The sequence below is a fragment of the Lithobates pipiens genome, unplaced genomic scaffold, assembly GCF_037356315.1.
Source record: "Lithobates pipiens isolate NorthernLeopardFrog02 unplaced genomic scaffold, aLitPip1_a1.2 Scaffold_10, whole genome shotgun sequence".
NCBI classification, from domain to species: domain Eukaryota; kingdom Metazoa; phylum Chordata; class Amphibia; order Anura; family Ranidae; genus Lithobates; species Lithobates pipiens.
This window is the reverse complement of record NW_027507686.1, coordinates 85,640,782-85,712,870: the sequence shown is the minus strand read 5'-3', so window position 1 is coordinate 85,712,870 and position 72,089 is coordinate 85,640,782. Positions and strand designations below refer to the sequence as shown.

General features: G+C 46.2%; 1 protein-coding gene across 1 annotated transcript; it reads right to left on the bottom strand.

Moving 5' to 3' along the window:
• Positions 1–28,903: 28,903 nt before the first annotated feature.
• Positions 28,904–65,304, bottom strand: ZDHHC24 (zDHHC palmitoyltransferase 24). Its single transcript, XM_077456592.1, has 5 exons — positions 65,195–65,304; positions 64,877–65,118; positions 49,100–49,377; positions 47,118–47,473; positions 28,904–29,123 (listed from the first exon to the last, which is right to left on the bottom strand). The coding sequence occupies exons 2-4, from the start codon at positions 65,116–65,118 to the stop codon at positions 47,160–47,162; spliced, it is 834 nt and encodes a 277-aa protein (XP_077312718.1). The 5' UTR covers positions 65,195–65,304; the 3' UTR covers positions 28,904–29,123; positions 47,118–47,159.
• Between the last annotated feature and the right edge of the window lie 6,785 nt (positions 65,305–72,089).

Genomic DNA, 72,089 nt, shown 5'->3' with positions numbered 1-72,089 from the left:
AAGGAGACCTGCATGACAAGGCTGTCAACTCAGAAATCCTCCTGGCAGATGTAATAGCCACTAGAAAGACTACTTTCTGAGAGAGTGTCAACAAAGGAACCTCCCCAATAATTTCAATCGGCGGTTTCTGAAGATCCGATCACCATATTCAGATCCCATGGAGGTAGTGGCTACGTGTCGAACCTCTTTGCACAAATGTACTCACCAATGAGTGAGTCTCCAAGGGATGTTGGAAAAAGACAGCCAAGACTGATATCTGTCCCTTGATGGTGCTGAAGGCAAGTTTCTGATCCACTCCTTGCTGTAAAAACAGCAGGATCATGGAAACTGAGTATGTGCGCGGATGCCACCCCATCTCCTCACACATGGAGATGTAAGTCTTCCACGTATGATGATAAATCTTCTGAGAAGATGACTTCTGTGCCCTCAGCATTACCGAGTCTGACAGACATCGGTCCATTAGCACCTGGCTTTCAACAGCCATGCCATTAAAATCAGCGATGGTAAAGCAGGATGTATCGGACCTTGAGATAGAAGGTCCTCTCGCATTGGCAGCCACCAAGGAACATCCACCACCAGTCATACTAGGTCCTTGGTACGTCGAGGCCAATCTGGGGCAATCAGAATTACTAGAATCCCCTTGGCCTCCACTCTGCATAGCAGAGGTGGCAGGAGCTTTAGTGGAGGGAAGGCATAAATCGGCCGATAATGCCCCCATGGAGCCACCAACGCGTCCGCCCAGGGGTCTCTTGTCCTGGACACAAACCTCTGCACCTTCTGATTGAGCCGAGAGGCCAAGAGACCAACATCTGGTGTCCCCCATTTTAGGCAAATGAGCCAGAATACATTCGGATGTACGACCATTCCCCTTGGTCCAGCATCTGACGACTTAGGTAGTCCACCTGACAGTTTTCCACACCCAGAATGTATATGGCCGACAGGGTCGGCACGTGCTGCTCTGCCCACTGTAGGATGTGAGAGACATCTTGTGCTGCAGCCAAGCTCCTTGTTCCTCCTTGATGATTTATGTATGCCACCGCTGTGGTGTTGTCCGACTGGATCCTGACCGGATGCCCCTGCAGCCTCCGTGACCATGTAGAGAGGCACAAACTCGAACACATTGATCGGCAGTTGGGAATCTTCCCGCGTCCAAAGGCCCTGGGCCGACCGTACGCCCAAAACTCCCCCCAACCGGCTGGCATCTGTTGTGATCACTGCCCAATGGAGAGGAAGAAACGATCTCTTGGACCGAAGGGTCGGAGACCTCAGCCACCAGAGAAGGGAATCCCTGACTGGCTGGTTCACCTGAATTTGATAATGCAGGGATAACAGAGATTTGTGCCATTTTGACAAAATCTCCTTTTGCCAGACTCGAGTGTGAAATTGAGCGTACGGTACTGCTACGAAAGTGGCTACCATGAGGCCCAGGACTCGCATGCAGAAGTGCATCGACCATCTGTGGCTGAAGCTGCCCTCAGAAGGAGGTCGTCTAGGTAACCCACGATTGCGATCCCATGTTGCCTTAACAACACCAGAATTGGGTCTAACACCTTGGTGAAGCCTTGGGGTGCTGACGCCAGGCCAAAAGGGAGAGCCACAAATTGGTAGTGCTCTTCCCTGCCTGCAAATCGCAAAAACCTCTGATGCCTGAGGCATATGGGTACATGTATGCATGCGTCCTTGATATCCAAGGATGCCAGGAAGTCCTCCAGTTGGAGTGCAGCGACCACGGAGCAAACTGATTTATATCCTGAACTTTTGCACTTTCACAAAGCTGTTGAGGGCCTTGAGGTCCAGGATTGGATGTACCCCTTCCTTCTTTGGGACTAAAAACAGATTGGAGTAGAATCCCTGAAACCTTTCCAGTGTCGGTACAGGTACTATCACCCCGCACAGCAGCAGGTCCTGTACTGACCCGAAAAGGGCTCCCCGACGAGCCAAAAGCAGATGAAGGTTGGAGGGAAAGAATGTGTTTGGTGGACAAGAAAGAAACTATCTTATATCCCGATGAAACCAGTTTGCAGACCCATTGGTCGGACAGTATGAAGGTCCACCGAGCTGCAAACTCCCAAAGGCGACCGAACCCCCGCCCCCCCCCCCCCCACCGAGAGTCGGGAGGGAGCAAACCTTCATGCGGTAACATTTTTGCTTGCAGACTTGTTTGGCTTGCGAAACCAGGGATGCTTTTGTCCTTTAGCTGGCGCCTTGTCGGACTGGGAACGCTTACCTGCTGATCCGGGTGGACGAAAAAGCCGTTTCTGAGCATAAAAAAAAAAGAGGGTCCTTGCCTATGGCGTGGCTCCTTACCATTCCTGGACTGTGGGAGTAATGTGCTCTTCCCACCGGTAACATTTTTAATAATGTCATCCAGCGAGGCTCTAAATAGCCTCTCACCTTGGGGGGGGGGGGGGGGGGGGCAAATCCGCCAGTGCTTTTTTTTTTTTTTTGATGCCTGGTCTGAAGACCAGCATTTCAGCCAAATCAGGCGCTGTAGTACCACGGCTAATACTGATGCAGGGGGATCGTATCCAGTGCCACATCACAGACATAATTAAAGTGGTTGTAAACCCTTACAACCAACTTTGACCTACAGGTAAGCCTAGATTAAGGCTTGCCTATAGGTGCAAGAAATATCTCCTAAACCTATACGATTTAGGAGTTATTTACCCGAAGGCATGCGCCGTAGACACACAGGCGCACTGGGGCAGGCCGCAGATCGCAGCGATGTGCCGCGAGTGTCGGCTCCCGTGTGCATGCGCAGGAGTGACGTCATCGTGGCTCCAGCGAATCACAGCGCCGGAGCAGCGAGACCCGGAAGTAGCTCCGGGATACATGGCAGCGGCGAAGAGGAAGACGGAAGACCGCATCGGGGGCTTCGTTCTCAGGTAAGTTATTCATAATGAGCTAGTATGCTATGCATACTAGCTCATTATGCCTTTGCCTCAGGCCGCGTACACACGCGGGGACTGTTCGCCCAACTTTGTCCGCTGAACAGTGTTTCGGCAAACAGTCCGCTCGTGTGTGGGCTTTCAGCGGACAGTTTCAGCGAACAGTCCGCTGAACAAGGTATTTTCGGAAATTCCGAAAAACTGTCCGCTGAAACTTTGTTTCAGCGAACAGTCCCCTCGTGTGTAGGCTTGTTCGTCAAACTAAGTTCCGCGCATGCTCAGAAAGGATTTACACGCCGAAAGTTATAATGCAGTGTATAAGACGTCGTATTTTTCGTCCCGTCGTACGTGCCGTTCACGTCATCGCGCACGGTTTTAGCAAACTGTTCGTCCGTCGTGTGTGGCCATGTCCGTCCATGCTAATTTTGAGCGGACTGTTTGCCGAAACTGTTTGACGGACAAAGTTGGGCGAACAGTCCCCGCGTGTGTACGCGGCCTTACAGGGTGTGCTTTTAAAAAAAAATAAAATTGCTTTACTTCCTCTTTAAGGCCATGCACCAACTGATCTGCCAGTTCTATGCAGACCGGGGAAGTCTGTTGCTTCTAAAGTTCACGGTGCAACAACTTTGCCCACCCAGTAAGTGTCTGCGACACCAAGGCCGTGGCCAGCACAGGTTACAGTTACATAGTTAGGTTGAATAAAGACACAAGTCCATCCAGTTCAACCTGAGTGTCTACAATTGTCCCTATCCCTGTACATTGGACGCTCACAACGGCCCCTACCCTCAAAGAGCCCACAATCCAAAGTCCCCATTCAAATACTAGGGCCAGTTTTGGACAGAAGCCAATTAACCTACCTGCATGTCTTTGGAGTGTGGGAGGAAACCGGAGAACCCGGAGGAAACCCACACAGGCACAGGGAGAACATGCAAACTCCAAGCAGGTAGTGTCGTGGTTGGAATTTGAACCAGCGACCCTTTTTACTGCTAGGTGAGAGCGCTAACCACTACACCACTGTGCCGCCTGTTACTGGTTCATAGCGCTGACCCCACCACCGTGAACATGGACTGGGCCACTGCCTCGGCCCTCCTGTTGGCAGGGTCATTGAAGCCAGGAGTCCCTTTTTACTGGAATCGTGGTTACTTTTTTCAACCTGGATACTGGGGGGTCAATGACCGGAGGGGATGCCCATTTTTTCAGGAGGCTCTACTCAAAGGGGTAACGCACCGCCATTCTTCTCGGGACTGAAAAGGCCCGTTGCGGGCTTCCCCATTCCTTGTAGATGAACTTATCAAAAAAAGTCAAATACGGAAACACCTTAGGTGTGCGGGCTGGTTTGCGGGACCCAAAACAGACCGCCACCTCTGCAGCTGTCCCTACTGCAGCCTGTATCTTCAGGGTATCCCGCACCACTGTGATAAGTGCTCCTACTAGTGCTTTTTCCTGTGCAAGCCTGGACACAGAGTCAGAGTCATTCTCACTGTCTGAACGGTCCTGGTCTGCATCAGAACAGGGGCAGCCTGTCACCGCAGGGGCCCAGAGTCTGAATGAGAGCTTTCCCCAGAAGACGGGGGCAGGAAGTGTTTTTTACCCCCCTTGTGCCCACACACTGCTTCCACCCTGGCAACAAAGGTCTCCAGGACTGCCGACAAAGCATCCATAGGCACCACATTTTGTGCAGGTGAGCCGGTTGCAATAGCAGGGATGTCCAGGGAAGAAGCGCCGACTTTTGACGCCAAACTGATGCTCACTCGCCTGCCACAACTCAGGGACTTAAGGCAAGGTACACAAAATTCCAACCTCCTAGCAGACTGAGGGCCCCCCTGCAGGACTCACCACTCTGACCAGGTACTGCACTGTGCTGCCGCCGTCCACTCTGCCCTGTGTCAGTCACGAAATGCCACGTAAAAACCACGCTGTTCTGAAGTATACAGACACCAGCACTAGAGGTAAACCACGCTGAGGCTACAAGAAAATGGCCACCCGCCGTTCTAGCAAAAAAAAAAAACGAACCGAACCTTCTATAAAAAGGCTGACAGCATATACACTGTCTAATAGACATGTGCAGAGTAAAATATTTCGTTTCGGAATTTCATTTTCGTCCTAAAAATTCATTTATTTAGTTACTCCCGAAATTCATTTTTATTTATTTCGTTTTTCGTTCAAAAATTGTATTCGTCCGAAAATCCACATGAATTACGATCGAATCTGTCTTTGAAGGCTTATGGTGTCTGTCGAATGTATAAAGAAGATTCGATGGAGCTAGTATATAGCATACTTCGTGTGAACTTTAGAACCCTATTAAAGTCTATGGGACTCCAACGTTCAAAATCTAAAGTGCTAATTTTAAATGCTAATATGCAAGTTACTGTCCTAAAAAGTGTTTGGGGACCCAGGTCCTGCCCCAGGGGACATGTATCAATGCAAAAAAAAGTTTTAAAACTGATGTTTTTTCAGTAGTTTTTAATGATTCTTAAAGTGAAACAATAAAAGTGTAATTCCTTTAAATTTCGTATGGGGGGGGGGGTGTCTATAGTATGCCTATGAAGGGGCGCATGTTTCCCGTGCTTAGAACTGTCCCTGCACAAAGTGTAATTTCTACAGGAAAAAAAGTCCTTTAAAATTACTCGCAGCTGTTATGAATTTTCGGCTCCGTAATACAGAGAACACTCATTGAAAGTCATTGATGATGAAAAAAAAAAAAAATTTAAATAAAAAAAAAAGCGTGGGGGTCCCCCAAATTCAATTACCAGGCCCTTCAGGTCTGGTATGGATATTAAGGGGAACCCCGCATCAAATTAAAAAAAAAATTGACATGGGGGTCCCCCTAAAAATCCATACCAGACCCTTTATCCGAGCACGCAACCTGGCAGGCCACAGGAAAAGAGGGGGGGACGAGAGAGCGGACCCCCCTCCCTCCTAAACTGTACCAGGCCACATGCCCTCAACATTGGGAGGATGCTTTGGGGGTCTGTGACCCCTCAAAGCACCTTGTCCCCATGTTGATGCGGAGAAGGGCCTCATCCCCACAACCCTGGCCGATGGTTGTGGGGGTCTGCAGGCGGGGGGCTTATCAGAATCTGGAAGCCCCCTTTAACAAGGGGACCCCCAGATCCCAGCCCCCCCTGTTTGAAATGGTAAGGGGGTACAAAAGTACCCCTACCATTTCACAAAGAAAGTGTAAAAAATAGTTAAATAAGACAAACACACTTTTGAAAAATTCATTTTTTTTTTTTTATAGATTCCAGCGGTGGTAATCCACTCCTCTTGCTATCCAGCGACGGACGATCATCTCTCCGGGGTCCAGCGAAGGCTCATCTGAATCAGCGCAGTGAATCCATCCATCTTCTGTCTCCACGGAGGAGACACTGCAGGGAATCCGGCGGCCTGATGTTTGTTATATGTGGAGGGCGGGGCCACCCGTCACCTGACCCTGCCCCCCCCCCCCTGACGCAAGGGGAAACCCGGGCTTCCCCGTGACGTATGGGTGACCCCGCACCCCTCTGATGTAACACAGGCAGGTTTCCGTTACATCAGAGGGAGGCGGGGTCACCCATACGTGAACTGGCAATGGGCGGGGGGGGGGGGGGTTCTCAATGATTTTCATCCATATTGCCAGGACCAGACAGCAGTTTTAAATGACTTTTTTTTTCCTTTAGAAATGTCATTTTGAGCAGGGATTGTTCTAAACACGGGAAACACACGCCACTTTACAGGCATACTATAGACAACCCCCAGGCACAATATTTAAAGGAATATTTCACTTTTATTTTTTCACTTTAAGAATCATTAAAAACTACTGAAAAAACATCAGTTTTAAAACTTTTTTTTGCATTGATACATGTCCCCTGGGGCAGGACCCGGGTCCCCAAACACTTTTTAGGACAGTAACTTGCAGAATCTTTTCTCTCTGTCAAATCTTTTTTCTCTGTCGAATATTTTCTCTATATAATCTTGGACTAATAGAGGTAAGGTTAGGCACATTCGACCACAGGTTCTATAGCCACAGATTGTTATTGTCAGAGTCACGTCGAATCTCCTATTCTATATCGAACTGTTGTAACAACGAAAACGAAAAAAAAGCATTTATTTATGTCGGATCTTTCGTTTTTCGGATTCTGTGCTTTCGTTATCGTTTGTCAAAACGAAAACGAAAATAGCTGAGATTCGGACGCAAACGAATGCACATGTCTACTGTCTAAGGCTACAGGAAAATGGCTGCGGTCTCAACGAAATTGCCACGGCCCACGCGATGGCCTCCCCTCATGGCAAACAGCCTGAATACCACTCTGTGACAGGAAAAAAGCAGGGAAAGAAAGTGCACCCTGACAGCCAGCGCAGCCCCACCCGCCAAGGCCAGGATCCCCCCCCAGCCAGGTACATACGGCTGAAGGAATGACCTCATATCAGAAGTCACCAACACATCTTTAAACCGCCCTCTTCTTGCAGGCGCTGTTGGATTGGTACCCGCAACTCTTTCTCTGGGAGTGGGAATTCCTCCTCTGCCAGCGCACGCAAAAGCAGAATGCAGCATTTCTCGAAGCAAGGCCTGGAAGTGCTCCATTCTGACAGCCCTCTGTGTGGGTGGTAACATTTCCGCAATTTTGTGTTTGTACCGGGGGTCTAAGTACGTTGCCACCCAGTACTGGTCCTTGACCCTTATGCTTTTTATATGGGGGTCCCTGTTAAAACACTGGAGCATGAAGGCCCCCATTTGCACTAAACTGGAAGCGGTGTGGTGGCCAGGCTCCTGCTCATCATCCAGGATAATGTCGTCCTCCTCGTTCTCCTCTCCCCATCCACGCACAACAACAGGGATCCCAGAAAGGTTTAAAGCATGCTCTTCTTGCTCCTCATCCACCCTGGCACCATCCTCTTCTGACTCCTCTTCAGACTTTGTTGACTTGTCTCAGATAGAGTAGCCCCCCCTGGGAATTCATCCAGCATTGCCACTTCCTCATCTTCCCGCTCCTGCTCCTCCACGGCTTGATCAATGACACGACGCAATGCATGCTCCATAAAGAAGGCATAAGGTACCATGTCACTGATGGCGCCATGGCTGCGACTGACCAGTTTGGTGATCTCATCAAATGGCCGCAGAAGTCTGAATGTGTCGCGCATGAGCAGCCACTGGCGCGGTGAAAAAAAACCCAGCTCCCTGTCACGATCGTTCCACCATCCCGATCGTACATAGGAGACTTACCCGCAGGTTTCCTGTACAAGAGGATCGTCGGTGCCCTCGGACGCGGGTTGGCGCAAACGAACGCACGCGAGTGCATGTAGTCCCTAACAGGCGCACGCGGGTGCGCGTTGATACGAGCGAGCGCACGCGGGTGCGCGATAACCGATCGGGCGTACGCGGGTACGCGGGGTCACGAACGGGAGCACGGTCACCCGCGGGGGTACGCAAACGTCCCGTGCGACCGTTCCTGGCGCCCAACAGGCTATTTAAGGGATCAGCTTCTGCTCCACGGTGCTGTCCTGTCTACAGCGTTCCTGTGACTTCTGCTACCAGTTCCTGTGTGTTCCTGATACTGTACCCGGCCTGTTCCTTGACCTTGTCTGTTTGCCGCCTGCCTCCGACCCTTTGCCTGATTGACCACGCTTCTGCCTTCTGCTCTGTACCTCTGCTGTCCGATAGTTGCCGACCCGGCTCGCCTCTGACCACGCCTGCCTGTCCTCCTGAATTCCAGCACCAACTACTCCTGTGGTTCCTGCTTGACTACCTGTGCCAGCTGTTTCTGCAGTTCCTGTCCGGCTTCCAGCGCTAGTTGCACCTACCGTTCCAGTCAGCTACCTGTTCCGGCTGTGCCTGCTATCTGCTATCCGGCCTGGCACTTGTGTCCTCCGGACTCCTGAATCCCTGTCTCCACCTCCAGGGGCTCTCGAGCTGGAGGCTTACGAGGCGCCGCTCCCTGCACGTTTGGGCTCTCCAACCAGGTACGTGACAGTACAGGACAGCCATGACCGAGCCCTCGCAGGGAGCCTCCCCAATGGATGAGCTTTGCCACCACCTAGCCGGCCTCACCCAGGCCGTGAAGAACTTGCAAGAAGGCTACGGCCGTCTGGAAGAACAGGTCCAGGCCCTATCTGCCGCAGCCCCAGCTGTCCCTGGACCTTCAGTTCCGCCTTCAGTGGTAATGATGCCGCCTGAACCAAGGGTCCCTACGCCAGACCGTTTCTCCGGCAACCGAAACATGTTCAGGGCCTTTCGGAACTCCTGTGAGCTCTTTTTCGCTCTTCAACCCCGGACCTTTTCCCTCGAGGCAACAAAAGTGGGGTTCGTCATCTCTCTATTAACCGACGAGCCTCAAGCCTGGGCACACCGTCTCCTAGAACGTAAAGACCCTTCTCTGGACTCTTTAACCAGTTGCCGACCGCCGCACGACGATGTACGTCGACAGCATGGCACGGGCAGGCATATGGGCGTACCTGTACGTCCCTGCCTTCCCGCGGGTCGGGGGCCCGATCGGGCCCCCGCCCGGTGCCTGCGGCGGTCGGTTTTCGTCCGGGAGCGATCCGGGACGAGGGGGCGGCCATTCATTCATGGCCACCCCCTCGCGATCGCTCCCGACGAATAGAAATCCCCCGTGACATCACTTCCTCTCCTGTAATGTAAACACAGGAGAGGAAGTGATGTATTCTCTCCTCCGTGTCGGTATTTTTCGTTCCGACACGGAGGAGAGCGGATCGGTGAGTTGCACCAACACTCTACACACACAGTAGAACATGCCAGGCACACTCACACCCCCCCGATCACCCCCCCAATTACCCCTGCCCCCCAGTCACAGTGACACCAATGTCATTTTTTTTTGCATTGGTGTCATTTGTGACTGTAATAACTGTTAGGGCAGTTAGGGTTAGCCCCCTTTAGTTCTAATGTACCCCCCTAACCCCCCCAATAAAGGTTTAACCCCGTGATCACCCCCCGTCGCCAGTGTCACTAAGGCTGGGTTCACATTGCAGCGGTTTATGAGAACGAATGTGATTCACACCGCACTGCAGTGCAAATCACATCCGATCTCTGTGCGATTCGAGTTCAGCCATTCGCCGCACCCGCCACACCCGCCGCACCCGCCGCAAATTCGCACGGGACCCTTTTTTTGGCCCGCAGCAGAATCGGATCGCATGGGTGTTCACACCATGCGATCCGAGTTTGCAGATCGCACTGCGATATGCGAACTGATCTGGGGGTGTCAGTAACATTTCACTGACAATCCCAGCAGTTCGCATAGGGCAGTGTGAACTGCCGCCGGGAGGCATGCGATGCGGGAACCCGCCGCGGATTCGTGGCGTTTCCGCATCGCTCCAGTGTGAACCCAGCCTAATAAGCGATCATTTTTCTGATCGCCGTATTAGTGTCACAGGTGACGCTAGTTAGGCAGGTAGGTATTTAGGTTCGCCGCAGCTTTTTATAGCGCCAGGGACCCCCATATACTACCGCATAAAGCCCCCTGATTGCCCCCTAGTTAACCCTTTCACCAGTGATCACCATATAACTGTTACAGGTGACGCTGGTTGGTTAGTTATTTTTTTATAGTTTCAGGGCACCCGCCATTTATTACCTAATAAAGGTTTAACCCCCTGATCACCCGGCGGGTGTCATTTGTGACTAATAACTGTTAGGGCAGTTAGGGTTAGCCCCCTTTAGTTCTAAGGTACCCCCTAACCCCCCCAATAAAGGTTTAACCCCGTGATCACCCCCCGTCGCCAGTGTCACTAAGGCTGGGTTCACATTGCAGCGGTTTATGAGAACGGATGTGATTCGCACCGCACTGCAGTGCAAATCACATCCGATCTCTGTGCGATTCGAGTTCAGCTATACAGATAGTATGGCTGAATTCGTGTCGCACCCGCCGCAAACTCGCACGGGACCCTTTTTTTGGTCCGCAGCAGAATTGGATCGCATGGGTGTTCACACCATGCGATCCAAGTTTGCAGATCGCACTGCGATATGCGAACTGATCTGGGGGTGTCATTAACATTTCACTGACACTCCCAGCAGTTCGCATAGGGCAGTGTGAACTGCCGCCGGGAGGCATGCGATGCGGGAACCCGCCGCGCATTCGTGGCGTTCCCGCATCGCTCCAGTGTGAACCCAGCCTAATAAGCGATCGTTTTTCTGATCGCTGTATTAGTGTCACAGGTAAAACTAGTTAGGCAGGTAGGTATTTAGGTTCGCCGCAGCTTTTTATAGCGCCAGGGACCCCCATATACTACCGCATAAAGCCCCCTGATTGCCCCCTAGTTAACCCTTTCACCAGTGATCACCATATAACTGTTACAGGTGACGCTGGCTGGTTAGTTATTTTTTTTATAGTTTCAGGGCACCCGCCATTTATTACCTAGTCTCACTAGTGTACCCCTAAATTTAGGGGTGTCTACTTTCCAAAATGGGGTCATTTGGGGGGGGTTTGTGCCATCTTGGCATTTTATGGCCTTCAAAACTGTAACGCCCTTAGAAAGCCTGAAGGCGGTGCTTGGTTTTCGGGGCCCCGTACGCGGCTAGGCTCCCAAAAAGTCCCACATATGTGGTATCCCCGTACTCAGGAGAAGCAGCAGAATTTATTTTGGGGTGTTATTTCACATATGCCCATGGCATGCGTGAGCAATATATCATTTAGTGACAACTTTGTGAAAAAAAAAAAAAAGTTTGTAATTTTCCCGCAACTTGTGGCAAAATATAAAATATTCCATGGACTCAACATGCCTCTCAGCAAATAGCTTGGGGTGTCTACTTTCTAAAATGGGGTCATTTGTGGGGGTTTTGTGCCATCTTGGCATTTTATGGCCTTCAAAACTGTAATAGGTAGTGAGAAGTGAACTCAAAAATTTACGCCCTTAGAAAGCCTGAAGGCGGTGCTTGGTTTTCGGGGCCCCGTACGCGGCTAGGCTCCCAAAAAGTCCCACATATGTGGTATCCCCGTACTCAGGAGAAGCAGCAGAATTTATTTTGGGGTGTCATTTCACATATGCCCATGGCATGCATGAGCAATATATCATTTAGTGACAACTTTGTGAAAAAAAAAAAGTTTGTAATTTTCCCGCAACTTGTGGCAAAATATAAAATATTCCATGAACTCAACATGCCTCTCAGCAAATAGCTTGGGGTGTCTACTTTCTAAAATGGGGTCATTTGTGGGGGTTTTGTGCCATCTTGGCATTTTATGGCCTTCAAAACTGTAATAGGTAGTGAGAAGTGAACTCAAAAATTTACGCCCTTAGAAAGCCTGAAGGCGGTGCTTGGTTTTCGGGACCCCGTACGCGGCTAGGCTCCCAAAAAGTCCCACATATGTGGTATCCCCGTACTCAGGAGAAGCAGCAGAATTTATTTTGGGGTGTCATTTCACATATGCCCATAGCATGTGTGAGCAATATATCATTTAGTGACAACTTTGTGTAAAAAAAAAAAAATTTTTTTTTTTTGTCATTATTCAATCGCTTGAGGCAAAAAAATAAAATATTCAATGGGCTCAACATGCCTCTTATCAATTTCCTTAGGGGGTCTACTTTCCAAAATGGGGTCATTTGGGGGGGGTTTGTACTGCCCTGCCAATTTAGCACCTCAAGAAATGAGATAGGCAGTCGTAAACTAAAAGCTGCGTAAATTCCAGAAAACGTACCTTAGTTTGTAGATGTGACAACTTTTGCGCAAACCAATAAATATACAATTGACTTTTTTTTTACCAAAGACATGTGGCTGAATACATTTTGGCCTAAATGTATGACTAAAATTGAGTTTATTGGATTTTTCTAATAACAAAAAGTAGAAAATATCATTTTTTTTCAAAATTTGCGGTCTTTTTACGTTTATATCGCAAAAAATAAAAATCGCAGAGGCAATCAAATACCATCAAAAGAAAGCTCTATTTGTGGGAAGAAAAGGACGCAAATTTTGTTTGGGTACAACATTGCATGACCGCGCAATTACCAGTTAAAGCAGCGCAGTGCCAAAGTGTAAAAAGACCTCTGGTCATTTACCAGCAAAATGGTCCGGTCTGAAGGTGGTTAAACGCCTTCTTCCAAGCAATGTCTCGGCTGTATGAGGACCCCCAGCTTTCCGCTACCGCAGAAGCAGCCCTGCACGTGCTCCAACAAGGTCACAGGCCAGTGGAGGATTATGTGTCTGAGTTTAGACGCTGGAGTGCCGACACGGAGTGGAATAACTCAGCCCTCCGCTACCAGTTCCGCATGGGACTTTCAGAATCATTAAAAGATGAACTGGCTCGCGAGGGAATCCCTGAAACCCTTGAAGCGCTCATCGATCTCTCAGTCCAGATCGATAGGCGCCTAAGAGAACGTCGTCTAGAGCGTTCCTCTTCTACTTCTCGCCCAGTCTGGATGTTGCCACGGGTTCCTAGTCCTAACCCCCCGGTCCCTTCTGTTCCTGCCCCGTCTTCTCCGGATTCGTCAGAACCTATGCAATTGGGTCTACTTCGCCCATCTCTGACGCCTGAAGAGCCGGTAACCTTTGCCTCTACTGCGGAGAATCGGGACATTATGTTCGCACTTGCCCTGCCAAGTCGCGTAAGTGCCTTCTTATACCCCCTGCCTCTCCTTCTACCCTGCCAAGTACCAGTACCATCTCTCATCTGGCTGTGCCTCTTCTTTTACAGTTCTCAGGAAAGACTATCAGCGTCAACGCAATTATTGATTCTGGGGCCTGCAGCGGCTTTATGGACTTGTCCTTTGCCTTAAAGAACAACGTTCCCCTTCGGCCTAGGGTAAAGGGACTTTCAATCTACTTGGCCGATGGTTCCACTCTAAAGTCCGGACCTGTGACCCAGGAGACATCCCCTCTTCATGCCATCATCGCCGGAGCCCACCAGGAGCTCCTGTGTCTGGACATTATCAAGTCTCCACTTTTTCCCGTTATCCTTGGCATGCCCTGGTTGAAGGCTCACAACCCTCTGATAAATTGGTTCACTGGAGGAGTAGAGTTTCCGTCTGCCTATTGCCGTCAGCACTGCCTCCCAGTCGTCAATACGGACCCTTCTTCACTGCTCTGCTTGGAAACAGACACCGAAATCCGACAGGCTGTGCCCGAGGCTTATCACCAATTTGTGGATGTGTTTAGTAAAAAGGGCGCTGAGACTTTACCTCCCCACAGACCTTATGATTGCCCTATCGAATTGCTCCCGGGGGCAGAGATTCCCTTCGGAAGGATCTTCCCCTTATCCGAGACCGAGCTGGGAACCCTGAAAACCTACCTGGACGATAACTTAAAGAAGGGTTTTATCCGGCCATCCACTTCTCCGGCAGGTGCGGGGATTTTCTTCGTCCAGAAGAAGGACCACTCCTTGCGGCCATGTGTGGACTACCGAGCACTCAACAAAGTCACAATTAAAAACCGATACCCTCTACCGTTAGTGCCCGAACTATTTCAGAGACTGGGGTCGGCCGAGGTATTCTCCAAACTAGACCTACGGGGTGCTTACAACCTCGTACGCATTCGTGAAGGCGATGAATGGAAGACCGCCTTTCGTACTCGCTTCGGGCACTACGAATATCTAGTTATGTCCTTTGGACTCTGTAATGCCCCTGCTACGTTCCAACATTTTGTAAATGATGTCTTCAGAGATTACCTAGACCTGTTTGTGATTGTATACCTCGATGATATTTTAATCTTTTCTTCCTCTTTAGCCGAACATCGGGAACATGTGAAGAATGTCCTGGCTCGACTCCGCCTCCATGGTCTGTACGCCAAACCAGAAAAGTGTGTTTTCGAACAGCTAAGTATTCAATTCCTTGGACTAGTCATTTCAGTAAAGGGAATAGAGATGGATCCCCAGAAGATCTCAGCTATCTTAGACTGGCCCGCTCCCTCTGACAGAAAAGGGGTCCAACGGTTTGTAGGATTCGCTAATTTTTACAGAAAATTCATCAGAGGATTTTCCTCCATCATTTCCCCCATCACCGAACTGACCAAACAGGGCCAAAAATTTCAATGGACTCCTAAGGCACAAGAAGCCTTCAAAACCCTAAAAGACCTGTTCGTTTCTGCCTCAATCCTAAGACACCCCGATGCTGCGTTGCCTTATATCCTGGAAGTGGATGCTTCGGAAGTGGCCGTTGGGGCAGTGCTCTCCCAGAGACAGGGACCTAAGTCACTTTTGCACCCGGTGGCCTTCTTCTCCCGCAAACTTTCGGAAGCAGAGCGGAACTATGACGTCGGTGACCGAGAACTGCTGGCAATCAAGGCAGCGTTGGAGGAATGGCGCTACCTCCTCGAAGGCGCTTCCCACCCGATCCTGGTCTATACTGATCACAAAAATCTAGAGTATCTTAAATCGGCCAAGCGACTGAAACCAAGACAGGCTCGGTGGGCACTCTTCTTTTCTAGATTTGTGTTCCACATCACGTACAGGCCCGGATCAAAGAATGTGAAACCCGATGCTCTCTCTCGGATGTACAATGAATCAGTGGAGCTCCCTACACCTGATACCATTCTTCCCCCAGGAAACTTTCTTCTGCTTCAGGAGAGTCTACTTTCCCGAATTAAGCAGGCCTCCAGCGATCCGGCTCTCCCACCTGACATCCCTTTAACCCCCAGAGATGGTCTTCTCTGGCATCAGGACAGAATCTACGTGCCCCAAGAAATACGTACCGCAGTTCTCAGCTCCTGCCACGACCACCCACTGGCCGGCCACTTTGGGGTGTTCAAAACCACGGACTTGCTCCAACGCACGTTTTGGTGGCCACAAATGAAGAAGCACTGCAGGGAATATGTGGAGGCATGCACCACATGTATCAGGAATAAGGGTAGCAAATCAAAGGTTTGGGGCTTGCTGAGACCGTTGCTCATCCTGGATAGACCTTGGAAGATGATATCCATGGATTTCATCGTGGAACTGCCTCCCTCTGGAGACTTCTCCACAATCTTGGTGGTGGTAGATAGGTTTACCAAGATGGCCCACTTTTTACCTATGAAGGGGACCCCGTCGGCCACGGAGATGGCTAGGATCTTTATTAAAGAAGTGGTAAGGCTCCACGGTATCCCTGCTGACATCACCTCTGATAGGGGGGTACAGTTTACGTCCAGGTTTTGGAAAGCCCTCTGTGGGGCCCTGCGAATTGAGCTTCGCTTTTCTTCGGCCTATCACCCGCAAACCAACGGCCAGACCGAGAGAACCAACCAAACGCTAGAGCAATATCTGCGGTGCTTCTCTTCCTTCTCCCAGGACGACTGGGCATCGCTCTTGCCATTAGCAGAGTTTGCATACAACAATTCCATCCATTCGGCTACCAAACAGTTCCCGTTCTTTGCAAACTTTGGCTTCCATCCGCTTTTTCTATCCGGTAATCTCCCTGAATGTTCAGTGCCGGCGGTACAGGAAGACCTTAATTTTTTCAAGAGCAACAATAAGATCCTTCAAGAAACTCTGGCCAAGACTCAGGAACACTATAAAGAGGTCTTTGACAGGAAGAGAAGAGGGGAGCTCGACCTCCAGGTCGGGGACCAGGTCTGGTTGTCTACACTGAATCTGAAGTTAGCTTGCCCATCCAGGAAACTGGGCCCGAAGTTGTTGGGTCCATTTCCTATTGTAAGGAAGCTAAATGACGTAGCCTTTGAGCTGAAACTCCCGGAGTCGTTTCGGATCCACCCGGTCTTTCACGCCTCGCTACTCAAACCTGCGGTTCCGGACCCCTTTGCCGATCGGAGTGCCAACCCCCCAGAACCTGTGATGATTGATGGGGAATTAGAATATGAGGTCGAATCCATCCTGGACTGCAGGAGAAGACGGAATCAAACTCAGTTCCTGGTTAAGTGGAAGGGTTATGGCCCTGAGGAGAATTCATGGGAACCAGAGTCCAACCTGCATGCAAAGAGACTGATCCTTGCTTTCAAGAGGTCTCATCCGGATAAGATGACACGATTGGGCATCCGGAGGTTGCCCCTTGGGGGGGGGGCAATGTCACGATCGTTCCACCATCCCGATCGTACATAGGAGACTTACCCGCAGGTTTCCTGTACAAGAGGATCGTCGGTGCCCTCGGACGCGGGTTGGCGCAAACGAACGCACGCGAGTGCATGTAGTCCCTAACAGGCGCACGCGGGTGCGCGTTGATACGAGCGAGCGCACGCGGGTGCGCGATAACCCGATCGGGCGTACGCGGGGTCACGAACGGGAGTACGGTCACCCGCGGGGGTACGCAAACGTCCCGTGCGACCGTTCCTGGCGCCCAACAGGCTATTTAAGGGATCAGCTTTTGCTCCACGGTGCTGTCCTGTCTACAGCGTTCCTGTGACTTATGCTACCAGTTCCTGTGTGTTCCTGATACTGTACCCGGCCTGTTCCTTGACCTTGTCTGTTTGCCGCCTGCCTCCGACCCTTTGCCTGATTGACCACACTTCTGCCTTCTGCTCTGTACCTCTGCTGTCCGATAGTTGCCGACCCGGCTCGCCTCTGACCACGCCTGCCTGTCCTCCTGAATTCCAGCACCAACTACTCCTGTGGTTCCTGCTTGACTACCTGTGCCAGCTGTTTCTGCAGTTCCTGTCTGGCTTCCAGCGCTAGTTGCACCTACCGTTCCAGTCAGCTACCTGTTCCGGCTGTGCCTGCTATCTGCTATCCGGCCTGGCACTTGTGTCCTCCGGACTCCTGAATCCCTGTCTCCACCTCCAGGGGCTCTCGAGCCGGAGGCTTACGAGGCGCCGCTCCCTGCACGTTTGGGCTCTCCAACCAGGTACGTGACACTCCCCAGAACCTGTTCTGCCGCAGAGTTCATACAGGTAGACGTTACCTGCACATTTCTGCTGGAGCAGCCTATCAAGCATATAAAGGTTGAGTTCCATCGCGTCGGGCAATCGCAAATAAGACATCTGACCGGCAGATTGTGTCGCTGCTGAATGTCAGCAAGGCGAGCCATGGCCGTGTAAGATCTTCTGAAATGGGCCGAGATTTTCCTTGCCTGTCGCAAGATGTCCTGGACCCCAGGGTATTTGACAACGAATTGCTGCACGACCAAGTTTAAGACGTGTGCCATGCATGGCACGTGCATAATTTTTCCCTGTTTCAATGCGCTAAGCAGATTGGCACCGTTGTCACATACCACTTTACCAACTGTCAAATTGAGCGGTGTTAGCCACTGATCTGCCTGTGAACGCAAAGCTGAAAGGAGTGCCAGGCCAGTGTGGCTCTTGGCTTCCAGGCACAACAGACGCAGCATGGCATGGCAATGTCTCACCTGGCATGTCAAATACGTTCTGGGGAGCTTGGGCGGTGCAGCGGAAGAGACGCTAGCAGCGGAAAAGGAGGATTCAGCTGAGGAGGAGAGGGAGGAGGAAGTAGTAGGAGGAGGAGGAGGATAAGAAGAGCCAGGACTGCATGCAATCCATGGCGGTAAAACCAAATCTACACGGGTGCCATGGGTTACATGCTTGACGGCCGTCAGAAGTTTCACCTAGTGGGCAGTAAAAGTGATATACCTTCCCTGCCCGTGTTTGCTAGACCACGTGTCTGTGGTCAGATGTATCTTTGCACCGACACTGTGTGCCAGAGATACATTCACTTGCCGCTGAACATGGCCATATAGCTCTGGGATGCCCTTCTGTGAGAAATAGTTCCTTCCTGGGACCTTCCATTGTTGTGTTCCAATGGCCACAAATTTTCGAAAGGCCTCCGTGTCCATCCAGTTTAAATGGCAGTAGTTGGCGGGGTATGAGTTCTGACAAGCCAACCGTTGGGCAAGAGGGTTATCCGGCGTCATCATTTTTGTATGCTCAAACATTTGGCCCACGGAAGCCTGCCTTTTTGCAGAAAAAGGTGAGGATGGCGTGATGGAAGGTGGAGTGGAGGACAATTGTGAGGAGAAGGAGACGATGAGGCTGGACAGTGAGAGCCTGAAGTGTGGCTTTGTGTGTTCCGTTGCTCCCACTGGGCTCGGTAATGGCAGCTCATGTGCCTTCTTAAAGCGGTCGTCCTTAGGTGAGTGTTGGGCTTACTGCGACCTATGCGTTGACTGCAAAGATTGCAGATGGAAACACTATTGTCATTAGTGGACACGTTAAAAAAAGCCCACACTGCAGAGCCATGTGCCGGCATCCTGGGTAGCGCCAGATGTGACCGTACATGGTTGATGCCTCGCTCCTGATACATTTGCATTCTGCTTTGTCCCTCCTGTGCAATCTAAGTTCTTCCTGCTTCTCCTCCCTATCTGCTGGACCATATCTCCCTCTGAACTCCCCTCCTTTTCCTCTCTTGTGGGCACCCACGTCACATCACTAGACACATCATCATCAACGTCACCTTCCCCACCGCTATAATTAGAGATCTCGGAGTAGGCAGCAACAGCGGGGACAAACCTCCTCCTTGGGCTGATCTGGGTACTGTCGTCAGACTGCTGAGCGGCGGTTGTTGCTACCTCCTCTTCCTGATCCAATGCCAAGAGTGGCTGCGCATCGGAAATGTCTTGATATGGATCAGAAAATAATTCCTGTGACTCAAGTGGAAGGTATATGGTGGTGGTGGTAGTGTCTTTGGGTGTGCACATAGCAGAGAGTGAAGAAGAGGGTGCAGATCGAGAGGATGAAGAGGGTGCAGAAGACTAAGGCTGAGTGAGCCACTCAACCAAGTCTGGTGCGTCCTTTGACGTAATCGCACGCACCTTCTGCAATTTGCTACTTTGGCTCAAGTCTGTTGCTCCTGCCCTACCCCTACCACCCCTGCGGAAGGGCCTGCCTCTTCCTCTGCCTGTCATTTTTTTAAATGACCCCATGACAAAAGTCTCTAGAGAAGTGCAGTATGTATGTGGAAGAAGGTATATAACACCCTGATTCAATCTGTTGTTTTTGGGGGCCACTGGTCTATCACACCAGTTATAATACTTTTTTTTATTGCATTTGTCGCTCTCTGTAGTATCGCTGCAGAACCCCTCAGCAGTCACAATGCTGCACAGTGAAAATGCACTATACTATGCGTTCTATGTACATAATACTATGTACAAGTATTTTATATGTGTATTACACACCTATATACTGCACACAAATTGTACACCTATACCAGTCCTTACAAGGACCTTTGTGGACTGAGTAGCTAGTGATTTGTAGACTGTACCTCAGTCCCTACACTGATAAAGGACTGCTGCAGAATAGGGCAGCGGTCAGCAGTAGTGCAACAGCACCCTATATATTTTACAGCTATACCAGTCCTTACAAGGACCTTTGTGGACCGAGTAGCTAGTGATGTGCAGACTGTACCTCAGTCCCTACACTGATAAAGGACTGCTGCAGAATAGGGCAGCAGTCAGCACAGCCCTGCACCAGCATCCTATATATTGTACAGCTATACCAGTCCTTACAAGGACCTTTTGTGGACCGAGTAGCTAGTGATGTGCAGACTGTACCTCAGTCTCTACACTGATAAAGGACTGCTGCAGAATAGGGCAGTGGTCAGCAGTAGTGCACCAGCACCCTATATATTGTACAGCTATACCAGTCCTTACAAGGACCTTTGTGAACCGAGTAGCTAGTGATGTGCAGACTGTACCTCAGTCCCTACACTGATAAAGGACTGCTGCAGAATAGGGCAGCGGTCAGCAGTAGTGCACCAGCACCCTATATATTGTACAGCTATACCAGTCCTTACAAGGACCTTTGTGAACCGAGTAGCTAGTGATGTGCAGACTGTACCTCAGTCCCTACACTGATAAAGGACTGCTGCAGAATAGGGCAGCAGTCAAGTATAATATTCTTTCTATATTTGGAAGAAAGTATATTATACGTGTACAACCCTATATACTGTACTACACCTATACCATACCAGTCCTTAAAAGGACCTTATAGTAACAGCTAGTGATTAAACTGACTGTCCCTGCTGCACACAGCGTCCTGTCCCTCTCTGCACTGACAAAAGACAGGCTGCTGCAACAATCACTAGCATATCAGTGCACTCAACCCTATATACTGTAATACACCTATACCATACCAGTCCTTAAAAGGACTTTTGTGGACCTAATAGCTAGCGATTTGTGTCACTGCAGTCTCTCCCTGCTCCACACAGCAACCTCTCCCTATAATGACACAAGAAAGAATGTAAAATGGCCGCCAGATCAGGTCTATTTACAAGTTAGGGGGAATGTCCAATTGTCCATGTGCTGAAATGTCTTCATTGGCTGTCCTGTACCCCATGATTGATGTGTCATCATGGGTCAAAGTTCTTTCACACTGTAAACACATATGTCCGCCGGGTGAACAGCGGCAATAGTCCGCCGATCGGGCGAATCGCGAAAACGCAAAATTTGCCCGAAACGACCGCCGGGCGAACAGTTCGGCCATCCCTGGTGCCCAACCTTTTGAAGAATGAGGACCACTTAAGCAACTTGGTAACCGGTCACGGGCCACAATGAGTGGAGCAGAAGGATGACAGTTCCATTTCCACTCTACCTATGCAGAGTGGACGCAGATACAACTCACTCTACTCTATGGGCCCTTGGATCCCATCTGCCCAGATAGAAAGGGACAGATTGGGTTGGAGGTAGGTGGGGTGTAAATGGCCAGAAGTAAGTTTACATCTGCGGCTCGATAGAGGTGAACGGAGGGTCAGACCGATAGTGTCAATACGGCCTAAGGCTGTTTTCACACTGATGCGCTGTGGTTTGCCCAAATAGAGGGTGCAGACAAGTGCACCTGCGGCTTTCCTGCAGGTTAGCTGTACTTTGCCATAGACTTCTATTATATCCTGCAGGTGTGGTGCACTTTCTGAAAGCGCACTAAACTTGCAGGTAAGAACAGACTGGCTCAGTGCAGGTAACCCGGAGGTGTTCTGTGCTGCACCTGCGGATCAGTTTGAAAGCAACCCAGTAACCACCACAGAACAGATATGCATATATATATTACACATACACGGATTTAAGTAATAAATTTACCTTTAATAGTTTTCCATTCAGGTATCATCAGCTGTTGTCCCAGGCAGATCGCATTTGGTATCACTCCACCTGTGATAGGAGTTGGCGCTATACAGGAATATGCCCCTGTTGAAGACCCCTGTTCTCAAACCGTGCCGGGCTTGCATTATTTGTACCCCACATTGCTTTTTATGTTATATTTTACGCTCTACTTTATTTTGTGATCACCATTTATTTTTATGTCATTTTTTTTATATGACTCTCAATAAACCTACTGGTTTGTTTTTTGACCTGCACCATCCAGAGCCCCTCTTTCTTTTCATTTTTATGATGAGTTTTGCGTAAACTGCATCCTGGATACCATCAAACCTTGAGTGTATGATCCTCTGGAGTCTGGAGACGTATAAACAAGCATTTTACACCAGGAGTCCCTGCCTTTGCGGAGCCCAGAGACGGGAAAGTGAGGACCCCTCACCAGGATTCACCTAACGCACAGCACCTGATCGGGATCAGTCAGGATTCGAAGCGTGTTTGACTCACTGACGTATGACACGTGTGTCCAACTTCTCTGGTAAGAGTATCCATCTTCTTTCCATTGTTGATACAACTTCAGACAAGTATCTGTTCCTGTTGGTCTGTGCGGTTCCTCACCTCGTTTCTAGGAAGATCCCCACCAATATATTTCTATTGCATAATACATGCGGACTACTTATTGGGATATATGTTCCATTTATTTTAGTACTTACTATGACACATGTTCTGTTTCTCTGAGTACGGAATTTACATACCTAGTGAATTATGGACGTCATATTCGCACATTTTCAATTTTTTCACAATTTTGATTCATTTTTTTTCACATTTTTTCACCCATATGCATTTATCACTATAGATTTTTTTTTTTTAAATCTGATTAGCCTTCATTGGTATTTTGCATATTTAGTCACAGTTTCACACATAAATTTACATATCAGCGCTACCCTATTTTTCTTTTCTTAAGCTTTGTTTGAGTGTCAGCAGCTTATTTTCCACTTTTGCTTTATCGCAGTGTTTCTCTCTCTCTCTCTCTCTCTCTCCCCCCCCCCCTCTCTTTTTTTCCATTGCTATACAGGAAGCATCGACTTATGCAGCTCTGCAGCCACTTTCTTCCTTTACCAATGGCTTTGACAGAAGCTCTACCAGTGGATTTATTCACAACACTGATGCTCTGGGGTGGCGGGTTAGCAACCCACAATCCCAGAAAAGGAGGTCGCGGGCCACATGTGGCCCCTGGTTGGGCACCCCTGCTTTAGTGTAAGCAAAGCTTTAGATAAACCACTCCCCCCCTTTTTTTTAGTTTTTTTACTATTGAGCATTTTGTAGAGATGCAGTTTTATTATTCGGTGCCACCAAGTAGTGAATACATATTGCACATATTTCTTAAAGCTATATTGAACTCAAAACCAAAACTGTAATATATTGAAGCTTACCAGTCATTAGAGGTGGTAGCTGTATTAGTTCTCTTTAAAAAAAAAAAAAAAAAAAAAAAATTTCCCCCCTTGGTTTTCACCTGGTGATTTCACTAGTTAGCAACACACCTCCAGTATTAGAGTGCCCCCACTCTAGATGAAGTAGGGCTGGGGGGCAGATTTGGCAAGAAGCGTGGTCAGTCTTTAGCTGTGTGCTACAAATGAACAGTTAAAGTATTAAGTGACAGTAACTGTGGATGAACATTTTTATACAATTTTATTTCAGATTTTCATAAATACATTGGTGTACAAAAGGGGGTATATACTGTATATCCTAAACATATCTGCATCTATAAACATGAAAATCAGTGTATATACTTGAGGTCGGCCGATATTTGGTGTGTTTTTTTTTTTTTTTTTTTTTTTTTAATTGGCCGATTGTGCTGATAAAAAAGGCCGATTATCACTTCAGCGTGACATGCAAATTACTTCTGTAATAGAAGTCAATGCAAGTTGCCTGAAGTCTTCAGTGGAGCGACTTGTCTCCTCTTTGGGCAGTCTTCCAAGAAAAGACCAAAGAGATACAATGTTTACACTTATAAATGAACTGAGCTCTGTGTGTAGGAGTTCTCATTTTAACCATTTAAAGACTAAATCTTTTCTGACACTTGTTGCTTACAAGTAAAAATTATATTATTTTTTTTATAGCAGAGACCCTAGGGAATAAAATAGCTGTTGCAATATTTTATGTCACACGGTATTTGCGCAGAGGTCTTTCAAATACAAAAAAAAAAAAAAAAAAAAAAAACACACACACACACACACACACACACACACACACACACACACACACACACACACACACACACTAAAAAGTTAGCCCATTTTTTTCATCCAAAAGTTTTGATTACCTGTTTTTGTGTATTTAATATAGTTTTATTTTTTATTTTTATCTAAATTATACATACAAGTGAACTGAGTGGAGGTTTGTTTTGTTTAATAAAATGTTTAAATGTAAGAAATTTGCTGCATCACTTATTACTTAAGGCTGCTTTCACACTGGAGCAGGCAGGCGTTGACAGTAAAATGCTGCTAGTTTTAGCGGCGCTTTACCTTCATTTTAGTGGCGCTATTCGGCTGATAGCGGGGCACTTATAACCCAGCTAGTGGCCGAGGAAGGGAAAAAAAAAAGAAAAAACAACCCACAATCGGCCCAACATATCAGCCCCAAAAAAATAAAAATAAATAAATCGGCATCATATATCGGCCATCAGCCGCCGTGATTTTCTAAATATCGGTTGACCTCTAGTATATACTGTACCTACATATGTGGCTATAATTGTGTACACGCTAAGCATAAAGAAGCATATTGTCCCATAGTAGCCAGACTCATTCCGCCTATAGGAAGCTAAGTGATCTGTACCGTGTCTAGTTTACTTCATATTAGGAAGGAATTCAATATTAGCAGATATGACTTTTTTGGCATTAACCACTCTTGTTTGTGTATTGAGCCAAATTCATGAAGCAGCTGCGAGACTTTTTTTTTTCTTCTGACAGCGACCCGCTTGTTAAATTCAGATAATTACAAAATGTGCCATGTACATTGTGGCGCAATGGCTATGCCAAATTCAAAATAAAATACAGTTCCTATCTTACAAAAGTTGGGCTAATTAAGGACCAACTTTCTTTTGGCGTACAAAGACCCTGATACAGACAAGTTTTGTGAAAGTGTCTCTTGTGCTCTAGAAGTGGTGGACCAAGCACCAAAATAAAGTACAGGTTCTAGACAGGTACATAAATTTGGCACACGCTGTGCCACTTTTAAGATGCACGCTGTGCCACTTTTACAAAATCCATCTGCACCAGTCTATGAAGTCCAGGGATAGCGTTCCGATGCTGAACAACATCAACCAGATGAAACATACAATTTAATTAGCTAACTTATGTTAAATAATCTAATCCAGTATTTGTGTGCATATACAAGTATTGTGTCACCTGCAATATTATGAGATCCATTTCTGATGTGCAACAAAGTTTTTAAAATATACAGTAAATGTATTTCCACAAGAACCAAGATTGGTCTGACTTTTGAGGCACCAATACACAGCTATATAAAAAATATATCAAATTTATTTAGCGATATTAACAATGGAAAAAAAAAAAGTACTTTGTTCTTATATAAAATTATGACATTTGGAGTATCAGTTTGCACACAGTTACCGACAAGCACATATTAATACTGTACACTATACCTCATTTTCTCCACTGACCAATTATCATCACAGTATATAAAAAAAAAAATTTGATCTCAACATAGCTGATTCTAATGGCTAGTGGGGCGAGGGAATCTCTAGATTTTTCACGAGTTAATACAGCCCGCTTCCTCACGACAACATCAGGTATATCAGAGAACTGTCTACAAATAATAAAAAAGGTAAATATTGATAAGTCAGAGCACACCGCATCAATAGTAAAGTATATATTTAACCACTTAAGCCCCGGAAGAATTTACCCCCTTTTTGACCAGAGCACTTTTTGCGAATCGGCATTGCATCACTTTAACGGACAATTGTGCAGTCGTGCGATGTGGCTCCCTAACAAAATTGACATCCTTTTTTCCCCACAAATAGAGCTTTCTTTTGGTGGTATTTGATCACCTCTTACGGTTTTTATTTTTGAGCTATAAACAAAAGAACATTTTTTTTTTTCACTAGTAATGGCAGCGATCAGAAATTTTTATCGTGACTGCGGCATTATGGTGAACACATCGGACAATTTTGACACATTTCTGGGACCATTGGCATTAATACAGTGATCAATGCTAAAAAAAAATTACACAGATTACTGTAAAAAGGTCACTGGCAGTGAAGGCGTTAGCCATTAGGTGGGACTGTAGGGTTTAAGTGTGTCCTAGGGAGTGATTCTAACTGTGGGGGGGGGGGGGGGGGGCTGTGTGTGACACCTCACTGATCAGCTCTCCCTGTAATCGGGAGTGCTTATCAGTGACAGTGTCACTAGGCAGAATGGGGAGATGCGTGTTTACATTAGCATCTCCCCGTTCATCCTCACCGTGAGACGACCACGGGTATCCCCGTGGACATCAGGTCCTCGGGACCCGTGATCACGGTCATGGAACTCCTGGCGGGCGCCTACAAGCTGCCTCTTAAATGGCGATGTACAAGTATGTTAATCTGTCTGTACGTGCCCTTCTGCCACAGTATATCTGTGTGAGGCGGTCGGGAAGCGGTTAAATATCAGTGAACATACATAGATGCATACAAAAGGTACTTGTGTTATCCAAATACACCACATAGGCGATCCGGAGCTCCCCTACATATAGTGGTGTGTGTGCAAGAGTACCAGGAGCCACCCTGCATAGTGCAGTCGCTGCAATGCTTATGATTATTCCATTAGAACCTTGATATACTGTACATAAAATAGGGTAAAAGCAAAAAACAAACAGCACACACAATGGGGTGAGGGTGATGTCCAGTCCCTGTGAGGATATTGGAACTAATTTGAATGTCACCCCTGGGAAAACTTATGCCCTGTAGACACCATCAGAAATTCTGACGGAAAAGGTCCGATCGGATTATGCTGTTGGAAAATCCGATCATATTTGGGCTCTATTCAGTGTTTCTCAAATCCAGTCCTCAGGCCCCCCCAACAGGTCATGTTTTCAGGATTTCCCTCAGATGAAACGGCTGTGGTAAGTGCTAAGGCAGTGAAACTGATCAAATCACCTGTGAAAAATAATGGAAAACCTGAAAACATGACCTGTTGGGGGGGCCTGAGGACTGGATTTGAGAAACACTGGCTCTATTGGACTTTTTCAGTCGGAAACTCTGACGGAAAAAGTTTGAGAGCCGGATCTAAAATTTTCCCACAACAATATCCGATCTGACTTTTTCCGACCGTTTGTAGAGAATTCCGACGGACAAAGTGCCACGCATGCTCAGATTAATTTACGAGACCAAAGCTATTGGCTACGAGCCTCTACGTAGTCCTGTTGTACACAATGAACGTCACGGACAGACGATCGGATTTTCCGACAACTTTGTTCGACCATGTGTATGCACGTCAAGTTTGACACAAAATCCGTCGAGAAAAAAATCTGATGGATTTTGTTGTCGGAATGTCCGACCGTGTGTACAAGGCATTATAGGACTCTATACGGAGCGGTGAGTGGCAGACCTTACGTATGGGCTCCTAGTCATATACGAAAAAGCTATAGTGTACAAGGCACGTTTTCCCTAAATTTTCTCTACACTTATAGATGTGCTCTTATTTCCCCATACATGCAACTTGGATAACATATTGTGATGCCCAACTAATTTGAATCATTACCATGTATTTAACCTACAAGTGGAATATTCTGTATTTGACTATATGTCTGATGGGGGATTGACAGGTGTGCCCATCTGACAGCAGTACTGTAAGTAAAGGGAAGCTGTTTCTCTCATAGAGATATCCTTGTCCCACTGTCTCTTTGGGATCAATTGTCAGCTGTTACTTAGAGAGGTAAACTTTCTATGTAGAGATCTATTTTGTAATATATTGTAAAAATAATAATTAACTGGTCAGTGGGGTATGGAATTAATATGTGCTTGCCAGTGAACGTGTGCAAAATACTTATCCAAATGTAATTTTAGAGAAGAAAAAGAAAATAAATATATAGAGAGAAAAAAAAAAAAAAAAAAAATTATGCCATACCTGTGGGATCCATCAAGTTGGAAATCACTGTAGCAGACACTGCTACTCCAGTGATCTCCACTATCTTTCAGGTCCCATGCTGAACCGCAAACCCTACTGCACTGTGAACACCGGAATTGCTTGGCATGGGAGCCACTCAGATCACTTTGCATTCCCTCAAAGAGTGCAAGACGAGGACGAGGAGGAGGAGCCATTCTCCCTGGAAACAAACGATTGCCTTTCTCTTCCCTACCACGCCATTCATTCAATAGGAGGGAGGAAGCAAGCCTGAGTCATTACAGTAGTAACTCACTTTGTCTCGCTACCGCCTGTGACCGTTTGATCCTTAGGCCTCATGCACACTGGACATTAAAATAACGTTATAAAAAAAAAAAAAGAAGTCGCTTTGCAGTGAGTTTTTCAACCTTCTCAAAGTTTTTGCAATAGCGTTTTTCCACATTAATGTTTTTGATCCATTGAAAAAAAAAAAAACGCTGAACGCTGGTGAGCGACATTTATCAGTGTAATTTTTACAGCTGAAAAACGTCTCTCAGAACCACCTGATGATCCCACAGCCAGTCTTTAAAATTGACCATAAAACACACGTACACATTTGTCAGGGCTGGATTTTCACCACTGGAGCTTTCGGGCACATATCTGCTGGCACCATAAGCAAAACCTGTCTACTGGTGTCACTTCTCCAAAAATAAATAGAAATGATAGACGTTATCTGGATTCTAACTTGGCATAGAATATTGTGATAATGTGTAATTAACCTTATATTACATGAATAGTCTTTAAAAATAATGGAGGGAAAAAAAAAAACCACAATTGTGGCCAATAATTTTAAAAGGAAGTTGCCCCTTTGCCTTAGCTCCCCGTGGGCTGCATAGTACCCATAGAGATATGATAATTCCCGATAGAATCATAATCAATATGATCAGGTGAGATTATCGCAAGTCTATGGGACTGATTGAACAAATGGAAGTAAGGTCCTGGAAACAGATGTAAGTGCATTTGTCAAAAAAGGCCTTGAAGATGTTAAAGGTTTACTTTGAGCTGACAGAGGTTACCTTGCATTAAAATAATTATTTTCCAAGAGAAGGTATGTAGGCTCTGAAAATACCATCTTTCTAAAAGGCATCAAAAGTTTACAGCCAGCTGTACATGCATCAAATTACAAACATGTTCCTCTATACATCCAGGTAAAAGGACGTTCAGCAGTTCTTCTGGTGCATGCTTGGTCTTGTACCTAAAACAGGAATATATAAAATAATTAGTAAGATCATGCATTCTGCAACAAACGTATTGCATTAGGTACAGTTGACATCAATACCAACTTTCTTTAATGCCCTGTTCACACTTGGCGGTTTGGAATGATCGGCAGAATTGTTGTGATTTTGCCCACAATTCCAAAAGCATGGTAAAATGTGCAACACAGAGCCATTCATTCCCAAAGACACTCCAAGGGTGCTACAATTTTGCCACAACAGCAAAATGTGGTTAAAACAAAAAACAACTGGTCTAGTGCTAATATTTGGTACATGAGCGTCCTTGATGTGTGTTAAGGCTGCATTCACCCCTATGCATTTTCAGCTTGTAAAATGCGCCCCCCCAAAAAAAAAAAAAAAACACACACACACACACACACAAAAAACACATGCCCAACAAGCAAAATTCCGTAAATTTAAATGGTCCCTGTTCAGGGTTTTGTAGCCTGCAGCTCAAAAAAAGTACACAATCTTCTTTTTGGGCAGGTTATGTGCATTTTTCTGCTTTCTACATTGGTGACCTTTTGACCTGTGCAAAACAGCGGCAAAAAACGCACAACTTTCTGCCTGAAAAGGAAACACTCAGGTGTGAATGCACTCTTAGCTTTTGTACATACGGTCGGACATTCCGAGGGAAAATGTCCGATCGGACCGTGTTATCAGATAATCTGACTGCATGTGGGCTCCATCGGAGTGTTTCCGTCGGAATATCCAACTGACAAAGTTTCAGAGCTGGGCTATAAAATTTTCCGACAACATGGTCCGATGGGACTTTGTCCTATCGTTTGTAGAGAATTCCGATAAAGTGGCACGCATGCTCAGATCAAATTCCTAGACCAAAGCTATTGGCTACTAGCCTGAATGTAGTCCCGTCGTAACAAATAACGTCACCGCGTTCTGAACGATCGGATTTTCTGACAATTGTGTCCGACAGTGTGTATGCAACACAAGTTTCAGACAAAATCCGGCGGACTTTGTTGTCGGGATGTCCGACCGTGTGTACAAGGGCTTAGAGTGAAGGGAAGACCATTTGAAAACGTGCAAAATAAAAGCAACGCCGCAGCTTCGTTCATGTGTGAACAGGGCCTAAAAAACAGGTAAGTTAGTCGAGTTTAAAGTTTTATGAAGAGTGCAGGTGGACAAATTAAAAGTAGAATTCAGAGGGCAGTCAGACAAGTTAAAAAGTGAAGAGAAAAATTTTACAAGGCAAGAAAAATTTTCAGAGCTCAGTAATGTGATTATGTTGAAAAGTAAACTGCCAGTAATTAAGAGAAAGAAGGCCACATAATGAGAGAGCGAGAGAACCACAGGGCCACAGTGGAGGCCACACCAGCAGTGTGACCACTGGAGTAGCAGGAAATAGAGAAAAGACCAAGCCCTTTTAAAGGTTGTACCAGCCCTGGGAGCAGCTCCCCACCATGCTTCATGTAATTAGGGCTAGAGGTCGACCGATATGGGTTTTTCTCTGGCTGATGCCGATATTTAGAAATCATGGCGGCCGATAGCCGATATATGATGCCGATTTTTTTTGGGCCGATATGTTAGGCCGATTTTTATTTTATTTATTTATTTTTTTTCCTTTTTTATTTATTATAAATTTTTTTTTTTAATCCCACCCTTGATCCAACACACCTTTCCCATTGGGGCGTTTTTCAGGCGCTTTTGGGCTAAAAATAGCGCCTGTAAAGTGCCTGCAAAATGGCTCCCCTGCAGTCTGTGTGAAAGACAGAGTGCTTTCACACTGAGGCGATGCGCTGGCAGGATCTTAAAAAAAAAAGTCCTGCAAGCAGCACGTTTGGAGTGGTGTATACCGCTCCTCCACCACTCCTGCCCATTGATATGAATGGGCACCACTGCCGAAGCGCATGCAATGCGATTTGGCAGCAGTGCTTCATGGGCGCATTTAACCTCTTCCTTGGCCGCTAGCTGGGTTATATGTGCCCCACTAGCAGCCAAATAGCACCGCTAAAATGATGGTAAAGAGCCGCTAAAACTTGTGTTTTACCATCAACGCTCCAGTGTGAAAGCAGCCTTCATAAGTGATACAGAAAATTTCTTACATTTAAACATTTATTAAACAAAACAAACCTCCAATCAGTTTACTTGTATGTATGATTTAGATAAAAAAAAAAAAAAAAAAACCTATGTATTAAATAAAAACAGGTAGTCAAAACTTTTGGACGAAAAAAAAAAAAAATGGGCTAACTTTACTGTTTTATTTTATTTTTAAATAGTGTATTTTTTTCCCCAAAAAAATGCATTTGAAAGACCTCTGTGCAAATGCCGTGTGACATAAAATATTGCAACAACCGCTATTTTATTCCCTAAGATCTCTGCTAAAAAATATATATAATTTTTGGGGGGGTCTAAATGATTTTCTGGCAGAAAATACAGGATTTTTACTTGTAAGCAACAAGTGTCAGAAAAGATTTAGTCTTTAAATGGTTAAACTGAGAACTTCTACACACAGAGATGATTTCATTCATTCAAGTGTAAACATTGTATCATTTAGTTCTTTTCTTGGCAGTCTGCCCAGAGAGGAGGAAAGTGTTGCTATGACGACTCAGGCAACTCACACTGACTTCTATACAGAAGTAATTTCAAAGTCCCCCTGTAGTTCTAAATCGGCTTTTTATCAGCACAATCGGCCGATGCCGATTATTTAAAAAATGGCAAATATCGGCCGATATATCGGTCGACCTCTAATTAGGGCACAGCTGTATACACAGCCAAACCCCTTGCCATGCCGCTCATGATGGTGAAACGCTGCAGAGATGCGGCATGTTAACAGCTGCAGCACGTGTGCAACGTCACAGCGAGGCAACAGTGGCGCCAGATGACGACACGTGCATGCGCTACTTAATACATTTCCCTATGTTATTTTGTTTATAATGTGGTCCACAGACACACGCAAACCAAATTTTGTCTGTCTCCTGCTAAAGTAGGCGTTCCCGTACAAAACGCGTAGTGACTATAGCTTTAAGAATATAACAACTTCAGTGCTTCTGTAATTATGAACATGCACCATTACCAACAATATATGCACACTGGTATATGTTTTTATGTCAAAATTGGTTGTATTTGTTTGAACACATTGTTATTTATGTTACTTGGCACCATGGGCAAAACTTCCAGTAGTTATTATATTGGTTAATGTCCAGTACTGATAATGAGTGCAATGTTAAGGTGCTTATAAAGGCCCATTTTACATTGCTGGGCTGCGTTAATGTACATTGCATGAAAATAGAACTTTACCTTTAAATTAAAAACTTGGAAGGAGGAAACAGGAAGAGTTTTTTATTGCAGTAGACACATAGTGGGAGATTTATTAAAACTGGAGCACTCAGAATCTAGACCAGCTGTGCATAGTAACCAATCAGCTTCTAACATATAAGCTTTGAAGAATAGGATTTTTATAACAGCTTACCTGTAAAATCCTTTTCTTTTGAAGTACTGTACATCACGGGGCACAGAGCCATAGTAATTACTATGTGGATTATAGTCCACCTACAGGTGTTGGACACTGGCACAGTATAAACAGGAAGTTGCCTCCCTATATAACCCCCCCCCTACTGGTAGTATCTCAGTTTTGTAGCAAAGCAATACACATGTATATTAGAAAGAGGGACAGGACCTCTGTGTCCCGTGATGTACATCAAAAGAAAAAGGATTTTACAGGTAAGCGGTTATAAAAATCCTATTTTCTTTAATCTCGTACATGACGGGACACAGAGCCATAGTAACTAATGTGGGATGTCAGAGCAATGCCAACTGGAGGGGAGGGGGGCAACCAAATTAGGGCACCATGAGAACAGAGGATTTAAACTACTGCCTGCAGTACACTGTGTCTAAAGGCGATATTCTGTGTGTCTTTACATCCACCAGATGGAATCTGGTAAATGTATGGATTGAAGTTGCGGCCTTGCAAAATTGAGCCATGGAGGTGGTGATGCACCGCCCACGAAGCACTAACAGCCCTAGAGGAGTGCGTTTTGATTTGAGAGGGTGGAATCTACCTCTTTAAAACCATAAGCTTGAATGATTACTTTTCGGATCTATTTAGAATAGTAGATTTTGATGCTGACTGTCCTCTTTTAGGACCTTCAGGCAACACAAACAAAACATCCGTTTTCTGAATCTGAGCAAATCCCCTCTAAATAGACTTTGACTGCTCTCACCACATCGAGAATGTAGTGATTTTTCTTCCAAAGAACAGGGTTCTGGAAAAATGAAGTTAGAACAATAACAAGGTTTATATAAAAACCTGATACTATCTTTGGTAAAAAGTTAGGATGAGGACGCAATACTAACTTATCCTTGTGAATAATAAAAATATGGCTCTTTTGCAATAAAGAGCAGCCAATTCTGATGCCCTTCTTGCAGCAGATATGGTTACCAGAAAAAAAAAAAAAAAAAAAGTTTCCTTGTCAAAAAAGGACCAAGGGAAATATGTTGTATCGGGCCACAAAAGGTTGTTTTGTAATGCCGACAAAACTCAAAATTCAAGTCCCAAGGGTTCAGGGGTTACCTAATCGGATGTTTAAGCTGTGTTACCCCCTGAATAAGTTACAAACCAAAAAATTTGAAGCAAGTGTGTTATTGAAATAATACCGATAAGGCCGAGACCTGTCCTTAGAAAGCACTCAGATTTATTTCTCACCCCATCTGCAGAAATTAAAGGAATCTACCTTTGACCTATTTGCTGGGGTGCAGCTCCTGGTGTCACACTAGAAAACATGTTTCCCAGACATCATAATATAATTATGGAGGATGGCTCCCTTGCATTAACTAAAGGTAGAAAACAAATGAACCTGACAGCTGTCTCAATAGCCAAACCGTTAAATTTAGCGTTTGTAAAGTAGGATGGTACTCCGTCCCTTGCAAGAGAAGGTCTGGCCATAATGGTAGGGTCCACGGGTCCCCTACTGCCCTATTTATGATCTCTGCATACCAAGATTTCCTGGGCCCTGCTGGGGGTCACAAGAATCAATGACTTCCCTTCCTGCTTGATTGTGCGAAGAAGTTGTGGATGCAGGCAGAATAGGAGGGAATGCATAAATCAGTGAGAACAGAACAGATTCCACGGTAACAGCAAGGCATCTGCTCCGCATGCTAGCGGATCCTTTGTTCTTGACAAAGTTGTTGATTTCTTTGTGGAATCCTGGACACAAACAGATCTATGTCTGGGATCCCCCATCTTTGACATATTGACAGGAAGACAACAGGGTGAAGGAACGATTTTCCTGGTAACAACTGCTGGTGACTCAAGTAGTCCACCTGACAAATTTTCTATTCCTAGAATGAAGACTGCCGATAGATGAATCATATCCTATCTTGGGCAGAAAACAATGTACTTTGCCTATCTCTGGGCCACATAACATCTTGTGCCCCATTAGCAAAAAATATATGCTACTGCTGTGGTATTGACAGATTGAATCCTGGCAGGACAATACCGTAAACTGAATGTTCAGGCCCTCAGGACCAAGTGCTCTGCCTCAATTTTCTAAAATGTTAATGGGTAAGGCCATTTCTGATCTGGGCCACTTCTCTTGGACAGTTGCCTCTTTCAAGACTGTTCCCCAACCTAAACAAAAAAGGTTGGCGTATGTTGTTACCATTTACCAGGTAACTAAAAAGGAAGGATTTTCCCCTTTGCAGATTTTTGGATATTAACCATAAACTGAGGTTTTGGCGCAGTCAGCCTACAGCACCTGGTATTTCCAGTGGTCTTTCATCCGGGTACTAACCAGGCCCAACCCTGCTTAGCCTCCAAGATCAGAGTGATGTGGCTGTGGCAGACAAATTGGAAATGTAGAGTTTGAACCCTTTTGTTTGAAGCCGATAGGATACTGTTGTTTCGCAGCAGTCTTGATGAAACTGAGCATAAGGAACGGCCATCTTTCCCAACAACCTCATGCAAAGTTGAGATGAGAAATTCATCTTGCGTTGACCACCTAAAATCAGTTCCTTAATGGTGCTGATCTTTGCCTGGGGAACTAATACCTTTTTCTGGGTATACCTATGATCAGACCCAAGTATTTTAGCCTTCTTCATGGTTTTAAAGACGATTTCTCCTAGGTTGAGAATCTGACCTAGATATTCCAGGTAGTTGAATGTGCTGACCATAATTTGGTCTAAGCAGGCTACCGATTGGTCTATCAAGACCAGATTGACTAGGTAAACCATAATTGTTTATACCTTGGGCCCTCAAATCTGGCTACAAGAGGAGCAAGAACCTTTGTACTCGAGGTTCAGTAGCTAGATCAGAAGCAGAGCTACACACTGAAAATTAAGATTTTCCATTTTGAAAAGTCATGAACGAGGAAATAGGCATATGGAGATATGCATATTTGACACCAGAAGTTCTCCTCCTTGTAGGATGGAGACAACGGATTGGAATGACTTCATGGGAGGAGGAGGAGGGTGGAAGATATATTCAGGAATTGAATTTAGATTTTTGAGATCCAGAAAGTCCATTTTGATTTAACCAAACCCCAAACTCTGCTCTTACATGGGGGCCACCATGAATGCTTTTTGCCAAAAGATGGTCCAATGCTTGAGAAAGGCTTCTTCTCTGGATCCTTAGAAACGTTTGAACTGAGAAAACAGGGAGACAGGAACTCCAGTTTGTACCTTGGTGCTATTGAGGAAGTCCCCCATTCGTCTTGACACTCCATCTGCCAGATCTCCGAGAACTGCGGAAGAATTCTCCCTATTGAGCAAGCAGGGGCACCTCCCCATAAGGAGGCTTCAGTACTTCTGAGGCTTCAGTATTTTGTAGGCTTCCTCCCCAAGACCTCTTTTGTCCCTGGGGTTAACCCTGAGGATTACCTTTTGAACCTGGCGGCGGAAGCGGTCATGACTACCTGGAGGCTGATGCCCCTGGCACAGAAGAAGGAGCTTTGAAACTAAAAACCGGAGTTAGACTTACCGGTAACTCTTTTTCTAGGAGTCTTCCAGGACAGCCTCTGAGACATAGGGCTCCTCCCTCCGGGACAGGAAACACATTCACCCAAATGGTTAAAAGGAGGTCCTCCAGGCCTTCCCCTTCAGTTTCCACAAGAACCGCCGGAAAGCTCTGAAAGACATAACACACTGGCACAACATTAGTATATCCCCTTTTGCTCCAGCTATAAAACTCTGGGTGGGAAACCAGGCTGTCCGGGAAGACTCCTAGAAAAAAAGAGTTACTGGTAAGTCCAACTCCGGTTTTCTCTTATCGTCTTTCAGGACAGCCTCTGAGATGATAAAGCAAAGAACTTGCTCTGTTAGGGCAGGACCACTGCCTGGAGGACCTTTCTCCCAAATGCCTGATCCTTATCGGCAGCCAGGTCCAGGAGGTAATGCTTTGCGAACGTAGAGTAGCTGGACTACGACGCTGCTCTGCAGATCTCCTCCGGAGCGGCACCGCCCTTCTCTGCCCACGAAGCTGCCACCATAGTTGAATGTGCCTTAACTAGAGGCGCTTGCCTCCCTGCCAACCTGTATGCCTCTAAAACAGTCATCTTAATCCATCTGGCTATGGTGGATTTATATGCCTTAAATCCTTTGCGGGACCCTGCAAAATTCACAAACAGATTCCGACTTCCTGAAGTCTTTGCTAATTTTTAAATAAACTAAAAGGCTACGCCTAACATCAACAACTAAACTGAGTCCTCCTTCCTCATCACCTTCTGAGGAGGAGTAAAATGTTGGTTGGATAATGTCTTGAGTTCTGTGAAAAGTAAAAGAAACATTGGGGAGGAAACTAGAATCTGTTTTAAGCACAACCCTATCCTCCAAAATCAACAAAAAAAAGGCTCTGTAATCGAGAGCGCCTGCAACTCACTCACTCTTCTGGCTGAGGTAATAGCAATCAAAAAAGCAGTTTTTAAAAATACCCATTTAGCTTTAGATTTCTCCAGAGGTTCGAAGGGACTCCTTGTAAGAGCACAAAGTACCAAGGCTGAGGGACAGGCTCGGACCTTTACTGGCCTGGACCTGGAGAGGGCTTTAAAGAAATTCTTTACAAAACGATCTTACTGCAGGGGGACCTGAAGAAAGACTATTAAAGCGACAGCCTGTACCTTCAAGGTGCTGACAGAAAGCCCTAATTCCACTCCTGCCTGTAAGAAGTCCAGCACTGCTGGGATACCTGGATCTTCCTGCCCCTGTTCTGCCAACCAGGAATTGAACCTCTTCCACACCTTGGTGTAAATGGCCCTGGTCACTGGCTTACGGCATTCTAAGAGAGTCTTGATGACCCCTTCTGAAAAACCTTGGGCCCTTAACAGCTGTTCCTCAGATACCACGCTGCAAGTCTAAGGGTCTCTATTTGAGGATGCCAGCTAGGACCTTGTGCAACGAGATCCTCCCTCCTCGGAAGATGAATCGGAGGAGATATTGCCAATCTCTTTAGGACTGCAAACCAGGCCCTTCTTGGCCAAAACAGGGCTATCAGAATGAGATCCGTTACCTGGGTCTGAAATTTCTGAAGGACCGCCGCAACCAGCCTTACTGGGGGAAAGGCATAGCACAGGTTGAAGTGCCATGCACTGGCAAAGGCATCTATCCCTCTGGCTTGATCCTGCGAGTGCAGGGAGAAGAACTGAGCAACCTTCTTGTTGCTTTCTGAGGCGAACAAATCCACCTCTGGTATGCCCCAAGACCTGCTCAAACACTTCCTGGTTGATTGACCATTCATCCTGTTTTGCACACTGGTGACTGAGAAAGTCCGCCAGCGAGTTCTGAGCCCCTTTTAGATGAACCACTGAGACACTAGATTAATCTCGGCCCAAGAGAAAATCTCTCCTGCTATCTTCTGCAAAGCAGGGCTCCTGGTCCCCCTGCTTGTTTATATATGCAACAGCTGCATTGTCCGACCTTACTTGGAAGTGTTGTCCCCTTATTTTTTTTGCTGGAAGGCTCCTATCGCCCTCTGCACCACCACAGACCCCTGTCCAACTTGTGACTGGTTCGCCACCACCACAAAGTTCTTTTGACCCTGGTGGGTATCCGCATGGGTTGATCCAAGCCTTGTTGGCTGCCATCCCAACAATGCAGAAGAAGAGCCTGCAGCGGGCACTGGATAATCCTTGCCCAAGGGACTGCTGGAAAAAAGGATATAATTAAGCCTATCACTCTCATGACATCTCTGACCTGGGCTTCCTGGTTGGTCTGAAGCCGCGCTACTGCGAGACCTACCTTCTCTGATGGGAGAAAAACCTTCCCCTCTACAGAGGAGATTCTGTAACCCAGATACAGTACTTCCTGGGTTGGGATCAACTGGGACTAGTCCAGATTGATCAACCAACCAAGAGAACGCAGAAAGTGTTGCGCCTCCTGTAGATCCTCTTCTAACTGCTGGTGAAACCAGGCGACAAACAGAAAATCTTCCAAATAGGGGATCACTGTATTGGCCCTGACCTGCAACGGAGCTAGGACTTTTGCCAGGACCTTTGGCCTAGAATCCTCTCCCAGGATTTTACAAACGGAAGTGCCTTGAACTGGAAGTGGAGAATTTCCAAGTTCATCCTGACTGCCAACGTGAGGAATTTCTGGAATTCCTGATGTATAGATATATGCAAATATGCGTCCCTGATAAACCTGTTCAGGGGCTTGAGATTGAGGATCAACCCGAATTTGCCTAATGGCTTTCGAACTACGAACACGTGGGAATATACCCCCCCATCCGTGTTCCGCATCTGGTACTTGGCTGAGGACCTGTTGATCTAACAACTCTCCCAACAGCAGACTCAGAGCTTCTGCCTTCTCCCACTCTCTGGGTAACTTGGTAGGTAGGTGGGGGAATGGCACAGAACGTCCACTTGTAACCGTTTTTTTTTATTATCTCTAATAAACGGACTTGAAGTTGCGTTTATCCATTGTGGGAGGAAATCCCCCAACCTTGCTCCCACTGGAACACAGGAGTCACTGCGATTTTGAGATTGAATAGTATTCCTCCTCTGCCGCGCCCCTTGTGACCAGTGTTTTATAGGCCGACCCTCTCTCTCCTGCTGGGTTTGTTGCCTAAGCCCTCGAAAAAGACATCTGCTCTCAAACTTCTTTTTCTCTGGAAAGGCTTTCTTCTTGTCCTGGGTATGTTCCAGAGCCTCCTGGAGCCCAGGGCCAAAAAGGTGGTCGCCTGAGAAAGGCAATCCACAAAGCCTGAGCTTTGATGCTGCATATCCCCACCAGGCTTTCAGCCATACAGCCATTCTTGCCGCATTAACCAAAGCCGCAGACCTGGCCACTAGCTTTACCGACTCTGCAGATGTATCAGCTAGGAACCCAACTGCTTTAAATAAGGGAAAGGATTTCAGCATGTGCTGTCGGGACGTGCCTGCAGAAATATGAGACTGTAACTGAGTTAACCAGCATTCTAAAAAAACCAAAAAAAAAAAAAAAAAAAAAAAAGTATTTTTGGACACCTTCGCTAGCGGTGCATCCAACTTAGGAACCTTGTTCCAAAGCTGGGCCGCATCCTTCTCGAAGGGAAATCTGCATTTGAGACTGCCTGAAAAGAACGAACGCTCTCCTCTAGAGGTCGACCGATATATCGGCCGGCCGATATATCGGCCGATATTTGCCGTTTTTTAAATAATCGGCATCGGCCGATTGTGCTGATAAAAAGCCGATTTAGAACTACAGCGGGACTTTGAAATGACTTCTGTACAGAAGTCAGTGCAAGTTGACTGAGTCTTCATAGCAACCCTTTCCTCCTCTCTGGGCAGGCTGCCAAGAAAAGAACAGAAAGATACAATGTTTACACTTGAATGAATGAAGTCATCTCTGTGTGTAGAAGTTCTCAGTTTAACCATTTAAAGACTAAATCTTTTCTGACACTTGTTGCTTCCAAGTAAAAATCCTGTAATTTCTGCCAGAAAAATCACTTAGACCCCCCAAAAATGATATATATTTTTTTAGCAGAGATCCTAGGGAATAAAATAGCGGTTGTTGCAATATTTTATGTCATACGGCATTTGCACAGAGGTCTTTCAAATGCATTTTTTTGGAAAAAAAAAATACACCATTTAAAAAAAAAAAAAAAAAAAAACAGTAAAGTTAGCCCATTTTTTTTTTTTTTGTCCAAAAGTTCACACTTGCACGACTTGCAGCGCGACTGCCTCAGGCGACCGGGATCCGAATTTAGAGGCGGCTTGCGAAATGACTTCTGTATAGAAGTCAATGCAAGTCGCCCCAAAAGTCGTACAGGAACCTTTTTCTAAGTCGGAGCGACTTGAGTCTCTCCGATTAGAACGGTTCCATTGTATAGAGCGGGACGCAACTTGTCAAGCGGCTAAATCGCCTGACGGGTCGCCCCTGTGTGAACCGACCCTTAATATATAGTTTTTTTTTTTTAGCTAAATCATACATACAAGTAAACTGATTGGAGGTTTGTTTTGTTTAATAAATGTTTAAGTGTAAGAAATTTTCTGTATCACTTATGAAGGCTGCTTTCACACTGGAGCGGGCAGGCGTTGATGGTAAAATGCAAGTTTTAGCGGCTCTTTACCATCATTTTAGCAGTGCTATTTGGCTGCTAGTGGGGCACATATAACCCAGCTAGCGGCCAAGGAAGAGGTTAAATGCGCCCATGAAGCACCGCTGCCAAATCACATTGCATGCGCTTCGGCAGTGGTGCCCATTCATATCAATGGGCAGGAGTGGTGGAGGAGCGGTATACACCACTCCAAACGTGCTGCTTGCAGGACTCTTTTTTTAAGATCCTGCCAGCGCATCGCCTCAGTGTGAAAGCACTCTGTCTTTCACGCAGACTGCAGGGGAGCCATTTTGCAGGCACTTTACAGGCGCTATTTTTAGCCCAAAAGCGCCTTAAAAAACGCCCCAGTGGGAAAGGTGTGTTAGATCAAGGGGGATTAAAAATAAATAAATAAAATAAAATCGGCCTAACATATCGGCATCATATATCGGCTATCGGCCGCCATGATTTCTAAATATCGGCATCGGCCAGAGAAAAACCCATATCGGTCAACCTCTACTCTCCTCTCAGGGTGCTCCCACTTCAGCAAGATCGCTTCCACTAGAGATTTGTGCACAAGGAAGACTGGATTTTTTTGAGCAGAGACCCCCTGATACATGAGGTCATGATTAGAAAGCTGTACCGACTCCTTTCTGATCTCTAGGGTGTCAGATCGCTTTAAACAAATCCCCCACATCGGCCAATGTCAATTTGTACCTGGACCCTCTGGAGCAATCTTCCTCTTCCTCAGAGTCAGACCCCGAGTCCATCCTATCCATCATTCCTCTAAATGATTTGAAGGTGGATGCAATCTTGTCTTTTACTGACAAAAAGGATCTTCTGACACTCTGTCAGAGTCATCCTTAGATAAAATTATTGACACATTCGGGGCAAAGCGGCTTCTCCCAATTGGGCCCAAGTTTTGTCCCACAAATAGCACACTTTCTCCTTGGAGGCTGTATGCGAGATCTGTCCTGTGCTTTACCCTGAAAGCAAAAGAAAAGACAGAAAACAAATCATGAAAGCCTGTTCCCAACCGTCACCACCACTGTGCTCAGGGGGGAAGGAGAGAAGTGCCCAGCCCTTCACCTGTGGTTCCCCACCCAGGGAATGGCCTCGGTCACAAGGACCTTACCCCCTCGCAGAGTAAGCCATGGTGGACCCTCACCACACTTACCTGAGAGGTGCCGGTGCCAGAAGAACCAGAGTCGACCGCCTGAACTGCTGCAGTGCCCTCCATGGCTCCTTATTGTTGTCACAGCCTCTGCTGGATCTACACAGGCTCCGGTGACCCAACAAGCCACACACGCCGTGTCGGGAGACTGGAACCTTCGTCTTCTGGCGCCCTATGATGATGTGGTCCTGCCAGAAGCTGCGTCACTTCCGTTCATTGGAACGCGGAAGCCACTCCTCGGACGCACGTACGTTCATAACCATACCCGGAACAGATCCACCGCTCTTCAGAGGTCCACCCCCCCCCCCCCCCCCGAGCTTATAGGCAGTGGTGTACAAGCAGCCCTCTCTTCACTGTACTAGACAGAGGGGCTCTTTGGGCAGAGGAGAAGGTACTTCAGAGGCTCCCCCTGGACAGTCCTGGAACATGGATCTCCCCAGGTTCCTCACATGCTTCTTTCCCATCTGGCAGGAAACAAAAACTGAAGGGGGAAGGCCTGGAGGACCTCCTTTTAACCATTTTGGTGAATGTGTTTCCTGTCCCGGAGGGAGGAGCCCTATGTCTCAGAGGCTGTCCTGGAAGACGATAAGAGAAATACATTTACTCCTTCACATAAATGGCAAAAGGGGTACTTTTTCACTAGAAATTCTTTGGATATATTATCCAAAATATCCCCAGATACCAGTTTCACAGCAAAAATTAAGACTAGCCAGGAGCTTCTTGCATGATGCTTAGCGAAGGTCGCAAGGCCTAAAAGGATAGAATCTGTCATAGCAACCATTGTAAATATAAAGCTGCCTCCTGGGCCTACTGAGCAGGATAACCTTGAACACCTGTTTAAACTGGTCTCTCAACGTTAACCAATTACTATCAGCGCAGTTGCAAACATTTCATGACCCCGATCTCACTCTGACCAGCCACCCTTTCTCAGGGGAGGATGCCATTTGAAGAGTAGGCTTACCAGAACTTGAGGGAGACCCTTTTAGCTCTTTTTTGGGGGCGTTTCAACCCTCCTTCTGACCATAGTCCGATGCACAAAGCAGAGGTACTACCAGAAGAAATCACATCCATTGCTTGAGCAACAGTCCAACCCTGCTGCTGCTATTAATGCTCAGCCTGATGCAGGGTTTTCTGTGGAAAAAACCAGCAGACCCAATCGTCACCCTTCATGATAGGTTCCGTTAAACCTTCAGGAGCTGGGGACCCTCAGGGAACCCACAATCCTGGACTTGTAATAGCACCTCCTTCAGTAAAACTTTATGGCCTTAATACCAAAAGTACAGGATCCCGGGGGCAAGCTCTCTAAAAAGAGAAGAGTTTACATGCAAAAATAGGATTTTTTGTACTCACCATAAAATCCTTTTCTCTGCAATTCACCAACCGACACAGCTCCTCTCTGTAACAAAATGGGTTGTCAGCCCTATCATTGGAGATAGTAGGCAAAGTTGTAACACAACACTTCAAAACTTTCAGTTCCGCCCAGGGGGCAGTCCCTAGGCTACCACCCCCACAGCCTGCCCTAGCAGACTCAGTACGTCAACAAGCAGTATAACGTAAAAAGAAATAGGAGGGGCGGGTGCTGTGTCTGTCGGTGAATTACAGAAAAAAGGATTTTACGGCGAGTACAAAAAAATCCTATTTTCTCTTATATTCACAGACCGACACAGCTCCTCTCTGTAACAAAATGGGACGTCCCCAAGTAGTGTCAAACGAGGGGTGGGAAAAACAGCATAAGAACTTCATCCACCATGGCTAGTGAGAACTAGTGAAACTAAACCCACAAAAAAAAACAAAAAAAAACAAAACAAAAAAAAAAACAACAACAGCAGCAGTGTGTGTAAAAACACCATCATATAACCGGGTATCCTCAACAGGAGTGATCCCCAAGACCGCAACATTGTGGAAGAAATGCAACAGTGCATAACATAACAGTACTGTGTTTTTTTAATCGAAAAACCAGGAAAAATGAGCTTGCATATCCAATTGCAACTACACAACTTTGCGGCCAAAACAGGCATCAGCCGAAGCACTGACGTCTACCTTGTAGAACTTGGTAAACGTATGGACAGACGACCAGGTCGCCACCTTACACACCTGAGTGACCGATGTTTGGTGTCGGAAGGCCCAAGACGTTCCGATTGCACTTGTAGAGTGGGCCGTGACCAGAAAGGGGGGCACACCTGCCCCTTCAAGGCGTAGGCTTGTACTACAATCTGTCTGATCTAGCTGTGAAAAGGACCTAGAGATTTCAGTATATGCATTGCATATCTGAAATGTTCTGATCTTTCTCCTGGTGCAACAACAAGATGGCTGACACAATAGTGCTGCTTATAACAGAGGGGAACAATAGCAAGGTGGACAAATTAAAAGTAAAAAATAAAAAGTAGAAATTAAAAGACGGCAAATGTTTCATCAACGTGTGATGACGACAGCCTTCTGGGATTCCAAGCTTGTGCATCAGCCTGATAGTACACTCCGAGCCTTTTTCCATTTTCAACTCAACTACAGGAGATACCACTTGTTTACCATGAGCACACAAACTGTATGGCTTGGATGTGCCATTTTCACCCCTGAACATCTGGAAGAGTGGTTTGGTGCAGTGATAAAGCTTCAGGTTTGTGTCGTGGTCACCGGTTACCTGTTGGCCTGTGAACTTTTGGGACACCAAAAGATGACATAACACTAGGCTCATGCAGCTGCAGTAAAATGCAAGTCAGAATTAGGCGACATATAGGAGAACATGTTTTTTGCTAAGCTTCAAATATTTTAAACAGCCTCTTACTCTTTACTCCCCAGTAAAACATGGGAATTAGGCTGCATGCACTTAGCTACAGTGCTTTAAGGCACTCTCATTAACTTTCATTGCAGTAAGGCAGTGCATTCATTGGAATGGGCTGTCTAAGTCACCAAAAAACGTGCATGGAATTTTTTTGTAACACAGGGCATATTAACATATGGTAGTGTATTACTGTGCACTGTGGTGCGCTGCTACACGTGTTGGTAAGGTGGACTGAGCTATCATTTACAATGAATGGCACTGCAGCACACAGACAAGCATAACATGCTTTTTCACACGTTACTACGGCAAAATAGTATGAGTTCTAATGGCAACATATACTGCATCTCTCACCCACTGGTATATGTATTTTGTTCTAAAAATTTATTATACAAAAAAAGTGCAAATACAGACAAAAAACATCACTATAAAAGTAAAGTCCACGATTTCTCAAATAAAGTGAAAATAAACAGAAAAATAGTGAATCCATTTGCACAAAAGGTAAGTATAGGATTCCAGCCTTCCACTAGCAGGATGCAAGATTCTTGGAAGGGGAAAAAAAAAAAAAAAAAAAAAAACACACACAATAAAAAACAAACACACACACACACACACACACACACACACACACACACACACAAGCCCCTTACTGGACTGTGTTAATCCCTAATCACAGAGATCAACAGAGCATGTTGTAAGTTCGATGATTCCAGCTTCTGACAGTGAAACACCAGCAGAGACACCAATCAAACTCCCGGATGTCTCTAGTGATAATCAACTCGACCAGATAACCTCCCTGGAGAAACCAGTACCTACCTTTCCTCAAACTGAATCATTCTTTTACGATCACTTTAATTTGAGAGATTAGAGAGTGGACTTTTTTGTATATTTGATATCATCGTGTGATCTGGTGGATGGTAGATTCAGCTCTAGACATTATACTTTTTTTGCACTAAGCACAATTTTTTCTCTTATCAGTTCTAACAGTTTACTTTGTTCAAGACAGATGCTATATCTCAGTCAACCTGTGCCTTTACTAGATCAACATTTACACTGAAATTAGGTAGTTACATATCCCTAAGCAGGAGCCCCCACACTCCATGTTACAGTTCAGCAGAAGGTTGTTTTTGGGGCGCCTAGCACTGCACTTTTTTCTATAGGGACCTCCAGGAGTGCAATAGAAAGACAAGAGGGTACTATGACGAAATGGTTACTGTTGGCTTGCTTTACTTTGTCTTTGAATTTGCTCTGCCCCTGCAAAATTATCTGAGATAATAGTGGCCATATGCCATCGGCTCTTTGGCTGCAGGTCAATAAATGGATAGGTTCAACTTTACCAACACCTGATCTATGAAGCAATATGTAATGTTGAGAAGCACATAACCCTTTATTTATGGTGGTCCTATACGCCATTAGTGAACCAAAATACGCCACGTGACTTCCTCAGGGGCCCGAGGAAGGCAGGTGATGTGTAGAGCAGGGTAGGAGTATACCATGGACGGGAAGTGACGTGACGTGCAAGATGGCGTGAAACGCCAAAATTGTGGTCTCTGTTTGGGTCGCTTGCCGCTGCTTTTATTCAATAAACTTTTTTTATTATGGTAATACACTATCGGAGGCTTATTTACCTTATAGGTGGATCTTAATATCAGTTACGTGGGGTGGAATTTCTCGATCTATAATACCATGCTGGTGTTCCTGGATCATGTAAGTGAAACTTATCCTATTGGATTTCCAAAGGCATTTAATCTATGCCTATAAGGTGAGAGTTCTACACTGTGGTGTGGTGTCAGCAGTTTCACTCATTGGATAAATAGTCAAGTCTATTGATACTTCATCGACACTATCTTGAACTACTGGATTATTTCTACATATGGACTTTTTTGCACGTACTCAACTGAATTGTGTCGCTATTTTTATGAACATTTATTGAAAGTTATTTCACATTATTGCAAAAATTTAAGAATTTTTGATTGATGATGGATTGCTAGGTTATGTGCAAGATCATTGTAACTTTAAATCACACGATCCTGCTTCCCCATGTGACAGCAGGTGGGGGAATCTTTTCCTACACCAGCTGTCACATTTTTGAAAGCAGCGTGGCTTTGCGGGAATCTGTGAATCAAAAAAACAAGTCCTGTCTGCCAATGGCAGCTGACTGACTTGTCGTTCTTAATGGAGTATGAGCATGTTAATCAGTACCCTGATAGTCCATCGACAACTCCAGCAGTTCAACAACTGTCTTTCCATATAGGGATATGGGCAGAGAGCTGAAGGCAATGTCTGCAGGAGCATGACATTTACCCACGATCCACTGATTGCAGGTGCAATTCTTTACAAGGTCCTGCGTAAAAAAATTAAATTAAAACAATATGTAAATAAGTGCACATTTCTTACTAAAGGTGAACTTGGCTTTTAATCATTTCTACTCAGCACTTCATCTCTGGTTTTGAAAAAAAAAAAATTATATACACACACACACACACACACACACACATATATAATTTTACATTGCCTGTGGAAAATTATGAATTAAAGTTGTAAGGTTTGAATACATCACATACCCAACAATGGCAGAGCTGGTGGTCACACATACTTCACACAAGCTATTGGGTAGACTTCATGGATGGTACAGTAGTAGAGAGATGTCCAAGTTCAAAATTGATACCATCTCCAGGCAATCTTGATTGTATCCAAGGTGATAACCAAACTAGGTACCATCGCTCTCCTAAGAAGTTCTTAACATTTTTTCTCCAGCCATTATCATATTCTGTTGCATGACCACCAAACCACTCTTTCGTAGTAGTTCCACGGCTTAGAAGAATGAGATGAAAAGTAAGGAATGCAAAGCAGAATAGGAATCCCACAATACAAGTGTCAGCCACAAAGGCAAATATAAAGGTGGACGCTTTGACCTGACCTGCGGAAAAGAAGAGCCATTTGAAAATACAATTGCATAACACCAGTATATTATAGACACCATAGAGAATAAACTCCTAAAATAAAATCTGTAAGTCTTGAGTCAATGCAGTAATACAGACATCACAAAACTGCAATGACAATTCCACAAAAGATAAAACACAGATTTTTGCTCCAGTTCATCAATCCCATAGTAGATACTGCATCTCTGATTTGCTACAGAATTTTCTGTGTGCACTGGAAACCTATGCTAAATGCAAGATTCCATTTTGGCCTAGATCTAAGTGGTGCTCTTATCCCTACTATTCAGTAATTCAATTAAAAAAATGTAACCAGCCAACAGAGGTACAGTAGTGCAGTCACTAATGAATTGTGGGGACAGGTCATAGTTCCAAGCCAAAGAAGATACTGAGGCCTCCAAGTAGTGATCGTCTTATGATAAACAAAAGCATTTTAAATGCTGAGGTGACGGCATTTCCCAGGTCCACGTTTAAACTACTGCCTGCGTCACAGAGCTCACACATTTGCTGTAAGAAAGCAACAGCTCCTGCGGGCCCCTACCTCTTCCCCGATAGCTTGGTTCAGGCGTTTACTTCATAATCCAAAACTTTGTTCCTTGATGCATATGTCTGATCACTCTTTAATGGCCGACATGCATTACATTTCTATCTGTGATGTCACCAAGCAACAAGTTTTAAAGTACAACAGTAAAAAGTAAGTGGGCTGCCACTGTTGACCTTTTTCAAAAATTTCTGGTTGCCTAGCTATGTTTGACTAAGTGGTTTTAAAGGCAGTTTTATAAATGAAAATAATAAACATCTTATAGTCACCTGCTCTGTGCGCTCTGTACTTACTATAGGGACAGACATGCTGGCTTGATTCTGAGACTGGCTTTGTGCACCCACTAAGACACTGTGGCATGGCCCCACCCCCTGCTCGCATGATTTGACCAACAGCAGCAAGAGCCAATGGCTCTTGCGGCTCTCAGCCAAGCTTGTGAGAGCGGGGGAGAGAGGAGAGAAGGCTGGCACAGCGCTGGATTGATATAGGACTGAATCAAATATTCGGGGGGTGGGGCGCTTGGTGCACAGCAAGTGACAATTTTTTTTTTAACCTTGATGTAGGGCAGGTAAAAACTGTTTCTTTTAGAATCACTTTTAAGTGATTGACCTATTATAGTCATGCCTTTAATATGTTTGAGAAAATGTAATATTTTTCGGTAGGCTAAAAGTACTTATGTCCTTTCTTTTGAATAAGTACATGGGATACTATTCATATAGCTGTAACTCAATGGTACTGGAGTTAGTATACCCTCTGTCTGGTTAATAGCTACCTCTGGATATGACCTGGATGGCTCTCAGCTACAGTACAGCCCCATTCTAAAGGGTGTTGCCTTTGGTGACTATACTGCCTGCCGATCACCGCTATAAAGCAAAGCCCTGCCGATGTGCAAGACCTGAGGGTCTGTATGTAAACTTTTAGGTAGGACGTAAAACTGCACCTCATCTGCTTGTTTTTTACCCCCCCTCCTTGGCCGTTCGTGTGAATGAGGCCTACGAGTTTCAGCCAAAATGTTTACTTTTTTTTTTATTTTAATAATTCATTATAACTAAAAAGTCATATTTACCCAAAATCAACATCATCCAAGGCATAAGAAGGAGAAAGAAGCTGTGGAGGCTTAATCCCTCGTGAAGAAGACCTATGAATATATCCGCATTAAGTATGGTGGCAAGAAGTAGTGCCAACCACCCATGGAACAGAGTACAGAGGAAATATCTGTAGCTGGAGAAGCCAACACACTTTCCAAGTAATGTACAATGGTGATCACGCCGAAGAACACACACATTGCAGGTATAGCAGTGATGACATCTCGGTGGAATATGTGTCTGGCAGGTATAGCAGTATCTAAAATAAATAAACATACAAACAAGTCAGAAAAATGACTGGTAATATGTGCACAAACAGTTTAACCACTTGCCTACTGGGCACTTAAACAGCCTTCCTGCCCAGACCAATTTTCAGCTTTCAGTGCTCTCACACTTTGAATGACAATTACAACACTGTACCCAAATAAATTTTTTTGTCCTTTTTTTCCCCCCACAAATAGAGCTTTCTTTTGGTGGTATTTGATCACCTCTGAGGTTTTTATTTTTTGCGCTATAAATGAAAAAACGAGCAAAAATTTTGAAAAAAATTAAAACGCATATTTCTTTGTTTGTGTGACAAAATTATACAAATTATATATTTTTTGTCATAAATTTTGGCCACTATTTATACTGCTACATGTCTTTGGTAAAAATAACCCAAATTAGTGGATATTATTTGGTCTTTGAGAAAGTTAGAGAGTCTACAAGCTGTGGTGCGAATCGCACAAAATTGATCACATCTGATGTACTGGTGGACTATGTCACTTCTTGTGACCCGAACAAGTCAGGAAAGTACAAATACCCCCCAAATGACCCCTTTTTGGAAAGTAGACATTCCAAGGTATTTAGTAAGAGGCATGGTGAGCTTTTTGATGTTGTCATTTTTTCCCACAATTCTTTGCAAAATGAAGATTTTTTTTTTTCCACAAAATTGTCATTGTAATAGGTTAATTTCTCTCACGTGGCATGTGTATGCCACAAATGACACCCCCAAAAAAATTCTGCTACTCCTCCTGAGTATTACGATACCACATGTGTGGGACTTTTTCACAGCCTGGCCACATAGAGAGGCCTAACATGCAGGGAGCGCCGTCACATGTTCTAGGAGCATAAAATTACACATCCAAACTTGTTGACTACCTATTACACTTTTGAAGGCCCTGGAGCACCAGGACAATAACACGTGGCACCGATGAAAGGTGGCACCGATGACGCGTGACACTGACAACAGATGGCATGGAACACTGACAGGTGGCACTAATGTGGCACTGATGACAGATTGAACTGGGGACAAATGGCACTGACAACAGGTGGCACTGGGAACAGATAGCACTAACAGGTGGCACTGGGGACAGGTGGCTCTGGGGAGGATGGCACTGGGAGAGGATGGCACTTTTTTTCCCCCCTTTTAAACTTACAGCCGCTGCAGCCGTTGATTTCTCCCTTCTCACAGTGTGAGGAGATGATCGCATATGTTTACATATGAGATCATCTCACATTGGACACGCCAATCGCGCTGTAAACGGCCGCTGTGATTGGCCGTTTACAGCGATCTGTGACTGGCTGTGTCCGAGCACAGAACTTCCCCGATGCGTGCTCGCATTGCGGAAGTAAACAGGAGGCCGTTCAGGAACGGCCTCCCGGCAGTTAGTGTCCGCTCTGCAGCCGTATTTCGGCTATACGGCGGGCGGAATGCGGTTAATAAGGAGCTGAAAAACATCTTGTAGATGGTTCTATTAAAACCTGCACTGAAAGAAATATGGGGTTTTCACTACTGATCTTCTGAAAATGCCAGTGCCTGGCTCTATCTGGCTACTTTGAGACACTGACCAAAAAGCATGAGAGTCGGAAAATCAGAACTCCAAATATCATACTTGCAAAATATTGCCATAGAATGTACTGCAACCACTGGATGAACTCAACATCCAGTGCACTAGCATTTTCAGAAGGAGAGATCAAACAGCCTCATACACATGGTACGATTGATGGCCAACCGAGCGTCTGATTTTTGTCAAAACGGCACATGCCAGGATCCTGTCTTGCATACCAATGGTACACAATTGTCATGCCACAAACAAAACGTAGTGACGTACTACGAGGAATTTCAGCTCTTGAGCGCCACCCTTTGGGCCCCTTCTGCTAATTTTGTGTTTGGCAAGCACCCATTCCAAGCATTTGTTTTTGTACTTTCGTCTTTTGTTTGACGGATTTGTGTCCTGACCATACGAAAATCTGACATCAAACCGTTATCTGCCAAAAGTTTACTAGCCTGTCATCCAACATTTGTTGGCGGAAAATTGGACAATTGTCAAAAAGGAGCGTACTAACAGTAAGATTTTTTAGGACAACAGTCTGTCAACAGACAATCCCGTAACATGTCTACGAGGCTTAAGGCCCCTTTCACACAAGCTGAAAAACTGACAGGCGGACCCTCCAGTCTCTATGGAGCGGCAGATGTCAGTAGTCCACTGACACTCGCCGCCATCCAATCGTCTGTCAAAAATAAACAGACGGATGGTGCTCCTGTTCCCCAGCCATCTGGCGAATCGGAGCAGATCGAAACGGACAGGTGATCCTGTCATGCCTTTTTTCTATTACAAGGGATGTTTACATTCTTTGTAATAGGAATAAAAGTGACACAATTTTTTTATTTTTTTTAAACAGTGCCAAAAAAAATATTTTCTTTTAAACACTTCCCGTCTCGGGAGCTTGCATGCAGAAGCAAACACATACATACATGAGCAGCGCCCGCATATGAGAACCGTGTTCAAACCACACGTTAGATTTACAATCGGTAGAGTGAGAGCAATAAGTCTAGACCTCCTCTGTAACTTAAAACATGCACCCTGTAGAATTTTTTAAACGTTGCCTTTTGAGATTTTTAAGGGTAAAAGGTTTGTTGTCACAAGCGGGCACAATTTTGAAGCGTGACATGTTGGGTATCAATTTACTCGGCATAACATTATCTTTAATATATATATATATATATATATATATATATATATATATATATATATATATATATATATATATATTAATTATACGCACACACACACACACACACACACACACACACACACACAGTGCCTTGCGAAAGTATTCAGCCCCCTTGAACTTTTCAACCTTTTGCCACATTTCAGGCTTCAAACAAAGATATAAAATTTTTATGTGAAGAATCACCAACAAGTGGGACACAATTGTGAAGTGGAACGAAATCTATTGGATTTTTGAAACTTTTTTTAACTAATAAAAAAAATGAAAAGTGGGGCGTGCAAAATTATTCGGTCCCCTTGCGTTAATACTTTGTAGAGCCACCTTTTGCTGCGATTACAGGTGCAAGTCGCTTGGGGTATGTCTATCAGTTTTGCACTTAGAGACTGAAATTCTTGCCCATTCTTCCTTGCAAAACAGCTCGAGCTCAGTGAGGTTGGATGGAGAGCGTTTGTGAACAGCAGTTTTCAGCTCTTTCCACAGATTCTTGATTGGATTCAGGTCTGGACTGACTTGGCCATTCTAACACCTGGATACGTTTATTTGTGAACCATTCCTTTGTAGATTTTGCTGTATGTTTGGGATCATTGTCTTGTTGGAAGATAAATCTCCGTCCCAGTTTCAGGCCTTTTGCAGACTCCAACAGGTTTTCATCCAGAATGGTCCTGTATTTGGCTGCATCCATCTTCCCCTCAATTTTAACCATCTTCCCTGTCCCTGCTGAAGAAAAGCAGGCCCAAACCATGATGCTGCCACCACCATGTTTGACAGTGGGGATGGTGTGTTGAGGGTGATGAGCTGTGTTGCTTTTACGCTAAACATATCGTTTTGCATTGTGGGCAAAAAAGTTCCATTTTGGTTTCATCTGACCAGAGCACCTTCTTCCACATGTTTGGTGTGTCTCCCAGGTGGCTTGTGGCAAACTTTAGACAAGACTTTTTATGAATATCTTTGAGAAATGGCTCTCTTCTTGCCATTCTTCCATAAAGGCCAGATTTGTGCAGTGTACGACTGATTGTTGTCCTATGGACAGACTCTCCCACCTCAGCTGTAGTTCTCTGCAGTTCATCCAGAGTGATCATGGTCCTCTTGACTGCATCTCTGATCAGTCTTCTCCTTGTCTGAGCTGAAAGTTTAGAGGGACGGCCAGGTCTTGGTAGATTTGCAGTGGTCTGATACTCCTTCCATTTCAAAAATGATCGCTTGCACAGTGCTCCTTGGGATGTTTAAAGCTTGGGAAATCTTTTTGTATCCAAAGCCGGCTTTAAACTTCTCCACAAAAGTATTACGGACCTGCCTGGTATGTTCCTTGGTCTTCATGATGCTCTCTGCGCTTTCAACAGAACCCTGAGACTATCACAGAGCAGGTGCATTTATACAGAGACTTGATTACACACAGGTGGATTCTATTTATCACCATCAGTCATTTAGGACAACATTGGATCATTCAGAGATCCTCACTGAACTTCTGGAGTGAGTTTGCTGCACTGAAAGTAAAGGGGCTGAATAATTTTGCACGCACCACTTTTCAGTTTTTTATTTGCTAAAAAAGTTTAAAATATCCAATAGATTTCGTTCCACTTCACAATTGTGTCCCACTTGTTGGTGATTCTTCACAAAAAAATAAAATTTGATATCTTTATGTTTGAAGCCGGAAATGTGGCAAAAGGTTGAAAAGTTCAAGGGGGCCGAATACTTTCGCAAGGCACTGTGTGTGTGTGTGTGTGTGTGTGTATGTGTGTATGTGTGTATGTGTGTATGTGTGTATGTGTGTATGTATGTATGTATGTATGTATGTATGTATATATATCACTATCCCCCATCGGGTTTAAGCCGCCCCCATTTCTGAGTAGTACAGCCATCCTGCGCATGCGTCTTTAAATGTATTTTGTTGGTCCTTAACCATATGTATCCATCTCTCTGCTTCCATTATTTTTTTTCCACCTCTGTCTTCCAATCCATTACAGTGGGACATCCAGACTGTTTCCAAAATCTAGGTATCAATATTTTACCTGCATTTAGCGGGTGTGGAACACTTCCCTTATAAAACCCTGCAGATGATAGCATCCCATGAAAGAGAAAATGTAATGGGGAGGGTTCTAGAGGTCTAAAATGTCATTTTCTTAATCCAAGGAGCCATCGCCTCCCAGAATACTTTAATCTTTGGGGAATGCCACAATAAATGAAGAAATTAACCCCTTTGATTACATCCCCTCCAGCAAATAACATCCGCCGTTGGGTAAATCTGAGCAAATCGAACCAGTTTATGATACCATCTTGTACATCTCCTGTATATGGGAACTTATTAAAAAGGTATGGTGTGTTGCCCCCATCACCCTTTTAATTTGTTCGGATGTAAAATTATAAATTAACTTTCCCATACTATTCATTCTGTTCCAAAATAGATAGATAATGTTGTTTTCGTCAATGGTGAAGCATATTCTGATAACTCCCTATATGGAATCCAAGGGGCTCCCTATATGGAATCCAAGGTTCTTACCCACTAGTATTTTCTCCAGAGGCACCCAAAGTTTACTAGCAGAGTCATGGCAACAGTTCATATTATGAACCAGGGCCATTGCTCTGAAATAAGACACTATATCCAGAAGTCCCACCCCACCCTCCCGTTTTTGTCTCCTCAGAATCTCATATGCCAACCTAGGGTGTTTATCTCCCAACACAAAGGTTGTGGAAGCCCTTCGTATTTGTTTGAAAAATGTCTGTGCGAGTGTTAAGGGTACTGTATGTCAAACATAAACAAGTCTAGGGATTACACTAATTTTAAGCGCGTTTACCCCGCCGAACCATGTCAGAGTAGGACTTCTCCAATTCTTCAAGTCTTTTAATATAGATACCACCAAGGATCCATAATTTAAAACATATAGACACTTTACATCTGAAGAGATATAAATCCCCAAATATAGAAAATCGAGGCACAAAACAAAAAGGAAAGAATTGTTACAGAGCTACAGAGCAGTCCTCATCCTCACAGGCACATGGCTTGGCATCAACACTGATTTCTCATTATTTTAAAATTAGATATAAGGCCAAACCCGTCTATTTCAAATCAGTCCCGTCAAACACTCTCGGGGAAAGATACAACAGATCATCTGCGTAAACAGAGATCTTATGTTTCGTTGATCCAATACAAATCCCCATAATCCTCCTATTTCCCCTAATTGTTCGTAGAAAGAGCTCCAGCACCATAGCAAATAATGGGAACAATGGGCATCCCTGCCTAGTCCCATTCCATATCTCAAAAGAATCTGATAAAAAAACAAAACAAAAAAAAAAAACACACGCAATAAGCGCTTATTGATTGGATTGCGCAAAAGTTATAGCGTTTACAAAGTAGGGGATAGTTTTATGGCATTTTTATTGTTAATCTTTTTTTTTTTTTTTTTTTATACTTGTAATGGCGGCGATCAGAGATTTTCATCGTAACTGCGACATTATAGCGGACACATCGGACAATTTTGACACATTTTTGCTTGTTTATATTAGAATCTCCCTGTTCTTCCTCACAGAGAGACAACTGCGGGTATCCCCAGACATGAGGCCCGTGGTCATGGAGCTCCCGGCGGCACGCACGAGCCACCTCTTGAAAAGGGCAACGCACAGGTACATTAATCTGCCTATACATGCCCTTCTGCCGCAGTAAGCGGTTAACATGCCTTAAAGCCTTATGAGACACAAAGGTTTTCCCCGAAGAGGTGTCTAAACTGGGGTCCAAGGTAATGTTCAAATCCCCTCCCACCACCAGTAAACCTTCCCGGAACCTCCTCAAAAACTGTCCAAAGTTTTAGATAGAAATTTAATGGTGTGATTACTGGGGGCATATATACAGTTGTAGCAAGGGTAGAACACCGGCAGACTGACCATTGTCAATAATGCAGACTGACCAATTGTCCATTGCCACAAACACAGCCTTACCTGATGTTATCCCATCCTGTCTCAGGAGCAGTGTCAGGCAGGCCCAGCTCAGAGTACGCCTTTAAGTGTGTAGGTGTACCAATACAGTCCTATTTATATTGAGTAGTGATACCCATAAAAGTCCATCCATAAACAGTAAACGTGCAAATTAGTGCAAAAAGTACTGTGTGTAGAAATGTGACAGACAAACTCTTCAGGTGACATCCACTGTGTACTCTTCGTGTGCGCCACATGCGCTTACCTCTAAATGGGTAAGAAATGCCACTCAGATATTTCTAATGAGTCCTCCTGAGTGTGGTAACCAGGGATGATGTCCTTAAGAGTGCTGTATTGCAATAATGGCTCCCAGTTGGTTAGTTCGCCCGTTCATCCACTGCAAATGAAAGCGGGGAATAAACAGGAAGATCCCATAGCAATCCCGAGGGGAAGTTATTGGATTAAGGAACAACCGGAAGTGACACATAGACATTGTTTGATCTGCCTGTCGTTTTCAGCATTGTTGTAAGTAGCCCTTTTTTAAACATAAATAAACCTATTTGAGACATATTACGCTATGGGATCTTCCTGTTTACATATGGGTGGGTACCCGGCTGTCCTGAAAGACTCTGGGAAAGGACGTTACCGGTAAGCAACTTCATTTTTCCCCTAATTGTCTTTCAGGACAGCCACCTGAGAGGATAACCGAGCACTTACCCTTAGGCTGGGACCACAGCTTGCAAGACCTTGCGTCCAAAGGTCTAATCTTTAGCTGACCATAAGTCCACTCTATAGTGTCTTACAAAAGTGGTAAAACTGGACCATGTTGCCGCTTTACAAATCTGTTCTGGTGTTGCTCCAGCTCTCTCTGCCTGTGACGCTGCCATTGCCCTCGTGGAGTGTGCCCTGATTCCCTCTGGGATCTGCATACCTCCTAACTTGTAAGCCTGTTCTATGGCTTCTCTTAGCCATCTGGCTATTGTGCTTCTTGAAGCTTTGTGCCCTAGCCTAGCTCCAGAATATAAAATAAAGACTCCGTCTTTCTAATTGTCTTTGTTGCTTGTAAATAATGTAAGATGCATCTCCGGACATCTAAATTATGGAATTTTACTTCTTGTTCCTGAGAAGGATTTGGACAAAATTATGGTAACACAATTTCTTGTCCTCTATGAAATCTTGAGGCCACTTTAGGCAGAAATCCTGTCTAGTGTCAGGTCCCACTTTGGACTCTGCTCACGGATTTAAAGAGTCTGATTATCCATGGATTTGAAGCTAAACTTCTTTCCTGGTAAACTGACAGTGCTGACACTTGACTCTTTAACGTACTTAGGCTTAGTCCTTTGTCTACACAACTCTGTAGAAATTCTAAGACTAATACTGAGCTATGTGTTTTGAAGTTCTCTGTGCGCCATCTGCTAAAACATTTCCATACTTTCTGGTATATATTACGCGTCTCAACCTTCCTGCTTTTCAGCAGTGTTTCTATCAAAACGGCTTGAGAACCCTTTTGCTTTTAGCAGCTGCTCCTCAGATACCAGGTGGCTAATTTCCACCTTTCCACCTGTGGACAGTACACTGGGCCCTGGGATAGTAGGTCCTCCTCGACTGGTAGCAACCAAGGGGGCTCTATGGCGAGTTCTTTGAGCATAGAGAACCACGGTCTCCTGGGCCAGTGAGGTGCTATGAGAATTAATGATGTGCTTTCTATACGTAATTTTCTTATTACTGCTGGTAGTAGCACTGGTGGGGGAAAGGCATAACATTTGCTGAATGCCCACTTTTGCGCTAATGCGTATATTCCGAGCGCACCATCCTCCCTTCTCAGGGAGAAGAATGCTTGAACTTTCCTGCTTTCCCTTGAAGCAAATAAGTATACCTGAGGTATTCCCCATTTTTTTGTAATCTGGTTGAATACCTCCTGTTTTAGTACCCAAGCTCCTTCTCTTACTTTCTTCCTGCTGAGGAAATCTGCCACTTTGTTTAAATCCCCTTTTAAGTGGACTGCTGAAAAAGGGAGTATGTTTTTCTCTCCCCATTTCAAGATTTCTTCTGCTAAAGACCATAGAGCTCCACTTCTGGTTCCCCAGTTTGTTTATGTAGGCCACTACTGACGAGTTGTCTGATGTGATCTGTACATGATGTCCTCTCAACTCTTTCTGGAAGCACTGAAGTGCGAACCATACTGCCTTCAACTCTTTCCAGTTGGATGACCTCGTCCACTCTTGCTTCCCCCAAGTCCCTTGTGTTATCTGGGAGTCTAAATGTGCTCCCCACCCTGTGCCACTTGCGTCCGTGGTTAGGATCTGGGAAATGGGCAGGATCCATAGCCGTCCTTTGTTTATGTTTTCTGCCTTTCTTCATCACCATAGGGTCTTTTTCACCTTTGCTGGTACCAACACCTGTGTATCCAGCGACTCCTGCCTGTGATCCCATATCTTTAATAGGAGCATCTACAATGGCCGAAAATGTAGACTTGACCACTGTACCGCTGGGATTGCAGATGTTAGCAACCCCAGTGTTGACATTATTTTTCTTATTGAACATGGTAGATTGGCCTGCACTGTTCTTATTTCCTTTTGAATTTTCCCTATTTTCTCCTTGGGTAAAAAAAAAAACTTTGTTGGACTGAGTCTATTATATATCCCAAATACTTTATTTGTTTCGTGGGTTGTAAGTTTGATTTTTCTACATTTACCAACCAACCTAGACTTTCTAAGAATGTCCTTGTGCATTTGAGGTTTTCTAATAACCTCCTGGAAGTTTTTGCAAAAAGGAGAAGATCATCTAAATAGGCAATGATGGATATGCCCTTTAGTTGCAATGGTGCCAGAGCTTCCGCTAGAATTTTTGTAAAAATTCTGGGCAAAGATGATAGGCCGAAGGGTAGAGCCTGGAATTGAAGGTGTAAGGTCTCCTTTCCTGTTTCTATTGCTAACCTTAGAAACTTCTGACAACTTTGATGCATCGGTATGTGTAGGTATGCGTCCTTTAAATCTAGTGAAGCCATATAACAGTTTGGGGGTAACAGAGCCTTTACTGAGTATATGGAATCCATTCTGAATCTTTTGTAAGTTATGGATAGATTTAAGGGTTTGAGTTTGAGGATTGACCTGACCTTTCCTGAGGGTTTCTGTACTCCAAATATGTGGGAGTAGAAGCAGTGTCCTTCTTTTGGTACCTTGATGATTACACCTTGTTTTCTGAGGTCCTTTATGGACCTCATTAACCCTCTGGCTTTTTCTCAGTTTTTTGGAAGTTTGGTGGTGTAAAGTGTTTGGGGGCGATTTTGAGAACTCTAGAAAATACCCTTCTCTTATTGTCCTTAAAATAAACTGATTGGACGAGATTTTTTCCCCATTGTGAGATGAAGGTCCCCAGTCTTCCTCCCACCAAGACGACTTCATTGTTTATTACGGGTTTGCTCAGGAGGATGAAAAATCACTCCTCCCTTGCTTTTCCCTCTCTGGACCCAAGGTTTCCTTTGGTTATCTGCCTTGGATGTTGAGAAACTGGATTTTATGTCCCTTATGTCTCTTTGCCTCTTTTTATTTTGTTGAAGCTGACTCCAAGCTGCTTTCCGCTTTAGCGGAAACGCCTTCTTTTTGTCCGCTGTACGGTCCAGCACCTCTAATCCTGGCCCAAACAGCAGGTCCCCTGTAAACAGGATCCCGCACAGTTTGGCTTTGGAAGCGCAGTCCCCCTGCCATGTCTTTAGCCATAGGGCCCATCTGGTCGAATTGGCTAGCGCTGAGAATCTGGCTGCCATGCATACCAGCTCTGCCGATGCTGTTGTATATGTCCTACATGTGTGATTTTGGCTTGCCCATCAGTGGCTAGCTAAAATATATATTAGCAATTTTCTAATTTAAAGACCATAGTCATTTACCACTTTTAAAACTTTTGTTACTAGAATAAAGTGGTTATACTTTACTAATTAGTAATGTGTACATCATTCAGTATGCCGCCCTTTTCTTTTCTTTCTTTGGGATGCTTTTTTACATATGGTCTAGGCCAGAATGATGGACTCAATTCTGATAGAGATACATACACATACAACATGGGTGTTTTTAACCTCGTTTTCAATACTTTTATGCGTAAAGTGCAATATTACCTTTCAGAAAAAAAAAATGGACACCGTACACTCTCCCCATCCCCTTGGACGCGGTTGTACTTAACTCTTGGGGTGGTGAGCTGTCATGTGTGATGGATCAGAGCAATTCTGATTGGTTAGCACCTGCACATGATTGCTTGAACAATCAGAATCACACTGATCCATCCTGGAAGTCCTACAAAAAAAAAGGGGAAGAAGAGTGGGAATTTCAAATCTTCATACTGCTTCACCAGCTGCATGGGCAGGAACAGCTCATGGAGGCAAGTAAAGTGGAGACTGGGAGAGTGGGGAGGGTGTAGGGGGTCAACAACCCGTCCATCGCAGTCCACCTGTTGACCGCAGGCAGGTGACAAGTAGACCATAAACAGGTTCCTGCGCTGCCAACCCCTGCCTTCTAAGTACCGGACCTTGTCTCTCCTCCCAGCCTCAAGCCTCCTCTGCGGCTCCACCGCACCTTCTTTGCCCTTCTCCTTCTCTCTCCCTTCCGCCTCCAACCTCCTCTGCTGCCGTCATCAGTGAACAGTGGAGACTGGGAGGAAACAACTCAGGATGGAGGGTGGGGTGATGTGAAAGGGGTAGAGGACACTGTTGCGGGCAGGGTCATCCCCATAGCAGTGTCCTCTACCACCCTTCACATCACCCCCCCACCCCCGCATTCTGAGCGCAACGCACACCCCTAAACCCTGAATTCTGAGCACAACACAGACCCCTAAACCCTGAATTCTGAGCGCAACGCACTCCTCCAGCCTGCATTCTGAGTGTGTGGGTTCCCAAATACCCCCCCTTCTTCGCCCCTCCACCCTAAACAATAACCCCCCTCCCACCCTAAACAATAACCTCCATCCACACCTCTCCACCGTAAACAAAAACAACCCCCCCCCCCCTCCCCACCCTAAACAATAATACCCCTTCCCCACCAAAAATAAATAAATAACAATATATAAAAATAGGTATCAGTATCGACGAATACTTGAGGAAAAGCATTGGTACTCTTTATTAAAAACCAGACTGCCCATACATGGATCACAATTTGGCATGTCCCAGCTGAACCATCAGAATTTCCATTCATGTATGCCTGCCTTATAGGAGTTGTAAAGGCAGAATATTTTTTTATCCTAATGCATTCCTATGTATTAAGATAAAAAACCTGTGTGCCGCAGCACCCCCCCCCCCCCCATACTTACCTGAGCTCCCTCTCTGTCCAGTGATGTTACACAAGTGTCTCATCTGGCCGGGATACCCCTCCCAGTTGGCTGAGACAACAGCGTGACGCCATTGGCTCCCACTGCTGTCAACGAAAATCAGTCAGCCAATCAGGAGAGAATGGGCAGGGCCGGGTCGGGGCTCCATGTCTGAATGGACAGAAAGAGCAACAGCTCGGCTCAGGTGCCCCCATAGCAAGCTACTTGCTGTGGGGGCACTCCGTAGGAAAGAAGGGCCAGGAGCTATGGCGAGATACCCGAAAAAACTAGGATCTGGGCTGCTCTATGCAAATCCAGTGCAACAGATGAGGTAAGTATGAGATATAAAAAAAGATCCTTTACAATCACTTCAAGGATTGTTATAACCCGTCAGGCTTCTTTTTTTATTTGCCCGTGTCCCATCGGGGAGATTAGCCTTCACTTCCTGTTCCATAGCCAAAACAGGAAGTGAGAAAAATCCCTTTAAGGGAATTCCTCATCTTAGTGGGAGATTCCTGTTCCAATCACATGCAATTCAGGGAGGTACGATTGGAGCCCATCTATTTTTGAATGGGATACTACTCCCTGACACCAGCGATGGGGACCCTACTCCTTTCCCAGTTGACATTAGCGAAGGGGACGCTACTCCTCCCCGCCCCCCCCCCCCCCACCAGCGATGGGGACGCTACTTCTCCCCCGCCTCCCCGGTGACACCAGCGATGGGGACGTTACTCCTCCCCGCCCCCCCCCCCCCCCCCGCTGACACCAGCGATGGGGGATGCTACTTCTCCCCGCCCCCCCCCCCCCGCTGACACCAGCGATGGGGGATGATACTTCTCCCCGCCCCCCCCCCGCTGACACCAGCGATGGGGGATGCTACTTCTCCCCGCCCCCCCCCCGCTGACACCAGCGATGGGGGATGCTACTTCTCCCCGCCCCCCCCCCCCCCCCGCTGACACCAGCGATGGGGGATGCTACTCCTCCCCGCCCCCCCCCCCCCGCTGACACCAGCGATGGGGGATGCTACTCCTCCCCGCCCCCCTCGCTGACACCAGCGATGGGGAAGCTACTTCTCCCCCCCTGCTGACACCAGCGATGGGGAAGCTACTTTTCCCCCCCTGCTGACACCAGCGATGGGGAAGCTACTCCTCCCCGCCCCCCCCGGCTGACACCAGCGATGGGGGCGCTACTCCTCCCAGCCCCCCCCCGCTGACACCAGCGATGGGGACGCTACTCCTTCCCGCCCCCCTTCCCGCTGACACCAGCGATGGGGACGCTACTCCTTCCCGCCCCCCTTCCCGCTGACACCAGCGATGGGGACGCTACTCCTTCCCGCCCCCCTTCCCGCTGACACCAGCGATGGGGACGCTACTCCTTCCCGCCCCCCTTCCCGCTGACACCAGCGATGGGGACGCTACTCCTTCCCGCTGACACCAGCGATGGGGGCGCTACTCCTTCCCGCCCCCCCCCCCCCGCTGACACCAGCGATGGGGGATGCTACTTCTCCCCGCCCCCCCCCCCCTGCTGACACCAGCGATGGGGGATGCTACTTCTCCCCGCCCCCCCCCCGCTGACACCAGCGATGGGGGATGCTACTTCTCCCCGCCCCCCCCCCCCCCCCGCTGACACCAGCGATGGGGGATGCTACTCCTCCCCGCCCCCCCCCCCCCGCTGACACCAGCGATGGGGGATGCTACTCCTCCCCGCCCCCCTCGCTGACACCAGCGATGGGGAAGCTACTTCTCCCCCCCTGCTGACACCAGCGATGGGGAAGCTACTTCTCCCCCCCTGCTGACACCAGCGATGGGGAAGCTACTCCTCCCAGCCCCCCCCCGCTGACACCAGCGATGGGGACGCTACTCCTTCCCGCCCCCCTTCCCGCTGACACCAGCGATGGGGACGCTACTCCTTCCCGCCCCCCTTCCCGCTGACACCAGCGATGGGGACGCTACTCCTTCCCGCCCCCCCTCCCGCTGACACCAGCGATGGGGGCGCTACTCCTCCCCCCTCCCGCTGACACCAGCGATGGGGACGCTACTCCTCCCCCCTCCCGCTGACACCAGCGATGGGGACGCTACTCCTCCCCCCTCCCGCTGACACCAGCGATGGGGACGCTACTCCTCCCCCCTCCCGCTGACACCAGCGATGGGGACGCTACTCCTCCCCCCTCCCGCTGACACCAGCGATGGGGACGCTACTCCTCCCCCCTCCCGCTGACACCAGCGATGGGGACGCTACTCCTCCCCCCTCCCGCTGACACCAGCGATGGGGACGCTACTCCTCCCCCCTCCCGCTGACACCAGCGATGGGGACGCTACTCCTCCCCCCTCCCGCTGACACCAGCGATGGTGGACGCTACTCCTCCCCCCTCCCGCTGACACCAGCGATGGTGGACGCTACTCCTCCCCCCTCCCGCTGACACCAGCGATGGTGGACGCTACTCCTCCCCCCTCCCGCTGACACCAGCGATGGGGACGCTACTCCTCCCCCCTCCCGCTGACACCAGCGATGGGGACGCTACTCCTCCCCCACCCCGCTGACACCAGCGATGGGGACGCTACTTCCCCCCCACCCCGCTGACACCAGCGATGGGGACGCTACTTCCCCCCCACCCCGCTGACACCAGCGATGGGGACGCTACTTCCCCCCCACCCCGCTGACACCAGCGATGGGGACGCTACTTCCCCCCCACCCCGCTGACACCAGCGATGGGGACGCTACTTCCCCCCCACCCCGCTGACACCAGCGATGGGGACGCTACTTCCCCCCCACCCCGCTGACACCAGCGATGGGGACGCTACTTCCCCCCCACCCCGCTGACACCAGCGATGGGGACGCTACTTCCCCCCCACCCCGCTGACACCAGCGATGGGGACGCTACTTCCCCCCCACCCCGCTGACACCAGCGATGGGGACGCTACTTCCCCCCCACCCCGCTGACACCAGCGATGGGGACGCTACTTCCCCCCACCCCGCTGACACCAGCGATGGGGACGCTACTTCCCCCCCACCCCGCTGACACCAGCGATGGGGACGCTACTTCCCCCCCACCCCGCTGACACCAGCGATGGGGACGCTACTTCCCCCCCACCCCGCTGACACCAGCGATGGGGACGCTACTTCCCCCCCACCCCGCTGACACCAGCGATGGGGACCCTACTTCCCCCCCACCCCGCTGACACCAGCGATGGGGACGCTACTTCCCCCCCACCCCGCTGACACCAGCGATGGGGACGCTACTTCCCCCCCACCCCGCTGACACCAGCGATGGGGACGCTACTTCCCCCCCACCCCGCTGACACCAGCGATGGGGACGCTACTTCCCCCCCACCCCGCTGACACCAGCGATGGGGACGCTACTCCCCCCCCCCCCCCGCTGACACCAGCGATGGGGACGCTACTACCCCCCCCCCCCCCCCCGGCCACAGTCTGACCATCCCCTAAACTCAGAAGGGCAGTAAATTGGCCCTTTGGAGATCCCTGAGAAAGAGGTTAGTAATGAAGGTGAGACTGTGTAGAGTAAGCTTAGCGTGCTGCAAATATGAGACAGCAAAGATGATACTTACAGCCATCCTTGGCCCACATTGTCATGCTCCAGGAAGACCCCTGCGATGGTGGCATTAGTCTGGACAAACTTCAGCATGTTCCCCAGCACATTGAAGAGGAGATAGGAGGCGAAGAGCAGCAGAGGGAGCTGAGCACCGCTCGGATTGGACAGGAGGACATACAACACTTCCAGCGCCACAGAGGTCACGAGGACCCCCGTCCCACACATAGGGACCACGACGGCCGGGTCCCAGGGGCTCATCTGTAAAACAGTCATCGTCATTAATAATGGCTCCTCTCAGGACACCGCACAATGTGACGGACAGTACACCAGTTACCTTGACAATCACCACTAGAAGGAATGTATGACAGGAAGCACGATACAAGTCTGTCAGGAGGCAGCCCAACAAAGCAGGAAGTCATTATTAGGAAATAAAGACGCGACCACGCCTACTCTCCTTCCATTGGACAATAACACCAACCTTTCGCCGAAGCACGGTATAGATAACCAATCGCTAATTGTTAACTCTTTTAGCCCGCCCTGCATGTGCAGGAACAGTGCGCCTCAGCCAATCACAGAGAGAGCGGATGCTGGAAATGGGCGGGACAAGTTGGGGCGTTTCTATGATTTGTAACATACCTAGCCATGGTAACCTGCTGGTGCTGCAACCTCTGTAGTTGTTCATACACCGAGTGTGGAACTTCTCCCGAGTCTTGTGTTAGAAAGCAGCTGTGAGGAATGTCTATTAGTGGAAGAAGAAAACAATCCCGGTAACGTTTATAAGGCCCTGTTCACACCTACTGCAGTGACAAGGGGTTTTATGACAAATACAGAATCACAGTATATATAAATGAAAGGAATAAAGTGGTTGGAGGGAATGGCAAAAATGTTTTTATTACAAATCGTTCAAATTATTATGTGAGCAGACTGCAGTTCCTCTTTAACCACTTCAGCCCCGGAAGAATTTACCCCCTTCCTGACCAAACCACTTTTTGCGATTAGGCACTGCGTCGCTTTAACTTTAACAATTGCACGGTTGTGCGACATGACTCCCAAACAAAATTGACATCCTTTTTTTCCCCCACAAATAGAGCTTTCTTTTGGTGGTATTTGATCACCTCTGTTTTTATTTTTTGCACTATAAACAAAAAAAGAGTGTTAATTTAAAAAAAACGCATTATTTTTTACTTTTTGCTATAATAAATATCCCCAACAAAAATTTATAAAACTTTTTTCCCCCTCAGTTTAGGCTGATACATATTCTTCTACATATTTTTGGTGAAAAAAAAAATCACAATAAGCGATTATTGATTGGTTTGCGCAAAAGTTATAGCATTTACAAAATAGGGGATAGTTTTATGGCATTTTTATAGTAATGGCGGTGATCAGCGATTTTTATCGTGACTGCGACATTATGGCAGACACATCCGAAATTTGTGACACATTTTTGGGACCATTGTCATTTATACAGCAATCGGTGCTATACAAATGCAGTGATTCCTGTGTAAATTACACTGGCAGTGAAGGGGTTAACCACTAGGACTAGGAGCAGTTAAGGGGTTAAGTGTGTCCTGGGGAGTGCTTCTAACTGTGGGGGGTGTGGCTATGTGTGACGTCACTGATCTCTGCTCCTGATCAAAGGGAGAAGAGATCAGTGACACTGTCACTAGGCAGAACAGGGAGATGCTTGTTTACATTAGCATCTCTCCGCTCTTCCTCTCCGTGAGACGATCGCAGTATCCCTGTGGCAATCGAGTCCGTGGGACCCGTGACCCGACTCACGGAACTTGACATGTGCACGCGCCGCCGGCTGCCTCTTAAAGAGCAATGTACGTTAATTTGCCTGTACAAGCCCTTCTGCCGACGTATATCGGCTTGAGACAGTCGGCAAGCAGTTAACCACTTGCCGATCAGACCATAGCCGAAAGACAGCTACAGCACAGTTGGCTTATTCTGGGAGGGTGTCCTCCCAGAATGTTGTTCTTGCGGCGCGCTCCCGGAAATATTTGTGGTAGCGGCCGTTTACCACGTGATCGCTCTGTCAAATGACGGAGCGATCACTTGTAAATAAACCAACGTCAAGTAATGATGCCGGTTCCTCCCTCCCCTCTCTGTACCGATCTGTACAGTGTGAGGGGGATAGATCGCTTGTAGCAGAGCTATGGGCTGGATCTGTAGTACCCACAGCGCTGCTCAGTGCCAATACTCTGCCAATACTTGCCAATACTCTGCAATAAATTTTAACAGAAACAACGATTTTTTTTTTTTTTTTTACCAAATTTTAAGTCTTTATTGATTTATAGCGCAAAAAATTTAAAGAAACAGCTGGGATTAAATACCACCAAAAGAAAGCTCTATTTGTGTGAAAAAAGGACAAGAATTTAATATGGGTACAGTGTTGCATGAATGAGTAATTGTCATTTAAAGTGTGAGAGCAGCGAAAGCTGAAAATTGGTCTGGTTAGGAAGGGGGTTTAAGTGCCCAGTGGCCAAGTGGTTAAAGTGGTAATAAAGGCAGACTTTTTTTTTTTTTTTACCTGCATGCATTTTATTTATGAAGCCAAATAACCTGTGTGTTGCCCCCAGCCCCCCTAATACTTACCTGAACCTCCTCTCAATCCAGTGGTGTGCAGGAGAGCCTCGGCTGTTCCTGGTCTCTCTCCTCATTGACTGAGACAGCAGTGGGAGCCATTGGCTCAAATTTAACTGAACTTGAGCAGTTCTGCAAAGAAGAGTGCAAATATTGCAAATTCTAGATGTTCAACATTAGTAGACATATCTCAACAGACTAAAGCCTGTAATTAAAGCGGGAGTCCGCCGTTTTTTTTTTTTTAAAAAGCCAGCAGCTACAAATACTGCAGCTGTTGACTTTAAAAATAATGACACTTACCCGCCCAGCGCGCCCACAATGTCGGCACCCGAAGCCGATCTCTCGATCGTCTCTCGGGTGCTGCCGCCGCCATCTTGGGTATGGGAATCAGGAAGTGGAGCCTTGCGGCTTCATTTCCTGGTTCCCTACTGCGCATGCACGAGTCGCGCTGCGCAATAAGGATGGTCCCCGCTGTCTCTGGGATCCGTGCGTTTCCCAGCAGACAGCGGGGGACCTTCGGAAAGGGGCGTATATTCTGCGGAAAACCTTCTGCAGATATCTATGCCAGAAGTGGGTGCAGATACCTGTACTGTACAGGTATCTGCACCCCCCTCCCCCCTGAAAGGTGCCAATTGTGGCGCCAGAGGGGGGGAGGGTTCCAATGAGCGGAAGCTCCACTTTAGGGTGGACCTCCGCTTTAACCACTTGCCGACCAGCTGCCATCTTTATACATCTCAGAGATCTTCTGTTCCCAGTGATTGTTAACAGTGATCTGTCATGTCCCAGTAAGCCCATCCCCCTACAGTTAGAACACACCTAGGGAACCCCTTCCCTGTCAATGTCTGATCAATGTAATAATGTCACTGGTCCCCAAAAAGTGTTAGATCTGTCTGCCGCAATGTTGCAGTCCCACTAAAAAAATGCAGATCGCCGCCATTACTAGTAAAAACTATTTTAAAAAAGTCCCAAAATCTATCCCATAGTTTGTAGACACGATAACTTTTGCACAAACCAATCAATATATGCCTTTTTTTTTTTTACCAAAAATATGTAGAATATATCGCGGCCTAAACTGATGAATAAATGTGATTTTTTTCAAATATATTTTTTGGATCTGTATTATAGCTAAAAGTAAAAAATATATATATATTTTTTTTCAAAGCTGCCACTCTGATCAAATACCACCAAAAGAAAGCTCTATTTGTGGAAAAAAAAATTGTTTGGGTACACAGGCTGAGGAAACATGTCTCATGTTCGGGGGATATGTTCAGGGGTACCGTTCCTAAATTAGGTCTAGCCCAACCCCCCCACCCCACACACACATAGCAATTGGTCTTATTGTGTTTGCCTGCACTGCACCTCATCCACTCAAGCCACAAGTTGACACCTGAGAACCCGGTTTCTGCAGCAATAATATCCTCAATGGTAGGGTCTGCTATGGCCACCATGTCCTTTAATGTCTGGGGGTTTGAGCTAGATGTGGATTGGGGAACTCCCCACTCTGGGTTGTTGAACATATCTCTTAGTTGGAAAAGTTTTCTAAAACTGGGATACCCACTCTCCTTGGCTAGGATTCTCAATGGTCAACCTGAACTCTTTGGTGTAATACTGATCTGTGTGCTTGTTAATTGTCATTCTATCTAAGCCCTTGTACACACGGTCGGAGATTCCGTCAGAATGTTTCAGATTGAAGCGTTTTGTTGGATATTCCGACTGTGTGTGGTCTGCATCGGACTGTTTCCGTCGGAATATCCGTCGGACCAACTTTTCCAACTTGCCGGAAATATTTTCAGACAAAATGCTCCGATCGGACATACTCCGATCATGTGTAGCCTACTCCGACGGACAAGGTGCCACGCATGCTCACAATCAAATTCCAACATGGAAGCGCTCGCTCAGGTAAAACTACTGCTCGTAAGCGATATAGCACATTTGTCACGCTGCAATGTTAAAAATTCTTTCATGAAGCGCATTCTCTTGTTCTTTACAATGCTGCAAGAAGGAACTTCTTTTGATGCTCATAGTCACACACACTTCTCCCGAACGTATTTCACTCTTTTTTACTCATTTCGGCAATACAATTTTTGAATTTGTCACATTTACACAATTTTATATTTTGTTTATTCTTTTTTGACTGTATTTTTTTTTTCCCTAAACATCTCCTTTTTTGACAGTTTGCTCATCTTTCCATTTTTGGGGTGTGTTTTGGGTTTCAACTTACCACAACAACATTATTATATTTTTTATATTTTCTTTTTCTTTTTTAATCTACAGGAGGTTGTTTAGTGTTGTTACCCCTTGTTATTCATTTCACTTTGTATTTTTGAAATGTACCTACCTGCTCACAAATAAACTGGCCCTTTGAAAGGAAAACACATACGCAAGTATTTCTTCAAACAAAAAAAACCTTTATTTAGGTCTCAATAAAAAGAGGAAGGCAGCGCTGGAGAAACTTGTTACTTTGGTGCAGCATTTGGCCCCCAGGGCAGACATGAACTAATTAGAAAAAGAAAAATTGGTGGCCCGAGGAGTATATATCTCAGGGAGAGAAGTCTGGTCCAGAAGTCCTAGAGATCAGGAAAATCAGATGCCATCTATCTCCACAGGATGTGGTTCTTCAAGAGGCTGCATCTTCTTTCCGACCAGACTGAATCCAGGCCATCACTCTCTCGTCTTCCTTAGGCACTTCCCTCCAGGCATCCTTCGAGGCTGTGGCTGGGCTCCTGTAGTTGTTGCAGGAGGAGGAGAAAGAGGGCGTTGGTCGACCTCCTGGTTGCCACTTGCCACAGCCTCCCCCCGACTGAGGTCTTCCTGTGTATGAAAATGGGACATAGTTTTATTTTTTTGCTCATCAATCACTCCATTTTTAGCTCATGACTTTTGCAAATTGAATGTTACCAAATAGAACAGACTATCATTCTGAGCCCAGCATTTTTCATTCTCGTCCCAATCATTTTTGGTCACTACTGTCTATTGATATGTAAACCACTTTGTTAAATCACAACTTACTGATCAATAATAACATCTAGTTAATATCATTAAATGTACCACAAGAAATATGTTCAACAATGCTATACCTGTCTCAAGCTGGGCCCCACAACATGTTGCTGCCTGGAAGGCCCAGGTTGGATGTTGGAAGCCTCAGCTGGGGGTGAAGGAAGCCTTGAAGGAAGACTGGAGAGTGGTGGCCTGGGTACCCCCTGGTCTACCAGAAAATGCAGCCTCTGGAAGTAAATCCTGGGGTAATAAACGGCATCTGGATCTCCTGATCTCAAGGACTCCAGGTGCTTCTTTCTCTCCCTGAGATATGTACTCTTCATTGCACCAATTTTCCTAGTCACATAGGCCATGTCTGCCGTGGGGACCATGATCCGCACAAAAGAAAGAAGTTTCTCCAGCGCTACGTTCCTCTTTCTTCTGTCGTAATAAAACTGGTTGTTGATCTGCCACAGGCAGGGCATCTCCCTGTACAGTTCCAGGAATAGACCCATAAAATTGGGGTTTTTGAATGGATCCATCTTATCTGCAAGACACAACGCAAGTCAAACCCTAAAATACTAATAATACCATGAAAAACCCTCCTAATCTTGTCCCATCATCGGCCTAGATAGAAGCAGTCTAGTCTAGTGATGTACCAAGTTCAAAATTTTACCTTCGTTTGCACGATCGTCGCGTCAGCTCCCCACTCTGTTCCCAGATCGCACGGACGACACACACATGTTGCGTTTTATATACAGTGCGCATGCGTGAAATTCCGCCCACCTCTGACGTTCTTTCTAGACTATTCCCCGCCCCTTCGCTTTCGGCGCAGTGGGGAGAGCACATGGCGGAGAGAACGCAGGTGCGCAATCAGAGTTCCACTAACGAGGAGGAGGGTGAGGAAAGCCTGGAGCCTGAAACGTCCCGATCCAGGAAGAGAAGATTTAAGGCCTCAAATATGTCTTTTGGAGAGATGTTGGAGATGGTGGACATATTGAACAGGACCGACTATGATGGAAAGTATGGACCTTACCCAAACCCAAATATCAGAAAGGCCAAGATCATGATTAAAGTTGTGAAGAGTCTTCAGAAGAATTTTGGGGTACGCCGATTCAAGGATCAACTGAGAAAACGCTGGTCAGACCTGAAACTGAGGGAGCATGATCAGTACAGAAGGATCAAGCGTGTTCTTCAAAAAAGTAAGTAGTTGGCGTGTGTTCATATCATTATTCTTGCTTGCATACTGCTCCATGTGCTTTGATTTCATGTTGTGCAGTTTAAAATGGCCACTTTCAAGTTCATGGTTTCATTCGTTCGTAAGAAACATCGTTCTGCAGGTAAGTATTCCAGCTTAACAAAGTGTCCACAATAATGTTCTCACCTTGGAGCTCGGCCAAAAAACACAATTGTACAACACTTCCAAGCAATGTTTCATATTCCTAATTCTGCCCTCTGTGTGCTAATTATTCTTTTTTTACATTCTCATAGGGGAGAGAAGACTCGGCAAGTATGAGGACACCAGGGACCACACCCCTCCCAAAGAAGGCGAAATTCAAAAACCAGAAGCAGAGGAGCAGGAGGAGGAGGAGGAGGAAGGAGAGATCGTTGAAGTTGGACAAATTGTCACCACAACAGGTGAGTGTCGGAGAACACAGCTTCTGGTA

Bases quoted from the DNA above. Each gene is read 5' to 3' on its own strand.
- ZDHHC24 (XM_077456592.1), bottom strand. From the start codon at position 65,118: ATGAGCCCCTGGGACCCGGCCGTCGTGGTCCCTATGTGTGGGACGGGG. The intron at 49,378-64,876 runs GTAAGTATCATC...TATTTATTTTAG, and splicing joins AATGTGGGCCAAGGATGGCT to ATACTGCTATACCTGCCAGA. The intron at 47,474-49,099 runs GTAAATATGACT...TCTTTTCCGCAG, and splicing joins TTGGATGATGTTGATTTTGG to GTCAGGTCAAAGCGTCCACC.